Consider the following 69,866-nt stretch of genomic DNA (forward strand, 5'->3'; position numbering starts at 1 on the left):
AGTGGGAAAGATGAACTGAAGAATTGTGCTTAAATTTGGTTCCTGCATAGAGATCCAGGATACTTGCGGTGCTTCTGGGGCAGCCTGCACTAACACTCCCTGATCTTAAGCCATTTAAGGAACTGTAGGAGTGACAAGAAGAAACACTGCCTAATGGGCTGTTTGCCCACTTAGAAATTACTGAGCCAGAAAGCACAGAATTGCTTTCCTTAATCACAATTTTCTTTTGCGATTCACAAATAGTGAAACTTCTCTCACGCAGTGAGGAGGGCAGATATATTTTTTCATAACGCACCAGAATTTTTTTTTTCTTTTTATGCTGACACAGTTGAAAGAGTTTGAACTAGTGCTTCCAGTTCCTTTAGTGGTTTCTCATTCCAGTATGGTCTTGGGAATATTCTCAGATGTTGGGATGTGCCTGTGAACTGCAAAACTGCTTGGCAGGAAAAATGGGAATAAACAGCCTCTTAGAGGCTAGAAACTTTGAATCCTTCCATCCTGCAGCAGATTACAGCTTCTGCAGCTCAGCTGCCAGGAAAGACCGTGTGAGTACACACTAATCCATTACAGTAAATTAAGTCAATTATCTGAAGCAATCTTCATCAGCAAATTAAACTAGCGCTGCTGACTTTGCCTGAAGTGGTCTTAACAGTCTGGACTATCCCTTGGCAAAGAGAGGGAGGCAATAATCTTGTTGGACAGCTAGAAAACTGCAACAGCTCTTCTGACACTGCTTGGGGGGGCATATGCCAGTTTCCTTCAGTAGGCTTCTGGGGTGCATCTGTTCAAGCTAACATTTTAGAGACTATGCATTCATGGTGGAATTGACTAAATACCCAGATCTTAGGATTCTACTACATGAAGTCCTAGCTTGCCAGTCCAGGTATTTTGTTCATGATTTTCGACAGGATAAATTTCACCTACAAGTGAGCTTCAGGATGCTAGTCTCAGAAGTACACACAGCAGCAACTCCAGTTGTTTAGTGAGTCATACTGTGAAATAAAAAGTTTAATACTATTTATAAAAGTTTAATAAGTTTTGTGTAATGTTTGTATTAATGTAACTAAGAACAGGAACCTCCTACTATATTTAAACAAATACTTTGTGGTGTATTACACTACTCGTGTTGTTTGACTTTTGCATGGTGAGAAGACCTGTGAGCTACTAGCAGCTGTCTGTATGGAATTGCAAGTAGATACTGGAGGGGTTCAATTGTGTGGATTTGTGAGCTGACAAATTAACACTGAGGCTTAGTAGCAACTCTTTCACTGTAGATGTTGGGAGCATGAGAATTGGATAGCTGAAGCTGAATGCTATTGGAGCCCTTTCCTATTCTGGGCACAATGTGATGCTAAAGTAATCCTGGATTAAAAATATTTTTGTTCAAATACTTAATCTGTTATCCTAGGTTTCTTAAGCTGCTATTGTTCTTTTCAGTTATTACTAGCTAACAGAAACTTAAAGCAAACACTAATTATAGTCTTACTAATAATAGGTTTATGTGACTTTTTTTCTGCATTTTGGTAAAATCCAGATTCTTCAGTCACTTCACTCAAATTTCAAGTGAAACTTTGCACAACATACTGATAAAGCATTTTAGAGAGTTTTTTACATTTGAATATTCTTTTCAGAATGTGCATAAGATCTGTAAGTATATTTGTAAAGTTTTTCATTGTAGATGCTTCTGGTATCTATCTATCACTTACAAATCCAGCCACAGCAACAGTGAATCTACTTCAAGAAAATTCAGTAGGGTATCTAAAAGAGTGAATTTAGTTCAATTGGCAGACACGTGGTTTTTTTCCAATGTAAAGCTATTGTCAATGGTGCTAATACATGATTTTGTCCTAAGAGGTAAATAAAGCTCTGAAAAGTGTTTTGTGTTCAGAAACCTGGGTCAAACTGTTCCCTTTCAGGTATTTTGAAACATAAAAGTTACCTACTGCAGATACTAAGAAACAACTTCTTGCTCAAAAACTAATAATCTCAAGAAATACAGCAGAATGCCTATAGCTTCAGAACTGAGGAAGCAAACTACCAGAAGCTGCAGGATTTGAAGGACACTAACTGCTGTAGTTGGGGGAATAAAGATCTGTGTGTTGCTGGAAGTGTCTTGGGCAGCAAATGTCTTTGCCTCCTACGAACCAACATACAAAGCTGCTATGTGGCAGTTTAGGCAATTCAAGACTGACCTATTGTCTCTCTCTGCAATGTCAGCAGGAGGGTAAGCAGCCCATAATGTCTGTATGAAGGATTTGTGTGTGCTTACATAGATTTTTTCAATTCCTTTTTTTGTCTCTCACTGAGACTTTGTTGCTCTTTATGCTTCTCCTTTATCGTATTTGATGACTGTCAGACACTAGAAAGCTTGAAAATCTTATGTTGCATATTTTGCCATTTTATCTTTCCTCGCAGTGTCAGTTCTGACCTGGTTTCTTCAGTATCAAACTGTTAGAACTAGAAATACCTGTTACATTGGTAAGCCTATAGTATAAAACCTTGGATTTTCAGCTTTCAAATTTAAAATGATTCTATAATGCTACTGCTTTGTGAAACATTGCTTGCTAGGATAACTTGGACTTGAAAAAAGACAGCATAGTAAAATATTAACATCTGTATCTCATATGCAAATATGTGTTGCAGATATTTCCATTTTCTGGGAAAAAAAAAAAAAGCCTAAAGTAATTGGAAATATTTTCCCCCATGTTGTCAGTAATTTCAGCTGGTTTATACTGCTAGCTCTTTTCTCCAATGATCAGAAAGATTTCAATCTAACAGAGTTCTTTCTATTAAAACATTTCATTTACAAAAGGCAGTTAACCACACCAGCGACAATATTTGGAATTGTGAGGCTAAAAATTTAGTGCAGCCAGTAAAAATGGAAGGCGATTACACAAAGCAATACAAATAGATGTAAGTTCAGCTCAGGCAGGGCATGCTATCTGCCATCATACTGGCTTATAACTGGTGGGAAAATTGTAGGAATGAGCTTGCCTCCCTATCACTCATCTTTTTTACAATGTAAAAAGAAAAAATAATACAAATAAGAGTTTCTACTCATAGCTACTCATTCAAATACATGCATGCTTACCAGGTTCTTTGTTCCTTGAGCTAAAGCCTTCAGTAACACACATTGCAAGAAACAAGATTACACACTGTGCATCTGAGCTTCCTTTTAGATCTAGAATGGCACAAAGGATCGTTAATCTAACAGTTTTCAGATTTCCATGTTCAAAATATTTTTAATTCTCTAGACTAGAGGCAGAGAGAAAAGGGCGAAGAAAATGTCCTACTTTGCTTCTTGAAAGCTCATTTCGCATATAAGGCTCGAACCCAAATTGGAGGAATCTCAGGTAACAACACAATGAAGACAAAGCCTTGGGAAGAGGATTCAGAATTCCCTCTTTGCCTTTACAAAAAATCTATATAGCAGGAGCAGTACTGTGTGTGCACTGGTTTTTTTTTCTGAGAGTAGCACTAGCTTCTTTCTTTAGTAAATAAAGGACATGTAATGCTGTAAACATTCCTCACACAGGAGGTATGTGCTCCATTTGTGGTTGTTGCACAGTTTGAGCTGAAGAGATAAAACGTAAAGAAAATCTAGATCAATGGGAAGAGCTTGACATCCTTTTTTTTGTTTCTAAATGGTAGGGCAATAAGCAAGGTGTTCCATGTTCAATAGCTGCTATTTTTAGATGCTTCCCTTTCTTCTAGGTAGGCTTTTCTCTGAGCTATATGGGGTGTTCATGTTTTAAAACTTCATAGTTTCATGGAAAAGAGAAAATCTTTGCCTAGAATGAATTTAGTATGATAGGGACCTCTAAATATGTCGTTTTTCTTTCCCTAGAGCTGTGATGCAAGTTCTATTTGGTGTAGCTTTCCCTGGTTATATATATTTGTATCACTGATGTAGGAGGTTTCTGGGTTTTTGCAAGTTCAGGGGTCCAAACTGTCTCCCCCTGGATCAGATGAACATCAGTGCTGAAAAAAAGAACACCTATTTGTCATTAGAGCAAGGACCCAAACAGCACCAGCCTCATCAGCAAAAGCTGCGGTGGAACTAAATAATCTTTCAAGACAATTTTAAATAGGGAAGTCTAAGCCTAACCTCAGAAGTATCCAGCTGCTACACTTCAACTAGAAGTGTGTTTCTATATTGCTCTATGTAAGATTTCCTGTGTATATAAGATGTAACTGTTGTCTTACAGGCTGTTACAAGACTGCTTTGAAACTTGCATGTAAAAACTTATCTTTGTGTCTTCTTTAGTACACTTTTGCTTATTTTAATATGCCAATTTTGGGAGGAAATAAAGTTGAGGTTCTACATTTAGTGCTTGGTGGCTTTAACAGCACAATGGTTTGACAGAACCAATGTAAGTGAGATGGGATACAAAGCATTCTTCAAGGAGAGTCTTTCACACAGACGTGTTGAATAAACCCTGGGCTGAAAAGTGGTTTCTCCAAAGCTGCCTCTCAACCTGAAGCTCATAACAGCTTGAGACATCACTGTCCATCTTAAACATTTCAAGGGATATGTCAAACGTAACCAAAAGACAATTATACACATGAGGAAAAAAGTGATGGATTTTCTTTTGATGACAGAACTTGAACACAGTAGAGTATGATTTTTTCAGGTTTGCTGTGTTGGGATCTGGTATATCTCTTTTCAGAGATATTCATCCCCATTTTACTGCTATAAAGGTCTGAAAAACTATATGCTTTGTTTATATTTCTTAGTAAAAGCATAAATTAGACACTACTGAATAATGACTGTTGTTAGATTTAAGATTCATCCAGAGACTGCAAAAATTACATAGTTCACTTGAAATGTAATTGATCATAATTTGATTGATCCCCTCTTGTTTTCTGGCATGCAAAAATAATTGGTCCAATCTAACCACTAGCTAATACCTACAAATATTTGTGAAATAGCCTGACACTTAAGGACAAGTTAATTACAAAGGTGGTAGCAGCATAACTGGAATTGCCTCTATTTTTTTATGCCATCAACCAATTTTCAGGCTGTTACTATAAGGAATTTGGGTCTTTTAGCTGCAGACAAAAGCCAAGCACTCACTTCATCTTCTCTAACAGTGGCCTCATTCCACTGAGTAGGAAATACTTGCTGACTCAAATAAGAAAGGTGAGACTAGGCTACCTTAGACCTCTCAGTTTCTCTCCTTTAGTTGACAGTTGAGGAAAACATGAGGAATTACTTATCATACATGGATGCTTTCATGTGAAGTGTGCTGTTCTCTTTAAGCACACACAAGCACACCCACTCGAGAATATATATATAGTTGCTTAGGCCAAGCAGCAGAATGTGTGATTGCTTTACACTGCACATTGTTGTTATAGAACTAGTGGTTGAGTGTCTGGATTCCTAAAGCCTTGCCAAGATACAAAAGAGGATAAAATGATGCCTAATGCAATTTGAACTCCTGAAAGACCATACTACACTGTAGAATTAAGAACAAAGTAAAGACATGCACATTTTGGCCCTGCGAATGAAACGTGTGCATACCTCTCACCAGTGAGCAGTGGGTAATGGTGCTCATGAGGTGTAACTGATCAGCTTAGCAACGCTTTCTCTACGTTTATTTCTATATCTTTATTTCTGTCAAAATCTTATCATTTTCCCCTCACTGAATAATGATGATGAAATATGTCAGTTCATGCAGAATGTGTCTATAAGAAGTGGAATGTTTTATTTTTTGGAGGCAGTGCCAGGTATTGTATTGATCTTTAAACTATTGTGTGGTCTGGATATAAGCTGTATGATAGGCTGCCTGTCATGTTCTGGCAGCTGATTAAGAGGTCCACTTTTACTAGCAAAGTCTAAGAGGATCACAGCTTTTTTTTTTTTTTTTTAATCAGAGAATGCTTGAAATTTGTTCCTTAAAATCAGAAATGCTTGAAGTGTAACTTCTAAATTCATACTTTCTGGGGGCTTTTTCCGAAGTACCTGTAGGTAACTATGCTCAGCATTCCCATCTGCCTTGGGCTTTGAGTCTATTCTTCTTAACTGAATCATAAAACTTGTACGTCGGAAGATAAGAACTACTAATGGCTCTACCAGGAGGTAAATAAATCTGGAGCTAAACAGCCTCTGTTCTCATTTGACAATTTACTTACTTATCCCACAGGTTACCGCTGTGTGTGTACACATGCACGTATGTAAGGATACAAAGATTGTTACGTGTGTGAGGATGTAAGGATATTTGTATAACTTCTACATTTTGGAATGCATCCAGGTGGGTTATGAATGTCTCCAGAGGAAGACTCCAACCCTTCCCTGGGCAGCCTGCTCCAGTGCTTTGCCACCCTCCACATAGAGCTCTTCCTCATGTTGAGGTGAAACTTGTATTTTAGTTTATGGCCATTGCTCCTCATCCTGTCACTTGGCACCACTGGAAAAGGTCTGGCACCATCCTCTTGGCACCTGCCTTCGAGGCATTTCTTTGCATTAATTAGATCCCTTCTTAGCTCATAAAGACTAGTGAGTATTTTATTCACAAAAGTACAAGTTGCGGGGGAGGGTGGTGGTGTTTGCTTGCTTGCTTACTTGGTTAGTTGGTTGGGTTTTGATTAATTTTTAATGGAAAGAAATTATGAGGTAACTCCAGCACTCATGGGCCCGAGTCCCACTTTCGGCAGTTCTGTCTCACTGCCATGTCTGCCGCTGGCGGAAGGTGCAGTCACCAATCCCGCTAGGGATGTTGTCGAGCTGAGCGGGATGGGGGCCGTCCAGAAGGGCAGCCAGCAGCACCTCCGGGCACCAAGGAGCTGCGGGCAGCGGGCGGGCACGGCGCGGCCCGGCACGGAACGGCACGGAACGGCACGGCATGGCGCGGCACGGCGCGGCACGGAACGGAACGGCACGGCGCGGCATGGCGCGGCACGGCGCGGCACGGAACGGCACGGCACGGCACGGCGCAGTGCGCTACGGGCTGGCCGCCGATCCGGCCCCGCCGCCGAGCCGGCCCCGCCGCCGAGCCGGCCTCGCCGCCGATCCGGCCCCGCCGCCCTCACACCCACGCTCGCGCCGGCCGAGGGCGGGAAGGGGGCGCTCCCGGCCCGCCGCCACACACGACCACGTGACAGCCTCACATGGGCAGCATGGCGGCGCCCAGAGCCGCCCGCGCGCTGCGGAGCGGAGGTGAGTGCGCGCCGCCGCCGGGGTGAGGCGCGGGCCCAGCCCGGCCGCCGCTCTGCCCTTCTCGCCGGCCGCCGCTCTGCCCTTCTCGCCGGCCGCCGCCGCGCCGCTGCTCAGTTGGCGCTCGCTTTGAAATCGAGGAGCGAAAGGTCCCGCCGCGCATGCCGAGGGCTGCGAGAGAGCGCTCCGCCGGCCGGGGCGCGCGAAGGCGTCCGGGCGGGGGGCGGCGTGTGGCGGCGGGACCTCGCAGCAGCGGCCGCAGCTGTCAAGTCTCGGCTTCTGTGAAGGCGTGTTCCCGGCGGTGTGCTCGCCCGGCGGTGTGTTCGCCGGCGTGTTCCCCCGGCGGTGTGCTCGGCGTGGGGCCGGCACACGGCAGCTCCCGCCGTCCCGGGGCCCCCGCGGTGCGGTGGAGCTGCGGGAGTGTTTTGCTTGAGTTTTGCTGTGGTGATTTCTGCTGCTGAAGTAATCTAACATAAGTATACGTGTTTCTTCTGCCAACCCGTTCAACTGCAGAACTTCTTAACCTGCTGGCATGCCCGTCGGTGTAATGGCTTTTCAGGGCCCGTTGTCCCCCGTGCCCTGAGGTTCTCTGAAAAGCACTTTTTCTGCCACATAACCTTTCACAAGCGAAGGTTATGTGCCCATATTCTACATCCGTCTTCAGCCCCATGCGCACTTAAAAACCCAATGTCTGTCATCCAGTTAAAAGAACCAAGCGAATAAAATTTGGTAAGCCTTCCTACCTTCCCTTCAGGCATCAATCTTGTTGAGCTTCCCTAGGGGATATGCTTTTACAGAGACTTGAGAAAGCTAAACTGTCATAGTTAAGACAAGACTGATTAAACTAAATCCGATTTTCTCCGAATTGGACAGTTCAGTATAATTTAATTTGCAAATACTGAAAGACGAAAGTAATTTAAATTGGGTTTCTGTTCACCTAAGGATATCTGTTCTACCTAAATTGAACGAAATTACTTTTTTATAGCCTCTTGTGTGTGTTTGTTTGTTTGTTTTAATATAGCTGATGTGTTTTTATAAATGATGAAAGTTTTCTTTATTATGGAATTGTTTTTACATAAGTCCATTGGAGCAGGAGAGATCTTGGAAGTTTGTATATGTGTTAAATGCTTCCTCCACGTATCAGAAGGACTTAGGCTAGCCTAAAAAAAGCTCTTTATTATAAAAAGAAAAAAAAGAAAATTATGACTGAAACATATTAGGAAGTTCAAAAGTACTTTTCAGTAGTCATATGGGGAAATTATTTGAATAGTTTCTGCCTTGCTAGTGTCAGAATTCAAACATTTTCAACCCCAAAAGAAGGCACACAGCTCTTTTAGGGTGTGAGTGGTTTCCACAAACCTTTGTGAAATTCTGCATGCTGGAATGCTACATTTCAGAGTGGACTAGCCGTGGATTGAACTGCATTTTAGCTGTCACCTTTTCTTGAAAAGTATTCAAAAATAATTTTACAGGTGATGCATAGAAGTGTGAATTAAATTTGCTGTTTTGTAAAAGAAAACTAGGAAACATCCAGAACACAGACACATCAAGTCACTGTCACAGTTTGTAGTTAGAAATAGTATGGATTGTGTGCTGGTTCACTGGCTTGTAAACGGTCTAATTAGATATTATCACAGTTTCAGGTGTTATAATAATTGCATCTGTGATACTTTATTGGTAATAAAGTAGAAGACATGAAAGAACTGCATTTATATCTACAGTTCTATCTTAGATGATTTAAAGCATAGTAATCTCTTACAGATCTATTTATTTCATACAGGTAAAGTATTGTAGAATAGAAGCCCCTAATTTCTTGTAATGAAATTTCAGGGCTTAGAGCCCCAGGGAAATAATTGATGAGAAGACATCCCATGTAAAATGAGTTACTTATTGTGATAAATACTGATATAAGTGATTTCTGATCTTGCTTCCTTAACGATGAATAAGTATGCTGTAATAGTCTGTGTGACTTACTGTGGGCCGGGTTTTTAAAGTCAGGTCAGTAGAGACTGACGGGGTGTGATACATCCCTTGGATATGTAGTTTGTGTTCCCAGGCTGGCTGTTTGCTTGGTAAGGGGCTGAGCTGCCTCGTTCAGCCCCTTGCGGAACTGGGAATTCATCCGCAGGCTCCTCGGTGGGAAACCTGCTAGTAGTTCACAAACTGCACCTGGCTCGAAGCTGTTGCTGTCTCCAGCACCACAGAATGTGAGATGTTGTGAGATGTTTCTTCTTTTACTACTACAGAGCCTTTTAGAGATGTTTGTTTTCAAAATTTTTCTAAGACTGTTACTCTTTCCCCTCTGTTAGTAAAATGAGGAGGAAATACCTAAATGGGGTTTTAAACCTTCTTTTTTTTTTTTTTGGGTCTAGTTTTTTTTTTTTTTAAATAAAAGAATGGGGACATAGCTGGAGTTCATTCTGTTGCAGTACAACTTCAAAGCCTCACACTTTCAGGTTTGCCCAGAAGTGGTGAATCTCATCAGAAATTACTTGGGGTCTGGTTTGTTTTCTTTTTTTTTTTTCTTATTTGGGCCATGTAGGTCACAAGTTTGGTTCACAAGCCTTGTCAGTAATGCATGGTTGAGTATTGTCTATACTTCATAGTTAGGTTAGCTGAAATTGAATATATTAAAGGAATAATAAACTCTTCTCCAGCAGGGTATTTCTATGAAAATCATCAAACTATTCTGAAGCATTACACAAGCTAGAAACTTTAGTTGGACTAATAAAAGATGGTGTAGCAAGAGACTAAGGCAATATGAAGTGATCTGGTTCATGTGCTCTAGCTAGAGTGCAGACGTGTCATTTTACGTAGTTTTTCTTTCTGGTCAGACATGGCTTTGCTATTTAGGATGGTAAAACTGGTAATCAACTTTTAAATTGCCATTTTATGTTGAACTCTGCGTGTTACTGTACAAAAGTGTGCTAAGGGGTCTCCATCTGGGAAGTGATTCAATAAATAAAGTACCTGCTTTACTGAATCTTTTACTGAGCAGTATTTCTGATACAGTTCATTTCTTGCATTTTTTTAATCTGCAGACCTTGGTAATGCTCATGGTTTTACAAAATTCAAACTTTTCAGTATTTCTAAGGGGAAGTGAAAGGACTCAAAATTAGGTGATTTTCTTTTTTTTTCCTGAAATCAAAGTATGCATTTCAGATTTTTTTACTGCCATATGCTACTGAATCAGAGTTTCCTTCTGATGGTGCATTGTGAAACAGGAGTTGTATTTCTTTTTTTTTAATTGTTGTAGCTTGCTCTTTGATAAGAATATTAAACCACAAATTTCAGCTTACTACATACTACTCTTGTGTTAAGAATGAATCATAAAAGTCTTCTTAGCACTATTAATATTCAAATGGTAGAAGTATCTCTTCGTCTGTACTTTCCTCACTCTTAAAGAAATTCAGAAATGTACAACTCAAACAATTAATCCTCACCTATAATAACTTTCAGTACTTTTAAGCTAATGCTTTTTTAAAAATTAACCACAGAATATCCAGATAACAGTTTTGGGGAGACTTGGCTGTTTCCTGGTATTCTGGACTTACAATTAAATACTTCTTGTAATTCTGAAGTTTTTTGGCAAATGAGAAAAAGTTATTTTGAACTTGTGCAAGAGAGTTTTCAAGATCAAATGTGCTTGTCTGCACTGTGCAATATATGAGTTAGGCAATTAGCTGGTAGAAAATATTAATTCACATTTTCCATTAATTTGTAGACAGACTCATGTCTCCAGAATTTAATATTAGCATTATGAGCTGCAAGTGATGCATGGTAGAAGTTCAAACCATTTGATTGTAGTACACTTTTACCATTTTTTAATGATCCTAAGGTAATTTCATCCCTGTCTTGAAAATAATCAGTCAGGCGGGGAATTATTCCCATTTCAACTGTGCAGCAGCTCTGGGGAAGACATGCACTTTCATGGTTTGAGGCATGAGAGAAAAAATATTCCCCTTTCAATAAAGTGTTTAATTGTTCTCTCAGTTGAGAGGTAATGTATGGTTGGCAGCACACTGTGTTTTTTTCTTACAAGATCTATCACTTCTGGCTGTGGGTGGATGTGTAGGGTGTGGTTTCTCTGTGAGCTTAGGTTTCTCAGCATTAGCTAAGATTGCCTTTAAATGAAGGAAAGTCATTAGCAGATGTCCTGGACAGCTGCTGAAGATCAACATTTTCTGCCACATCAACAGCTTTACTGACCCACACCTACTCTTGTAGCCATTCATTTCAGACTAAGAAGTCTTTTCTCCTTTGTAGGAAGGTGCCCATTGACCTGGCACCGGGGCGTCACCATTGTGGTTACAGCTAAAATCCACACAGAGACACAGTTAAGTACAAGTTCCTGAAGAGTACTTAGTTTCAGCTTTTTGCAAATGCTTTCTCTGCTCTGCATGCCTTATATCTTGGGTGCCCAGATCCCAGGCAGTGTCCTGTATCTGCCAGTGTTTAGTCTGTGATAAATGTATTAGGTACATTTTCACATGCCAGAAATTAAGGAAAGTAAGCCTAGCCGTAAGCCTTCGGGCAAAATTGACCTTCTTTGAAAATGTATTTTGCATGTATCACTTTCCATTTTGCAGAATTTTCCTTAAAGCTCACCTGGAGCTTCCCCTAAGCAGAAAAGAGCTACTTCCTCTTTCCATTCCTATCACAGAGCTCTGACACTTTTCCGCCATCTGCAGAAGCTCACTGCCCTGGTGTGGTGATTTGCTGAAGGGTCATTGTCCAGCTTTGTGCATAGGCTACTGATCCTGAAGTAAAATAACAGAAAGCTCTGGGAATGACTCTAGCAAGAAAGTGGGATGCCCCATCGTAGGGAGTTATCTTGCTGCTGTGCTTCCAAAGTGGATTTTACAGTGCTGTTTCTGTCTTCACAGTTGGATGTGGGCATATCTGTGAGCGAGGACTGTTTGCATGCACAACTTCTACATTGCCTGCCAGAGTCTGTTGTCCTTGTCTGGCGTTTCCTTACCTGGCTGCAGATGTAGAAGCAAAGGCTCAACGTAATACCCTGTAACAGAGTGGAAAGTCTGAAATGGAAAGTCAGTCTGTGATTTTAATTCAAGATACGCAGTTCAGTGCTGCCTCTGGGCAGCACAGGTGGCAAACTTTTTCTGTCCTTTTGGTGTTTCTTCAGTCTTCTACTCTTCAGGCTCACAAATGCAGTGTTAACCAACACAAAGCTTAGTGTTGTTCTGCAGAGAGCCAAATAACTGATTTAACCTCCTCTATACTCATACAGCAAATCAGTGAAATGAAGGATAGCACTTCACAATCTTTAGAGGTAAAATTAAAGGCAACAAAAATACAGGCTCCTAAAATCTATGCTGGAAGATGACCCTGCCAAGCCTATGTGCACGATCAAACTGTGATGTGTCTGGCTACTTGGTCCTTGCATGTTCTGTTACTTAAAGCATCAAGAATAGTGGTAGAGTATATGACAAATCTCTGGTGGTCTCTAAGCTTGTTCAGAGTAATATATAGCATTTGAGGAGAAAGAATGAAGGATTGAATCCTTCCTAAAGAAATTCTGGACCTCAAATAGTGAATTACCTTGTATTTTAGAGCAGGTAGCTTCACTCCCTAAAATCACAGGATCAAATGTCCTGTGAACATACAGTAAAACAATTTTTCTGGCTCTGAGAGTTCACAGTGCAGATAGCTAAGGCAGACAGAAGGGGCTGAAATCGTGAGCAGTAGCTGATGGATGGAGAAACTCTAGCACCAAGGGAGTAATTTCTGGAGAGTTTTGTGGCAGCACAGCATCAGCAGGATGAAACAGAGCCTGAGCCTGCCCTAGTGCCTGCTGCTCCTAAGTTACCAGGCAAATGCACTTTAGCAGTGGACATAGGTAAAGTGGCTGTCTAGATTTAGATATAGAATTTCTTTTGCTCAAGTTTTTGCACTGAATTACCCTACCTAGACTAGAAGCTGAATTTTAGGTGCACATAAAAACAACATACCACATATCTGTAAAGTTTGGGCTTTGTGTGTCGTGGGTGTTTTTTAGCTATGCAGGAGAAACCCTATTGAGCCAGTCTGGCACACTTACCCTCATTTCTTGTGTGGCTTACTATGTATAGCTATAGTTGGAGTGTAAGGTTGAGGCTACCAAAAAATATTTCTATGTTGTCATGGTATTTTCTTTTTTTTATTTTGAAGAGATGTGAATTTTGGCTGAAGTCACCTTGAAGACAAGCTACTTCTGGTTTTGAACCTGTTATGGTTCTAAAACCACAGTGGAGGTCTGTGTCATGAAATCTAAGCTGGTTTTCCTTTCCATGATATTCGGATATAGCAGACATGATTCTGATTGTGACAGTTGTGAATCAGGAGTAAATTTAAGCAAAATCTTAGGAGCTTTTGAGCATTCTTCTGTGACAGTCCTGCTGGTCCAGTGCAATCTGTGATTTCAAAGTAGTGCTTGATCATGTATGCAGTCTGAAAAGACCTTTTCTGTGCTAAAACCATCTGTAGGACACCCAGTTAAAATGATCTTATCAACTGCGGATTGAATAATTCCCCTTTTTTTTGGTTCCTCCTTCCTTCTTCACTCCCAAACAAGCACATTCCTATAGCACTTCAAAATGCACATCTGGTGAGAGTCTTGTTGCCTCTTCTTCTCTTTGGCAGTTTGACATGGTGATGTGCCATCATGTGTAGCTTGCAGTGCTTCTAGACACCACATCCCAGTGCTGTTGATCTAGCAATACTTATTAGCATTAAAATTTAATTTGAAAATATTTTGAAGTAATGTTGTGGGACAGAGAGTGGGTTACAGGGCATTGACTTTTTTTTTAATGTTTTGTCTATTCAAGCCATGTATATTTGTCACAGTGGTTTCTTTTGTAAGCATTTCTATTTAAAATCAATGTTTGTTAAAATATGCTTGTCTGCCCGATCCAACTTTCATATTATCTATGTGAAAAGGCAGGAGAATGTATATAAGGAGCAATCTATATGTTGTAAACTCTCTGCCTTACAGTTATTGCATCCTGTAGAAAGAGGCTGTTTAACTGCAGCCTTGTTTTAATTTCATTTTTTAGTTTTCAGTTACACATTTCTGGAGTCCCCCTGACCACTGCTGTTACCTGATGGCGCCTATATTTCATCAAGTTTAGACAAGCAGTCTACCTGGACTTAGGCCCAGAGGAGCTGCCATAACTGATGAACATGATCCCCTCTGCCTGGGAATTCAAGACCTATAGAACCATGATTCCCAAGGGAATTGAAAGAAAACTGTATTCAGACCATGCCTCTTGCTTTTTTAATTTTCTTTGCTGTTCTTATGTAGCATTGCCTTGTACTGCTGGGTAGCATACTTTACCACAAGTGAAATCTGGTACTGGTTTGCTGATGATTAGGAGAAAAGATTCTTTTTAACCTACCCTGAAAACAGAAGCAGGAAAGAATAGAGCACTCAGAGACAGAAGTTGCTGTGACATCTCTTCATTACTGCGTACAAATGAAGTGACGCGTTATTAAACAAAATAACAACAAATGTTGCAGCAGTACTGTTATGATGTTGGGTGTTTTTTTACTGCATTATCATTTTTAGGCTTCCAGAGTTTAGTGGATACAATTGCATATTTTAATTTTGTTCTTGTATGCTGCTCTTTAATCTGTTTTGTTCTGCAAGAAAAACTGCCTTATATAAAGATTGCATAGTATCTTAGCTGTAGAATATTATGGTGGATTTTTTAATTTAGAAAATGTTTTTAGACTTTTTTATGATTGCAGAATGAATGTTAGTGTTCAATGTAATTAAATTTAATTGCATTTCCTGTATGTTTTATTTTTAGTTTGCTCTTATATGCCTTTGTTTCCATTGGGAGTTGTAGATTTGACACATTTTTTTTAAAAGCGTGGTGTTGGCAGTCAGACAAGCTCACTTTAAATCGATGAAATAATAAGCTTAAATGTCTTCTAAATGTGGGGAACTTGTAGTTTCTGCTTAGTGATCAGGAGTTGTTTCTTCATGTTGTTTCAGATTATGTGGCCTTGTTATTTTTTTTTCTTTATAAGTTTAAAACAGTAAGGTGGGGAAGAGTAATTAAAGGCTGCTTCTTTCTTCTTATTCTATCTTTTATACCCAGGTCAACTGGGCAGACTGGCAGAGCTCTTTTAGCTTCATACATTTTTGCCATTCATTTATCTTTTACTGCTCATGTTTGCTTAGCACGTTGTACCATTACTTGTAGAAAGACTTTTTTCTTTGATATCTTAAGAAAAAGTGGGGTTTGTTTTTCTGTTATTATAACAGTTTGTCTGACTGACTTACATTTTTAAACATGAGCTGTTTACCCAGGGAGGAACTACAGTGGCTGGAGAACTTACTAAGCTTTGGTTTCACAAATGTGAAGACTGAACAGATAAGGATTCTCAAATTTATTTATTTATTTAAATCTAGTGACTAATAAACATCTGAAATAAAGATGTCATTACTAAAAGGTCATTATTCATTTTCTCTGTGTAAAGGAGTATAAAGTCTGCTGTAGCACAGCACAGGTATTGTATTGTTCACACCTTCCACGTTTCTCATCTGCTTCAAGTTTGACATTCCTGGTATTTCCGAGGTTTAAAAAAATAATGATATCATATATTTTTAAAACTCAAAAAAGTTAAAAGTATTATCATGCAATATAGTCACATTAAGATTTTTTTTTTCAGTCACCAATAGGGAAGAGAATTATCGTTCTTGAAGTCAAAATTTCATTACAAGTTTTTAACAGTTAGAGAACACCAGAGGAGTAAAGCTGTTTCCTTGAATTGTGGCAGTACTCAGAGGCCACAGGCTTCAGGGTTCTGTTGTCTGACTTGCAGGGATCTCCTGCTTTGGAGTCTATGCAGCAGTTAGAAATAAATAGGGAGAGAGGCAAAGGCTTCTGCCAGTGCAGAGGCTTTTCCAGCTCACTGCTTGGTGGTGAATCAGTTCGAGAATCTATGTTGTGAATCTCACTTTGGCATCTCATGGACTTCCCACTTCCTGGAGTTGGTGATCCTGGTGGGAGCTAGCAGTCTTTGGGAACTTACCAGCTTTGGAAAAGGGAGGGTCTCCAGCTAGACTGCCACTCTGCCACTGCCTCACAGTAAAACAAGTTCTCCTATGGCTGTGTGGCTGAAGAGAAGGTATGATGTCAACACAGAGTGGGGCTCAGGTCCTATATGGACTAGGAGCCAGGAGCTAGGGATATTTGGTGCTGGTAGTGTGCGTGGCTTTGCATGAGTCACTGAAATTTGTGTGTCTTTGTCCACCTACAATGCAGATATTTATCTACCTTGCAGGTGCATTGGTTGAGATTAATGAGTTGTTTGTAAAGCACTTTGAAGATGAAAAGCTCTATAAAAATGCTAAGTATTATTATGTATGAGCTCTTGAGTGCATAATGGCTGTTTGCCTGCCAGTATTTAAAGCAATTTATAACTCACTAAGTATGAAGGCATGGTATGAAGTCAAGTTCTAGTTTCCATTTAGGAAAAGTCACTTATAGTTTTTGTTCACCAGTTGAGGTCATACCACTGGCCTTCGGTGTTATCTAGAGTGAAAACAGACTCAAGATTTTTTGAAAGGAACTGTTTAAAAACATTAAAATCATGGGCTTTTTATAAGGGTTTCTTCTCAGTTGGTCATTTTTTACCCTCTTTTTATGACTTGTGTTTTGATTGCCAAATTCCCACATTTTCTGCCTTTTTTTGTTTCTCCAAATGCTTCTTCTGACACTTACACTTTCTCTCCCTGACCTTTACGTCTGTGTCTGCAGTTGCCATCAAAGCTATGTTCCTCTGCTCAGTGGCCACACGACACAGGTTTCCTTAGCCCTTCATCTACCGATCCCTCACTTTGGGGCTTCCATGGCACTCCTTCCCTGAGAAACCTCCTGCCCCAGACGCACATTGCCAGCCAGTGCTGCACAGTATGGTGCTTTTCTGCAGGGTGCTTCTGCAAAAATGTCACAGTGAAGTGGCTGGCAGGCAGGCAAGAACACTGCCCAACAACAGGAGGGACAAAGCTGCCCTGTGCTTGAGAGCACACCTCCCTAGCTGTGACCTCTTGGTTCACTGTTCTTCAAGCTTTTTGAGCATTGGTTTTTGTAAGCATCCTCTAGTGGCAGTGTGGACTCCCATGTAGGAAGCTGAAACAAACTGATAATGAACTTACTTTCTAAATAAAAGTCTTGCTATCAAATTCCCCGGTTTTGTCAAGTCACAAGTTGAAAACAACTGCGCATTGTTTGTTATGTATCAGCACCATGTAGTCTGTCCAATTTGGATAATTAAATATTCCCTTTAGCCCCAGTCTGGGTTTGCTGCATTGGGTTAGAGATGGGAAAGAAACAAATGCCTCATCTTTAATAGATTCACAGTCATATATAATTACTTAACTGCAGTCTCCTTCACTTCATAAGATGTGTCATGTAACCAGAGTAGTGCATGTTTTAACTGTAGGAGTAAAATGCAGGAGAGTATGCATGAAAATTTGCATACCACAGAGTAAGGTCTTGTAGTTTATTGGATGCAATTCAGGCAGGAAAATATAGTATGTGGCTATGTTTAGTATAATAAGAAGTGTCAGAATTCTCTATTTTGTCATAGTTATTATATTATATTGCTATGTTTCTAAAATTATCTAGGAGAAATGATTGGTAAATGTTACCAACTGAACTGTTCATTGGCAAAGGGCTTTATCTGCATGATAACTGGCTGTTCCTTGGAGTACAAGGGAAGTTTGAATTTATTTTTTTTTAATTCCCTCAAGATACTTCATATTGAAAAAATTAGTTGAGTGAAAAACACTGGAAATGTTTTATGACATAGAAACAAAGTATGGAAAGTTTGTTCGTTATCCTTTTAGACATTATGTCCTTTCCAAATCTGTAATGTCTTTCCCTTCTTAATTTCTGAAGAAAAAGGAGAATGTTGAAAACCAAGTGTTCAACAAGCTGCCTTGCTGCATGGAAGCCTTAGAAAGGAGAATAAAGGGCTCTTCAGAGTTCCTTGGAGGTCTTTTGGCAGACATACTCTGTAGTGTGCAGCCTGAGAAAACTTCCATGAGTGTTTTTGAAAGTCGCACTGTTGTCTTTTGAGTTTAGATTATAAATATCCAGCCACTCTAACCAGCTCTATAAAGTCTCTAGCTTTCACATTTTAAAGATGTTTATTTTCAGGTATTCATTGTTAAAACCTGTTTAAAGCTATGTTTCATTTTAGATCAAGCTCATTTTGAACCATGAAGAACTATTGCAGTAATGAACATGATCTAAATTTGTATGTTAATACTTACAGCGTATCAGATGTTCTCTACAGAAATGTGTACACTTCTCAGATTATCTGTTTCATGCTTTCTTGTACATAAATTTAAATTCAGTCCTGCCTTATGTATTTTTTAAATCTGAAAGTCACCAGATGTGGCATAACATTGAAAGAAAATGACAAGTTTGTTGCTCACATGAATTCTAGCTGTTGAGTCTCAGATTTTCTGATAGACACAGGTGAAGATGGAGTTGGACAAAAGCAACAGTGAACTCCTAGCTTACTTCCTTGTAAAACGGAGATGCTTTATGTAAGAAATGGTGCAGTCACTGCAGATCTGCTTGTATTCTGCTTGACTTCTCAGCTCTTGAGTGTGCTTGTAAACTCATCTAGACTTGTTGAGTAGACTTTTCCACTGGACAAAGTGGATAGGCTTCTCGCAAAGACATGCTGGTTTGACGCTGAGAGGAAGTGTTGCCCACAGTCATTTGTTCAGATCTGAGCATCAAGTCACATCCATGCCTTGTGAATGAAATGGTAGGTGATGACAAGGCTTAATGTCATTGCCATGTGCTTTTTGAGCTAACATCTGTGGGGTGGCTAGGCAGGTCTCACCTCTCCAACCCATTTCTGGTTGTTCTGCACTGATTACTATTAACATAATTCCTATGAGTCATGGCAGAAATGTGTGTTCTTTAAAGAAGTAAATAAAGTAGTGGGTCTTGTCTGGGTTTACAAAGATTTGTTCATGCTCTGACATACCCTGCTAAATCAGCAGAAGCTCAGCTCATGAGAATAGTTCTCTTCCGGTTGCTCAAAAAGATCAAGTTGTACCAGCAAGAATTATTTTGCTGTTATAGCTCTGTCCCAGCAGCTTTCTGAGTAGTACCATTATGTTGTCTGTTAGTTTTGAGTTGTAGAGTACTCTTCTTAACTAATACATGTTTTCTGGCAAAAATTTAATTGCAGAGCAAACCAAAGATTGCAGAAGTGACTGTTTCTAAAATCTGCTTGATAAAGACAGTCTTGTTTTTGTTCATTTGAATGCTGTTCTGTCCAAATAACTCTTCTGTAAAAGCTGATTCAGAAAATCAGATACAGAATGATGTAGCTGGTGGACAGACTTTGGCAGGGCTTGCTGCAACAGTATCCCCATCTGTGGGAACCAGATGGATGTTGCAAATGGGTTGGTGGGATGTTGGCAGCTGAAAGTTCAACCAGATGAAAACAATCAGCTGGGGTGGCTGGGGAAAGGCAGCGGTTTTCTCATGTCCTGTCTGATGTGACAAGCAGTGAGAATGGACTACCAACCACTGCAGGATGAGCAAGCATGGCCCAGGCATGGGCATAACGCTTCCAATGACTGTGCCATTGCTAGGGGAACAGCCATGTCAGAATCAACTTTGTTGTAGCTCTTTGCCTACTGAATGCAGAAAACATCAGGAGCCTTGACGTTTATAAAGTTGTGGCCAGGGCTGTAAAACTCAAATTCACAGGCACATCACTTTTCAGTAGGGCATGCATGTAGATTGAAACAGACTTCACATTTTCCATGTGAAAAAAATGTGCAGCAGGATTCTTGGCGTGTAATTGACTGAATCTAAAAGTTCTGAGTTGAGTTTACAAATTAGTAATTGATTAAGTGGACATCCCCATAGAGAATTTCATAGATTACTGCCCAGTTTTGCAGACAAGGTAGCTAAGTATGTTCAGGAGAAGTGCCTGTCATATTTAGCTGGCAAGTTAGATTATCTTCATCTTGTGGAAAGCAAAACATTTATTTCTTCTTATAGATTTACTATCTGTGCAGAAAAGACTGTGTGAAAAAAGGAAAAGACTTTTCAGTCTAGGAAAAGGAGTTTGAGACCTAATTTCTTGCAAAGACTCCTTTCTTTATCTAGCTTAGAAAATCAGACAGTGGAATAGTCCAATAAACTGTACAAAGTGAGTGAATAACCTCGTGAAAATAGTTCAGAAATTAGATTTGGGTTTTTTGTTTTGGTTTGTTTTTTTTTTAGCTTAATAATGTATTTTTTTAATAAATGAGTCTGAATGTTTGGTACACAATCATCCTGTTACTTTCTGCCTGTTTTATACTTATGTTCTTTCCTTTAGCATTTATTAGAACAGCTTCCATTTCTGCAGAAGGGCTATGTTATTTATAAATTGGCATTTTATTTGCAATATGCCATATATGAAGTGGGCCGTAGATGGTAGTTACATTGCTTGAGAATAGAACCCTTAATTTTGATGTGTTTTATAAACAATTGGCAATAAATGGCCTCATCCTGTGTCCTTTGACTTTAGTGGGAGCTCTAACAAGTGTGTTTATGCCAGAAGAAGCCGGCTGCCAGCGCAGCGGAGCAGGCAGCGCGCCTTTGCATTCAGCACAGTTGTGTGTCCCCGTGCCAAGAATGAATTTTGCCGATTCAGATTTGCTCAGTTTGTCAACACACAGCTCCCATTGAACTTCGCAGGACGAGAATCATTCTTGGCACGGGGCCGCGGGCAGCCCAGGGAACGGGGCCGGCAGCGCCGGGAGCTGTGCACTGGCCAGGGGAGCAGCGCCCAGCCTTGACTTCCCAGTTTCCGAGGCTCCCGTCTCCTGGAGCATGTGTCTGCTGTTGTTGGAGTGGTGGGAAGAGTCAGTGATAAAAAGAGATTTCCTAGGTTAGTTTTCAAGGCTATTTTTTTGTGTGTGTGGCTGTCTGGATGATTAATGTGAGTAGGAAAATACTGTTGACCCATTTAAATCATGTTAGACAACATCCATTGCTCATCTACATAATGAAATACACACTGAACATTATAGCCTAAGTATAAGAGCCAGTGAACTACAAAAATAATATTTTACTCATTTAGATTATGAAGTAAAATATAGGACATTAGTACTAATGATAGTATTAAATTTTAAGCCATGCAAATGGCAATTGTCAGTGAAAAAGAACTATAAGTTGAAAAGGCTATTAGCATTTCAGCTTTAACAGTTAATTTGAGTAATTTCTTTTTTCTGCTAGTGTGCAGCTTTAAAAAGTCTATATGCAAAACATTTAATAGTAAGTGCAGAAGTGTTTGTTTTATATTGTTATTTGATTTCAGTCATTAAAGAAATGTTAGAAATTAATTTGCAATATTAAAATGTATTAACATTTTATATTACCGACAGTAAACTGCAATTTTTACTTGGGTAAAATCAAATATAAAAAATATATCAAAAATAAAATTATTAGTAACCAAGAGATGAAATCATTTTAAGCATTTATTTAAGTACCAAAGCAGAAACTGTAGCCTTTAAAAATACAGATTTTGTCAAATAGAAACAGAATTGTCAGCATTTTAAACTAAATACAAATTTTAAAGTACTGAATTTAGGCTGACAGGTTTCTATGGTTACCTACCTTTCCAATAGTTTGGTGAGATGTGTAAATTGGCCTGTGAGTCACTAGTAATTATTTGGGTTTTGTTTGTTGTAGTTGTAATTCTGTGTTCAGTTTGAATCTAATACATTTCATACCACATGCTTTGGTTTATGTATATTTTAGTGTGTATGATTGACAGTGATTGAGCATTTCTTATGGAGTGCTTGGTTTTTTGTCATAAGTGATGTATGTTGGTACTTCTGAAAATGTAAACAACTTCTTCCTGTATCACTGTTTGATAAACAGGGATTTTTATGCTAAAAAGAGGTCTTTGTAAATGTTAACCGAGGAGATAAGTGAAAGGTGTTTAAAAATAATTTAAAACATCTCCCAAACATTATATTGTACTCTTCCAAATTTGATCCATAATTCTGTCATTATAATTCATTCCGTGACCCAAATGTCACATATTTATGAATAAGCTTCCAAGTTACACATTAATAGCACATAGTAATGACTGACAGGTTTAAAAATAAATGTTTTAATCAGGATGCTACAAGTTATCTGCAGCAAGCTCTTGATTAGAACATCTTCCTTGTGCAGAGCATTTTCTTGAAATAAAAATAAGAGCTTATTTCTACCGCTGCCACAGCAGTTTAGCAGAAAAAGGTCTAAACTCTTAGACCTCTCTGCTCATATATTTTGAAATCTGGATTAGAGAATGTAATTCCCCAACCTTAGACTCATCACTCTAGCAAGGGACACGTATGTGTTTTCTCAGTAAAGACTTACTGTCCTAACATAACTTGTGTTTTCATGTGAAAACAGGACAATACAAGTAATTAATAACTTTTAACACAAGGCAAGAATTACTACTAGCTGTCAATTTTACCAAATGAGTAGTAATGTAATCTTACTTTATGAAGGTATTCATCCCAAAGTTGCTAGCCATGTGCACTTTTTTTCTTAATTTTGGGATAAGACTGACCTATGATTCAGAAATCATCATGTGTCCTTAGAGATTTGGCTGCAGGTGTATTCAAAATACTTATTGCAGGAAAAAGACCAAATACTTTTTCTCTTCCCATGTGTCAAGCTACACAAAACATCTTCATACAATGTTCAGGAGCATTCCTAAATTTCCTACACAAAGATTACTCTTATTTGAGCAGTGTTGCTTGCCTACTAAAAGGGTGGGAAATGTTTTTTATGGTGATCCAGACATATTTTTTCCATTTCAGGTGGAAATTTAAGAGGTTAAAGTAGAATTTTTTTTAACATTTAATACTGTGTCAGGCATGTATATAGGACATAAATATGCCAGGTGAAAAACAGTTGTTTCACAGAGCACCTGAAAAGATTTTAACCCAGTAGGATTCAATGAATGTTAGAGCTGTGGGTGGGTGCATACAAACAACAAGATTTGGTATTGTGCTGTGTGTAAGGACTGTTTGAATAGCTTATTATTTTAATCTGGAACAACTGCTATTTTTTAAACTAACTTGTTCCAATAGCTGTTACTTCCCTACAAAATCAAAATAATTAATACAATAACCAATCTTTCAAGCAAAAGCAATTTCTCTGAGCTTTTAAAAAATCTAAAGATAGATAGAAAGTGCTTGGAAAATGTATTTAAATATGGAAGCCTGAGCAGATATGTTTCTCATTCTAATTTATTCACTTTATGATAGATTAATTTACTCAATAAAGGAATGCAGTAACATAAGAGGAATGTTTCTACTGCTAGTCAGAGAAGTTGAAACTTGCCAGATGCTGTGATCTGGAGCCTAAATTCCCTTGATAGTAACTGTGATTGAAACCCTTAATATTGCTTTGTCCAGCTTTTGTACTGGACTTGTCTCATTTTGTGGAGATATTGCTTTAGACAACACTGTCTTTTTATTTTCCTCTTCTGTTTTTCTATCAGAGAGAGAAAATGTAGCAGAAATAACATTAGGATGGAAGGCTCTATTGGAGAACTGCAGTGTCCTGTTCCCAAAGTTAAGTCTGTGCAGCCTGATCCCGTGTTCTGTAATAGACAATTCATTTCCTTTGGTATATTAATGAATATGTCTCAGCTATAGTTAGATTGTACTCTTTATTTTTTAAATCCTATAATAAAAGGGGGAAGTACTGTTTAATGATATCAGAATTTTACTCAGTTAATTTATTTCTTATACTGCCTTGGTGTAACTCTGTGTTGTGTATATATACAGAACTGCTCAACTGGTCAAAGGAGGTTTTAAGGATGTAATACTAATTTTTTCTTCTTGTTTGTTAAAGTTGTACTGTCAGTTGCTGCTGATAAAAGGTGGCATCGAGCCAGCTTCCTGAAGGAGCTGTGGGGAGGGTCATGGCTTGTCATGACCTGGGCACTGGTACTTGAATGTTGTTATTATTGGGATGAAGTACCCTTAGGCTGTCATCCTTCCTGTAAATAGAAGGGGTTCTGATTCTCTGTGGTTTCCCAGTTTACCAACTTGCAGAACAGCTATTTTGTTGGCCCTAAGTTTGACTGAATAATGAATTAGAAGCACAGCACGATTCCAGAAGGCACTGATTCATCATTTTAGTCTGTTAGTCTAGACCAGATCATAGTAAGTAAAGGCAAACAAGAATCTGTTTCCCTATAGTTGATAAATTTACAAACTGATTTGTATTGGCATATAGCCAACGAATTGCCCAGTTCCACCCTGTATGAAGTAAGGCCAGAATTTTAATTAGCAAGGAGCATAACTGAGGGCCAAAACTGACTTTTTTGGTGACATGGAGGAGTCATGTTGATGTTGGCAGAGGGGCTGACTCTTCTGCCTTGGAGTCGGTCGCTGTTCGACCATTGCTTTGCTTCATTGCCTCTTAGGAGAGTAACAAGAACAGTTCTGTTAAATCCTTTATTAACTAAACAAATTCTGTCGTTAATTTCCAAAAAAATTAGATATTTAAATAAAACAATCCCAGTTAGAATATAATGTTTGCAACATACTGGCCTGTGTTTCGATTTATCAGGGTAGGGTCATAAGCATGCTGTTGTTGAAGTTTTCACCAATGTGTTGATGTCGTAACTGAAGTCACATCTATCCTGATGAATATTTCATTTCCCCAATCATGCTATTAAAAACAGAGTGTTTTTACCCTTTCATTTCTGCTTTCTCTTTTCCAGTGACAGCTGTGGCTGCGTCCTGTTTACAAATTGCTGCTAGTCACATTTTCAGTAGTCCTTACGGGTTTTGCTTTCCCCTAATACATCCAATTAGGAGGAAATATTTCTCGCAAGCACGGACTTGCTCTTCTCCTTGTAATGACATAGTTCTGCAATCCAGGAAACAGTGCTGCATGGTGTCCATGTCCACGATTTCCTGATGTGGGAAAAACGTGTGGAAAGCATCTGGAGAGGAGGAGACCCCCTTTACCAGCTTGTTTCCTGTAAGCAAAATTGGAAGACCTTGTCTGTGCAAATAGATTTCAAAATAGAGTCTGCCCTTTGACTGTCTCCATAATTACACAGCGCTCTCTGTATTTTATTTGGCTGCCAGAGCAGTTAACCCCTGGAAGTAAGGGGCTGATGATGGCGTGACCAGCAGGGGTATGCAGACATGACCATGTGAATACACTCTTGTTTGGAGAAGCTTGTTGTTAAGACCTTCTTGCAATATACTTTTACCAAATTTGAGAATTATTATGTGTTGGATTATGTTGATTAAGGTACGTTATATCCGTAATGTACAGAAAATGTGGAGGTATTAGTTGCAAAAAAGGAAAAAAAAAAGAGAAACAAAAAAAAGTTCTTTCATGGCTTTGATGTAATCAACATCTGTCAACAGAATGAATTTGCTTTTGTTTAATTTCAAGGGCTCTTGTCCTTCTACTTTGCCCAATCAGTTTCAACTTCTGCCTCAGGCATTTCCCTGTGTTGTTCTTGGAGTTTTTTTCTTTTTTTTTTCCCTTCTTTTTTTTTTCTTCTTTTTTTTTTTAGCAAATGCACAGGTTATTGCATGTGAAATGTGAGCTGCTCTTCTGCTACACAGGTTACCCAGAGCTGGAAAGAACCTTTAATCTTTCCCATCCTATTTTTGAAGCTTGGACATACCTTTGCAACAAGGGGGGTTACAAAGTCGGTGTTTTATTAGACAGTTAGAGTTACAATTGCAAGTTAAGGTCTTTCAAACCACAGCAATTATTTTGGATTGAAAAATGGGAACATTTTGTAATTAGTGGTAAAAAACTAAGTATTCTTACCTAGTTGACTTGGCTGGATTCCACGTATTGTTACCCTTAGTGATTTTTAATACCTCATTTTAAACTTCAATCCTCAGAAGTTTCAGCAAAATGAATATTTGCACAAGTAGCTAAATTATGCTAGAGTAGTAAAATCACCTGACAAGCCAAATGAAAGATCTCTAGTGTTTTACCTCCAAGTGAGTATATATTCAGAAAATCTCCAGTCATTCTTTTTTCAGTTTAAAAAGAAAGATTAAATCACATATTTTGAAAAGGGTTGTCAGAACAATGCTTTTGATGTTGTTAACTTTATCGAAAGCAAGTCGATTTTATTTCCTAAATAGTTTGGGATGTTAATTCTTGTAATCCTAAATAATTCTGGTACTCTGCTTCTGTTGATACTATGACTAAATTATTTTAAAATATGTTAATTTATTTCTTATCTCTTTTAAGATGTACCCTTTTATTTATTGTAGCTCAGAACTGTCACGAAGTTTATCCATTGGTAATATTTTTGTTATTTGCTTGGAAAATTGAAATTTTTCATGAATAAATACCAGAAAAATGGTTGCTAACAATCACATTTGATGAATCATATAAATGAGCAGGTTTTTGCACAGCTATCCCACACTTCATTCATTGAAAACATGGCTTGATAAATTGCTGTAACTGTTAAACAAGAAGCATTAGAAAAGGGCTTATGTGAGAGTTCATTTTCAACATCTCCCGTTAAAAATACTTCTTGACCAGAGGAAAATCACATTTAAATTACTAAAATCAACTTAATTAAGGGTCATTAATAGAGATACACATAAAAAACTCTCCACTCTATGAGTGAAATGGGAGCATTTCATTATATAGTATAACATGCATGAACAGATAACAATTAAAATAGCCCTAGAGTAAAAGGCTAATAAATATAGGGCACATTGTGCTGCAAAATCAGTCACTTAAAAATGCTCCCACCCATCATAATTCTTGAATGCCATATTCAGCCCCTCTGACTGATTCATTTAAAAGAGGAAAAAAAGTAATTTCCACAAAGATAAATTAATCTGGTAATTCACAAGAGCTCACAGTGCATATTTATATTATTAATCCAAATGAGGGTCTGGAAGGTGTGCTGAGGAATCCAGCGGCTCCAGCAGGACATGCATGCACACGGATTGCACAGTGGGATTCACTGGCAGCTCAGTGGAGCAGTTGTCAGTAATTTCTGTGCTCGACGCATCCAAGCTGCTGATGTGATTTGGTAATGCTGCTGCTAATTCTCCTTAGTGCAGCTGATAGTAAATATTCTGTTGCTCGTGGCAGATGATGTAGCCTTGCTGTTGGGGTACAGAATAAACACATAGAGGGTCAACTTCGTATCGTGGTCGTGCTGGTCTGTTACCAGCCTACCCAGTTTCACATGCCACGCTCTCCGGTGGCTGCAGTTTCTGCTGGAAGATGCATAAATCCCATTTTATGAATTATCTTACAGTAATTAATATACACAGAAAGCTGAACAAAAAGGATGTGCTTGAGCACCAGTGTTGCAGAAGTAAATAAAGGCACTGAGAAAAGCTTTGATGGGTGTAAGGGGTGGGGAGGAGGGAATCTTTGAGCCAGACTTGGAGAATACAGACAGTTGTTCCTGTCTTGGGTGATTGATGATGTTGCTATAACAAATTAGCTGGAAATATGGGAGCTTAAAAAATAAAAGGAGCTGTGGAGGCATTAGAAGGCTTTCTTAAGGAAGGAAGTGTGTGGATGGAGTCCAGATTTTCATTATAAACGAGTAACTTCATTATATTTTAATGCCATTTTATTTAATTTTATTTTTACTTTGTAGGAGAATGTTTTCTCTTATAATTTTTTATATTTCAAATAAAGGTTTAGTTGTCCTGTGTTTATAATTCGTGTGATATAATTTAGGAATTGTATTTTAATATGGTGATACTTATTTGCTTGTCTCATTCCTTCTGTTCAAGTAGTAGATATTTTTGTATGCATCTGGTTTATAATGAGTAGTTAGTAGAATAACAACAGCCTGCAGTACCTTATTATCCTGCTATTTTGTGACAACGCTTGCAGTGTATCCTTGGGAGAACAGAGGTAAAAATTTTATTCCAAATAAAAAGGCATCCCTTCTGAATGTGGGCTAGTCAATAGAAATGCACCCGTGAATATGGTTTAATGTATTTAAGAGTGTGTATTTGGGGGGTGTACATTGGGAATAATTGACAAGCACACTGCACCTTTTCTTCCCCAGTTAAATTGTGACACAGTAGACAAGGTGCCCAGTGAGCATGCTGGGCATCAAGGAGAGCATTTGAAATATATTTTCATGTATTGATGTCCATTTGGATGTTAGCTGACCACATCAGTGAGTGTGGGATGTTGATATATTTATAATACCTTTAGCTGTGGTAAGAGCAAGGTACTTCAACTGCACTTTGTAAAAGAGGCAACTTGGCTTACCCTGTCAGAGTGATTGCTGCTTCCGGTGACCCAAAAGTTGCTGCCTCAACAGATTCTGTGCTTCCAAATTCCAGAAACGAGAGCAAACCAGACAGGGAGTTTGTAGGATGCTTTGGGTTCTCTGGACGTGCTTACAGTTGCAGGTTAGGTGACCCTTTCTTTATTTTTTGTATGCTTGGGTGTTTTTTGTTAATTGGACAATGATTTGTTTTTTCTTGTGAAGGAGACTCTAGGAAAGTAGGTTATGAGGCTGCTGTTTAAATTCTAATTAATAGGCTATCAAACCAATTCATCCCCCTGTTAACTGGGCAGCTTCACTTCCTTGGAGACGCTTTCTCCTGTTTTGAAGCAGGCAGCTTCCATTGGGGTGCTTAGGTTATACTGAGAACTTGAGGTGAACCTCATCCTTCAGCTCCACTTTGTTGCTTACTAACAATTTAAAAAAAACACCAAAAAAAACCCACCAGTAAAAATTTGCTTGAGTAAAAGTTTCTACACCTGAGTGAACCTTTCAGATATCAGTACCTAAATGTAGCCCTGACATGCAAAGAGACAGTCGGGAACACTTCTAATGCGAACCTGATGCAACTATTTCATTCAGTCTGGGTTTGGGGCTCCAAAACAGTGCATAACTTGAATCTTCTGTATGTCATGGAATACTGTAAGAGGGCTGTCTGTGAAAGGTTGCACATGTGGAAGGATAATTTCTGCATCTGAATATGATAAATGCATTCAAAGGAAAGGAAGGAAGGTACAATAGAATAAAAACATGCGAGATATGAAAGAAACTCTTCTAAAAATTTTTTTTTGCGTAGATGCAAAATATGCTGTAGATTAATTTCTTTATTTCTGTGATATAAAAATGTTTAGTTACTTCTGTTTAAACAAAAACTTTTTACTGAAGAATAGTTATTTATCTGGATTACTTGCCACAAGATTGCTCTTGTATTTGTATACATAATGACATTTTTCAGAAGCAGATCAACTGTTATGTTAAACTTATGTTTCAGAAAAAAACCCTATGTTTAGATTGTAGAACGTTTGAGTAGTGGAAATACACACTGTGTGTAATTGTAATGTAATTGGGCAGTGTCAATAATCCTTTTGAATTTCCTGGTTTTGATGTTAGCATTGTCTTTTGTGGTGCATTATTTTGGTTTTGATGTCTCTCAGAGCCTTTGGGCCCCAATGCCCTTTCTTTTCCTTTTTTTCCTTTTTTCTTTTTTTTCCCTTTTCCTTTTTTGAGGGGGAAAAATGTGTCATTGCCCAACAACTAGGTTTGAGCTATGAAACTTTCATCCCAAATTCCCATGTGAATCAAATGGAAATCTGAATCAAATACTCCAAATAAATTACAAATTTTAATCCCTTCAATTACTTTTGGCCAAGATTAAAAATATCTCCTGAAGTTTTTTCTGTTGCCCCCTGAACAAGATGAACCCCGTTCTTTGTGTCTTGAGCAACAAGACAAAGAGAAACATTAGCTTTGTTATGCTCAGATCCGTGACCAATTCTGCAAAAATACAGCTGAAAATATTGGCTGAAATAACATTAAATCTTTTTTTTTCTTCTCTTTTTTCACTATTGTCCCTTATTAACTGCTTTGCCAAGCCTTGAACAGTGCAGCCGTGTAAATTGCTCCAAGCAGCAGCCAGTTAGAGCATCACTCCTGTCTGTAAACTGTGGGGAATTTACCCATTCTGCTTTTTAATGCATCAAACCAAAACAGATTTGGTATTTTATAAAGCTTCAAAGTACTGTTTTGGAAGTTTTTTTGTTCTCATTTCTTCTCATTCTTACTGCTCTTTCTTAAACAGTGCAAGATTTTAATTACCCTTGGCAACTACGTGAGTTCTGTGCTGTGTTTTACATGGTGCCCTTCTTTTTGCATACTTTCCATTTTGTAATGTGTAACTAGGAAAAAATACTAATAATTTTTAATTTATCTGTTAACAGGTTCTGTGACTGGCTGCCACATAATCTTTTCTTCTTGCAATCGTAACTACCTGCACAGGCACTCAAGCAATCATCAGCAAAGATGCTTCTTCTTTCAGGGACAAAGAAATACTGCTTATAGTGTAGTTTGGCCAGCCATGGTTTCTCCAGCTCACCGAGTTCCTAAGGTACTGCAATTTCTGTTACGTAATCTGTTCTTCAGTCAGTATACAGTTTGATTGCAGTCATGATCAAGTGTATTTGTTGTCCAACAGCTGGGGGTTGGATCACTGTCTTGTTGCTTGGTCTGGTATTTGAAATAAGAGAGCTGGTGTTCAGCTGTCTACCGTGTTAAACATGGTGATGTATTTAGTTATGAGGGAGTTCAAACCTGGGGCTTGTTCAGTTATAGTAGTATAAATGTGAGTATTATTATCTGTCAACAATTCTGGGTCCAGATTCTTGTTTGGAACAATTATAGACAGTCTTACTAGAAGTCAGGAGGAATCACTCATGATCATCTGAGTCCCTTTCTGTATAAATCTCTAGCAAGCAAATTATAAAAATGTTTATATTTTGCTGATGGTTTTATTGTTTATGTCAGAAAGAGGACAATACCTTCTGGTAGCTGTCCCGCAACCCCACTACACATTTTAAACTTGTCTTTTTTGTGCCTGAGTGTTCTTTTTCCTTGCAACATATATTTTTATTTTTATTTACTTTAGAGCCAAAAGGGACTTTTTCATGCAAATGCAAATTTAACATGTGCTCCACTTCTGGTTTCCTTTTTTGCCTTTTCTTTTTTTTCCCCCATTTAATTACAGCATACAGATTAACTGTTTAGTATCTTTCCTTTAGCCAAAAGAAACCAAAGTACCCTTTCTAAACAGTGCTTCACAGGATGTGTATTAGTACTTTTTTCGATTTTGTTTTTCCTTTTAGTATAGATTTCTTATGCCAATAAGAAATGGGCTCGAAATACTAAAAGGTTGTTTGATAGGAAAGCAGATAAGAATGATGGATGTAGGGTTCTTAGCCCTAAGAGGCTGTGGCAGCTCTGTGTGCAGGGAGAACATAGGGTTGCATCCTCTATATATTTTCAAAAGCTTTAAAAGCGTAGAATTTGCAAACTTTATTTTCTGTATTTAGATGCTTCTTTTAGGATAAAGAGGAAGAAATATATTGCCATAATGAAAACTTTTCTTCCCAGATCAGAGTTCTCAGACTGTCTAAAAATCAGTCCAACTCTATGAACTCTGAAAACCTGATGGCAAAGTTACTACTTTTATTCAGAGTATGCCAGAAATCACATTGAAATAACATAGTGTTTTTTAAGATGTTGGTGTGAAACTGTCCACATAGACATTTGTATGTACGCTTCTTTGGGCTTCTCCCTTAACAGTTCTTAGAGGTCAGTAGGATCATATCTCAGTTAACAGGGGACTGCCCTCCAAGGAGAAAGCGAGGATGATGCTGTGTATGGAGTTGCTAATGCAACAAATGGTGTTGTTTTGGGGTTTTTTTAATTAAGGCCCAAACTACTGCAATAGGACATTGTTAAGGTTGATACAGCATTAATTTGAAAGAAATGGGAATCTGAAATTCAGTTGATGTAAGTTCACTAAAGATTCACTTTTTATGGGATTAGACATAGAATACCTGTAGGAGTAGCAATAGTCTTCCTATTTAAAGTCCCAACAGAGCTCATTAGTTGCCCCACTCTTTGTTACTCCTACACCCTGTTGTTGTATGGTCATGTTGCATACAGCCTAAATGCCTACTTTGTTTTCTGCCTGCCAGCTTGACTCTGTATTTTGTGAAGTCAGTGCAAAACTCACCCTGTGGCCAGCATGGCAGAAAATCAGCCTGGCTGTCATGGGCAAAGGGATTCTTCCGCAGCCAGTGAAACAGCCCAGGACCCTCCGAGAGAAAGTGCATTTCCATCTCTGTGCAAGACATTAGTGTTCTTATTAGCTTGCATGTTTATAAACGTTGTGAAATTGTTGTGGATTTTTAAAAAATCAGATATTGAATTTCACCTCATGCGAGGGCTGAGAAGTTCTTTTGTGGAAAAAATGAGGTTTATTACACTTCCCTTGACATAGCAAATTTGGATACCTTTGTATAATGTTGTAGATGGACAAATTCGGGCACAGCATATGAACTAGATTAATGTGTAAAAGCCTTTGAATTAAAATGAGTTAAATCCTAAGGTTCCTAGTCAAAAAGCAATCTCATGGATTTCTCAATAGGAGTTTTGTCTGAATGAGAAACACGGGATTTGATCAGGTTTAATTTTGAGACTAATTCTGTATGTTTGTCCCATCTTCTTCCCATTTCCAGTGTTTAGATGCCTTTTGTTGAAAATGTCCCTCTTTGCAAAAGATAATGAAGGGTTTTTAAGTCTTTTTCCCAGTTTCCTAACTTGAGACTGACTGTGCTGGAAGTCAGCTGCAGTATCTGGAGTTTCAGTACTGGAAGGCTAACAGACTGTGTAAGTCAGTAGTAACAGGCAATGTTAAGTTCAAAAGGGCAGTGGAAGAAATACTGAGGCAGCCTTGAGGGTTTGCCCTGATGGCTTAGGAAGGTCGATACTACGACAGAAAGGGCAAGCTGCCATGAAGCAGGAGGCAGTATCTGAGAAAATGATCCCATTGTCATGCTCAGTTTTCTGATCTTCATTTTCAATCCTTTTTCTCCAAGCACATAAAGAAGCCAGACTATGTGACGACAGGCATTGTACCAGACTGGGGAGACGACATAGAAATTAAGAATGAAGATCAGATTCAAGGGCTTCGTCAAGCTTGTCAGTTGGCCCGTCATGTCCTGCTTCTGGCTGGAAAGGGCTTAAAGGTAACAATTACAGAAGTCCCCTAACAGCTTGGATGTCTTTTATGCTTTCACTTATTTGGGTTTCGTTCCTACTTCTTTTTTTTTTCTTTTAACTCTCCTATAATGTGCATCCAACTTTAAGTTTGATCCTGAAAAAATAAGGATTTATTAACTTTTGATTCAGTTCATGATATGCCTGTTTAATTATTTCTGTATTTTGGACCTATGTCATGCTCAGTTGTGGCTCAGGTGTAATAGCTCTGTGTTTGTTATCTCCCTTTGTTCGGATTGTGTCAAATCGTGTGAGTTTCTCCTAAGGCCCATGCTACATTTTTTCCTTTCATTTCATGGCCCATCTTCTTCATATGTCATTCTTTCCAGCTCTGCATGTGTACAAGCCCAAACTTGGTCTGCCTTCTCCATTCCCGTCTATCCTTCAGCTCTCGCTGTCCTGTGGGATCCAATAACACTGATAGAGCTGCCGTTGGAAAAAACAGCTGCCAAATTCTACACAATTTTCCAGAGTGCATTGATAATAAAGCCTCATGGTTCCCAGAAATGTTCCTACAGTATGCTTTTTGGGATACCTCCCAAGAAAAAATACAGAGGGAGGAGCCTACTACCCAGGTTTTGCAGACGATGAAGTGCTTTTTTAGCCTTGCCTTGGTATTTCATGTAATAGCATATTGGATAAGGTGAAATGGGTTGAGTAGCTATGAGATGCAGAGATAGATGGGGACTGTAGGTCAACGCCATTGACTTAAAAGGGGATTTTTCTTTCAGCTCTCATCACTATTTCACAAAGGTTTAGTTCTGGAGCTGGGATGGCCAATGAAACTGCCTGAAGCTTTAATCTTACTTGGCTTTGTGCATCTTTAACTTTTTTAATGTTCAGTTATTTCTCAGTACAATAAAACTTACTCATTTAAAGTTAAGGGTGTATATATGTTTCTGAAGGGTCAGGGTACAATGTGGATTTTGAATGAGAGCAGTTTTTCACAAATACTCTTCGGTTGTTATCATGTGTAAATACACAATTATGCAGTATGGTGTAGTTTATGATGCAGTTCATAGTATGTGCCAAATCATGCATAATAGCAAAATACTGCATACACATAACGAATGTTTTGGAGCAAAAATATGTATAAGGTAATAATTACATAACCAGGACCTGTGTACTGGGAGGGAAGTGGCATTTGGAGTTGCAGTGCTGAGACCACTGCCCAGGTCAGTCACAGACTGCTGGGGAGCTCTGTTTTTCACAAGTGTTTGTTCAAGACTCCCCTGACTGGGAGGAAGCTCCAAAACTCTCCCTCATTGACCGTGAACATCTTCTGCTTTCCAGCCTGTTGCTGCACATGGTCAGTTTATACCCATCTGTTCTTGTGCCAACACTGCTCTTTAATTTAAACAGCTTCCTGCCTTTCTTTGAGTCTTCCCCTTCATGTGGGAATAGAGCTGTGCACCAGACTAAACAAACCAAGCTCTTTCAGGCTATTCTCGTAAGCTAAACTCTGCATTCCTGTTTTACCTGAAGAGTCCCACCCTCCACCTGCTCCTGTTATCTTGCTGAACCCACCTTGCACGCAGTCCTCCAAACTGGCTCTTGCCTGTGCTTTAGCTAGTGGCAATAAGATCCCCCAATATAACAAGGGTGCATTATAATCCATAGATACAGAGAGATATAGTTTGATCATGGTTTTGATGTTACCGTTACTGCCTGTGGGACTTCAAATTACAATATGGTATTATATATGATAGCTTTCCTGATTTGAGTTACAGATTTGGGAATAAAGCAGCAGATTCTATGACATGAAAGTATTTTATTATATACCATTGAATTGACCTGCTCCAAATAAGGGATTAGGTGCATTGTAGGTGCATCCCAAACTTGCCCAACTAACAAAAGTATCTTTAAAAGTAAAGCACATACTGTTAAAAGCAGAGCTTTTCACAGGGTGTAAGCCATGCAGAGGCCAGAGGGCTGTCTGCTGAGTATCCAAAAGCCACATCAAATTGCTTGAGCAGAGCAGCAGTAAACAGCAGACAGCCAAGTACATAGCAGTTCAGTTTGTCTGTGGGCTAAAGATGAAGATGTTTGAGCAAAGGCAGGAGCAACAAACTTACATTTATTCAGAACCAACGGCTTCCGTATTCAATGCAGAGAAGTGCCAAGGCTGCAGCTGCCATCCCAGCACTGAGGCTGCAATGGCTACTGCAAAGCAGGGGGCATGTGCAGTAATCCCAAATCCTGGTCTTGAACCCACGTTCGTTGCTCCTCACTTGCCCAACAACGTTTCTGTGCTGAACAAAATTCAGCTGAGTAAACAGACCTGGTTTTATGCTCAGCACAGTACACAAGTGCACTCTCCTGTATTCACTGTGCATGGCCACTCCGTATTTCAATATATGACTGTCTCCTCCACCACAGCCTACCTATATTCCACATGTTACTCCAAAATCACAGCCACTGTGATTTTTCCTTCAGTGTGCTAAGAATGATACTCATATCTGTACTAAGTATGATTTTCAAGGGCTCAGAACTCATTCAAATCAAAATCAATTTACAGAGGAACCCTCAAAAGTACTTCTCAATGAGAGGTTTCCCTACCAAATTTGAAATTTCAGCTCTAACCATTCCAGAGACAGAGTTGATCCAAAAGAAAAGTGAGAATAATGTCATTTTAAGCATGTGCACTTTCCACTCCATGGATACTCAGAAAATGTCTGGATGATTTACAAGAGGGGATTTTTTTTTTTTAATATGTAAAATCTTGAGGAAAAGATGAATCTAGAAAACGTCAAGCATAAAAATTAAGATTTCTAAAAATGATGGGTCAGCGCTTGTAGATTCACTATGATCACCCAGGTTATGGCAACTTTAAGTAAAATATCCTCAAAATTTGAAGCTAAATATTTAAATATTTTATAAAATTTAAGAATACCTGGAAAACAATTTCTTAAAATGCTTAAATACATTGTGGTAAATGTACAGGACAATTACAAGACTTAATATCCTTTCTTTTACAAATAAAAAGTAATGTTTTGTTTTAAGGGACTGAAAACATTGAAATGAGACATTTCTGTAGCAGCTACTGAAACTATGCCATGGGAAATTGGTGTCTCTGAGAAAGTATATATGGAAAAAAGAATAGAAAGGAAGTAGTATTTTAAATTTTCTAGGAACCTTTGAGTGCTCATTTCTACTGCATGCTTTATTTAAAACCTTTTTTTCTGAAAAAAAGTCCATATATCAATAAAATATATCAGACAGTATAGTGTTTTATATCAAAGCAATGTATTTGAAACATCCAATATTTCATTGAAGCTTGGCTGCAATCACATTCAGTAAATATAAGAAACTCTCTTTGCTTTTTTAACAGGATGTTATGTTTGATATTTTAGGTTGGCATGACAACTGAAGAAATAGATTCCATTGTTCATCATGAAATAATCAGACAGAATGCTTATCCATCACCTCTGGGTTATGGAGGTTTTCCAAAATCTGTTTGTACTTCTGTAAACAACGTGGTATGTCATGGTATTCCTGACAGGTATTTCCTCAATAATTTTCATTTTACAACCGGGAATTAAAATGTTAAACTGAAATTAATAAATTGTATTTAATATTGAACATATTTCAGCTTAACTAAATGTTGTATGTAAATGCATTGTAGATGCATGTTACCACATGATGCTGATAGCTGTTATAGAATTATGCATGTGAAATAGAAAAAAAATATATTATCCTGTTTGTCCAGACACTTAAAGAAAAACAGCGTATTGCATTTTGAGTTTAGTGTGTGGGGAAAAAAAAACCAGTACAGTCTGATTTTTTTTTCATCCAGCAAAATAAGTATAGGCTAAGGAATAAATATATTTGAATTTATGTGGGGTTTTTTTTTATATTCGCAATACATTCAGCTACTCACAAAGTAAAATATGAACCCTAGTGAGAGAAAAAGAATAAATATAATGGTAGATTTTTCAGGTGTTGATATGTTTTTCTGGTAGTTGTTTCTCATTATTTTATATTCAGCTACACTTGTTCTCTAGGTAGTCAGAGCTGAACATTAAAAATGGTTATTCTGTTTGCTTCTGCCTTCCTCCATCACAAAATACCTACCCCTTGATTTTTTATGTATGTGTCATTAGGTGTTTATTCTTATATTCCCTTTGTTGGGAACTGTCTGTCACCATTATTTTTTTTTCTGTTTATGTTTCAGTCGACCTCTTCAGGATGGAGATATTATCAACATTGATGTCACAGTGAGTAATTCATATAAAAAATAGTCTTTGATCAACTTTAGAATCACTAGTAGCAACAGGAAGAATAGTGGATTGGAGATGGGGGATGCACAGATGGATGTGCTGTTTACTTCTGAGCCAAGGCACAAGCAGCTGGTTTCCTTTTCTGTTTTTAACTGTGTGTTTATTCCAGCTAGACTCAGGCCTGACTTGAATTTAGGACTGGAATCAGATGCACTGAGATCAATGTTGGCCTAAGTGAAATGTCAACCCAATCCTGCTATGTGTCATGTTTTTGAGAAGGTGTAATTGTTATTGATCCACTGTGTAGTTAATGCAGAGCACCATAGTACTGGGCAGCAGCTGAAGATAGATATGTATGAGATGAGCTAACAAGAAGAAAGCCAGCATTTTTCCTTCACTCTGCCAAGATTGATCTTCCTCTTCCTGCTGATTTTGAGTGGGGCCTGACATTATCTTACTCTGTCATTAGAGGCTACATTGGCCTGTGTATGTCAGTCTATTTGGACAGCAACTCTTTTGCTAGCAGTGTTCCCTACATTTATTAAAATCCCCGAAGGTAGTGTTGTGTTCCATTTCTGGTATAAAAGCCCTGAACCTTTTGAGCAGAAACAGAAATAGTGTGATATAACCGTGACTTAATATTTCCAGGGAATCATCAATTATAGCTATTTAAATAAACACGGGCTGGGTTTTCCTAGGAGCAAAAAAGCACAGGAACTGGAAACCTAATTCTCATTTCATTTATGAAAAAAATATTTGTGTCTTGCACAAGTTTTTTTTTCTTTTTGCTGTGCATGTTTATATTTTTCTGAAGTGCTATTTGTTTCTAATATGAACACAGAGGTTTTGAATCCCACCATTATTTTGCAATAATATGTCACATACAAGGGAGTAGAATCTCATAGAAACAATATTTTTAAATCATTAAAGAAACTATTGGTAACTTGATACTATTTTCATACTGGCAGAGTGAAGAAATCTTCAGCAGACCTACCTCTGAGCATGAGATTCAAGCTTTCTAAAATATTTTTTCTATTAAAATTAGGGTCAATAACCTTTTTCCCATTATATACTCACATGTGATCCAGAACCAGGTTTAGTTTGGCTTGGGTGTTTGATCTTTTTAAATTTTCCATACTTTCTAATAGTAGAATTCTGGCTATCAGGTTTACACAGTGCAATCTAGCATTTTTAAACTTTAATTTTGGCCTTCATTTTTACTTTGGTGAATTGGTGTTGCTTTGCTCAGTTTATTAGACTAAATCAGTTTGTAACACCTAAGGTTTTAAATCGTATTTCTTTGTACCTCCTTAAGGTTCATTTTACTTTTTGTTCAGTCTGTCAAGATAATAATGATACCTTAGATTAGTCTAGACTCATATCACAAATCCTTTCCATTATAAAGTAAATGAAATATTTCTGTATTAACATAGTGTGCATATCTTGTCCACTCTGCCTCACAAATGTCTGACTAAATGTTAGTGGCCTTTTTGAAGACATAGGTTTATGCCTTTCATCTACTCTCATAAAATAAAATAAATTGTGACATGTCTGTGAATGTGAAGATTCCTGCAAGGATGGGAATTGCTGACTATCTTTGTAAGATTTTTTTTTTTTTTAAATTTAAAACTGAACTGTGCCGTGTGTGGTAATTGCTTAGTCCAAAACAGCTGAGGAAAAAATACTACTTTTCGGCATTATTGACTGATCTCTTAGCTTATTTTTAATGAGCAGAACTAGGACGTTTCACAGCTGGACAGAATAAAAATCAAAGTAAATATTGCACAACAAATTGTTTATAATTGTGTACAGGTTGTATAAAGTAATTAAATAATACTCAGGTTAAGTGTAAATACCTAGCACTATGTACAAATTATCTGAACAAAAAAACCCATTTTAGCACAATTAAGATGATAGCATTTCATAGATGAAATACAAATTTCATAGGCTTGAAACACATAGACTTGAAAATGCATTTTAGTATAGAGACAACCGTGTTATCCATTACTGGATCCTCAGAATAGTGCAATTTTCAGCCTATTGTTACCAGGTTAATGTTTCTTACAACTTGGTCTTTCACTGAATTTTAAGCAAATAGTATGTTACAGTTGCTGTGGTTGTAGTTTATTAACATCAGAAATATGTAATTGCAGTGGATGGGCTGCAGTAAATATTATTATTGGTTTTGTTGTTAGTTTTTGTTGTTGTTGTTTGGTTTGGGTTTTTTTTTAAACTCTCCTATGTTTTAAATCTGTGTTTGCTTTCCAGTATGATGATGTTTAATTTTGGGGGTTTGTGTGTTTTACTTGCTAGAGCTAAGAACAAACTAGTTCAGTTTAAATACGAACTATCTAGTTTAAAACCTACCCAATGGGCATTAAATACAAAAATAAAGATTTTGTGGTAGTCTGAACTGGCAGAGGAAGGGGTAGAGCAGAGGATTGCAGCTGCTTTTTGCTGAAGTGGTGGCAACCCAGTTAGGCCCTTGCTGGCACTCACCTTTCTTTAAAATACCCCTTGCTCCTAGTGGCCTGCATTTTCTTTACATTTCAGCCTGAAGACAAACCTGGCCTTGGGATAAACTGTCTGTAGCATAAGTTTTTTGGAGTTGTGGGGTTTTTTCAGTTTGGAATCAACCAAAAAGAATGTGAGTCTGTCTTTCACAAATAGTTTGCCAGTGGCAAAAGTTCAGTGGTTCGAGCTTGGTGAGTAATTAGTTGTAGAAGGATATTTGCCACTGTTTGGGGGAGAAAAAATGTTTTAGAAGATCAAAACTGTGCACCGTTATAATTTGTCTTTTTGTGGGGAAATTTGGCTTGGTCTTACAATTATGGGCCTGCCTGCCATGGTGCAGAGCTGCAAACCCCATTTTAATGGTGTGTTGCAAAGCTCCATAGTGCATAGCCAAGATTTCTTGTGCTCAACAGAGAATTTCCGGAGAGCTAACATTTAAAACCTATGAAATGTTAAAAAAAAAAAGAAAGAAACAATGTGTATTTAATTCAACAGCATGTTTCATTTTCAGAACATGAAAATTTTCAGTGCCACAGTAGTATGTTTATTCTCTCAAAATTAATCTCTGGAAATCAGAAGTAAAATCCAATGTTAATGCCACATTGCCGCTTAAAAATGAGATGAAAGAAAACCTGCAACAGCTGATGATGGATTTGGTCCATGTGTTCCATGGGGTTCACTCTGGTTGTTGGTAGCAGGGTATGGCTCTCAGCTCAGAGCTCCAGCGGGGGCTGCTGACTGCAGACTTACATCTCCCTGCCAGCTGCCAACAGGTTCCCCCGTGCCCACGGCCAGCACTGGGGCTCAGTGCCCTGCCCCTCTGGGGTGCAAGCAAGTCCCTGGCTACAGGGGCAGGGGCCAGGATGGGTGGGCACCTGACAGCCCCAAGGCCCCCTTCAGCCCACCCATGGCCCCCACCCATCTTCTCACAAACAGCCCAGTTGTCCTCATGTCCTGTAGCTGAGCAGTGTCACTGTCTGGTGCACTGCTGGGTGCTGATGCGCAGCTTCTGCTTTTCTTGAATTTTTAATTGGCAGCATTGGCAACCCTTAGGCACCTTGCAATCTTTCAGGCTTTTTCTCTTTCCTTTGCAATGTTTTGCTTTTCCAGTCTTGCAAATATGACTTACCTGTCTATCGGTTGCAATATATATCTTGGTCCTAGAAAGAATGGATTTAATTAAGAAGACAATCTGTTTCTGGATGCAAAATGAGAAAATGTCTTTGCATTTCTGCGTATGTTTAGGTGTATTACAATGGCTACCATGGTGACACTTCTGAAACCTTTTTGGTGGGCAATGTGGATAAATCTGGTGAAAAGTTAGTGGAGGTTGCCAGGAAATGTAGAGATGAAGCAATTGCAGCTTGCAGACCAGGGGCTCCCTTCTCTGTAATTGGAAACACAATCAGGTAAGCCTTATATTGACAAGTAAAAGGAGGGCTGGCAAGTGGGACAAAGGTTATTGGTGGTTTGGTATAAAGCTGATGACATGTTTTATGATTCAAAACCATCATTTCAGTCTGATATCAGTATGTGAACTGCCAAGATATAATGTTGTTCCTTGGGTAAGAGGTATTTTTTTTAAAGTGAATTACACTAGGGTCAGCAAAGATAACTGTAGAAAGAGACAAAGATATTCATAAAGTAGATTTAAATTAACAGATTTAATTTGCGGTGGGCTTTTGTTTATTTTTTATTTGTGTGTGACACCACACCACATCTGTCTAACAGTGTAAGACAGTTAGAAACCATTGTTTTCATTGAATGTTACAAAGGAATTAGTCAACATAAATAAGCTCTTTGTTTAAAAACTATGAAAATATTTAACTCGAGAGCTTCTGATCTTACAAAGAGCAGTGCCTGCTAATGTCACAGGGAAAAAAGAGCAGACATTCAGAGATTTTTCCCTATTTTGCATCTCTTCTAGCTTTCACATAAATGCAGTCATGACTCTTCTTCTGCTGATGGCTTTAAATAAAAATGCATCTTAGTCTTTTGAAGGTACCTATGGATTATTTTAAAATGTTTGCCAAAAAGAAGAAACAGACATATATCATATACATTTCATTAAGCAATACTTCTTCGGACTGCTAATGGTCCCAACAAGCTATTGAATTCATTCTGATTACTTAAAAGCTGCAAGGCTTAGTCACCTTGAAAGGATGCTGCTTTTTTTTTTCTTTGTAAATCTTCAAATACTTTAAGAAAAAAAGAGAATGGCAAAATATCAGTTAGATATATTTATAGCTTTAAAAATATTGTAACAGAGTCTGAATCAAACTTTAGTAAAACGTCTCTGGGTTATATCTGAGAAGCTTTTATTGAAGACTTTGTATAAAATTGTGTTTTTGACAGTTTTAAATTATAGGCTAACTAGCCTGGAGAAAAAGGATAGTGTCTTTCTGTTCTTTCATAGGAAATGTTGAATCAGACCCCTACTGGGAAAAGAAATTTAATGCATATCTCACTATCTTACTGTCCATGAATATAATAGAAGTGAATTCAAAATGTAGTTTTATTTTTGCAAATGGGATGAGTCGATAGATGCACCTCATATTTTTGAACACCTAGGGTTCAACAAATTTACTGGTGGTGCTCTTGCATTTTAACAAAATTTATTCTTGAGTAGAAGGGGGCACAGAACACTGGATTCTTATTCAAGCATTCTATCGAGCTCTGCATTCATGGCTGTGTCTAAAGGGCATGTCAGCCTTTGATTCTCTCTGAGAGGTAATTATCCTTTTCCTGTCACGGAACAACAAATGATAGCTAACTACAGAGGCACATTTGCAGTAGTCACATTCATCAACTGCAGAAAAAAAATTCAATTTAATTGTGCAACACAGCTGCACATAGGCTTTTTGAGCATTTCTGTTGTTCTCCCTGTCTTGCTATTCCTCCCTCCAGATCTATTTTTTAAACTTTTTTTTCTGGTTATTTTTTCCCCCTTTTTGTCTCTTCTTCCATTTTTACTCTCTGTACTTTCTTGTTAAAGTAATTTTCTTTTGTGGCTCTCATTCTTTTTTCCCCATTGAAGGCTATGAATGTAGAAAATTATCACAATTACTCATATAATTGAGCCTCTTTGTAGCAAGTGCAACTCCAGTAGCCTTTCTCCATCATGAAAATGGTTTCATTATAGGGTTTTTCATATTCTCTGACACCATCTACACAGAGGAACAGGCGTGCAGATGAGATGTACTAGGAACAGGGTAGATCAGTAAGGTCACAGTAGGAATAATTAGCTCTGCTATGGAAAGAGCATCTAGGCCTTTTACTGCTACATAAATGTACTGTCCATGGCTTTTAGTCACAAAAAAACTTACTAACAAATGGAGCTCCCGCCTACTACTTTGAAAAAAAGATTTGTATCAACACTACAATTTTCCATCATTAAGACTAATAACACAGAGCCTAGTATACATCAAGGGGAATAAAAAGAAAAATCTCACATTCAAGTGGCGGCTGGGTGCTGACCTTTGTTCCCTTTTTTTGTGTTCAACTTAACTCTTTACAAAAAAGAGCCACACGCCACACCAACATGCAGGTGAACTCCAGCTAGTGCTAGCAAAGCATGGCATTCAGTTGGAAAATCTGATAAATCTCCATGCAGGATAATGCATTTCATTACAGATTCACTACATTAATCCTAGCTGTTTTTAAAAAAAAAAAAAAAGGAAGAAGAAGAAAAAGAACAGAGTTGAATGTGACACTGGATTTTTGCTGTGTTGCTACAGAGGTCAGTTTACTTGCAAAATGTAAATATATAGTCAGTGTCCCCTTTGCAAAGCAGATTAATTGAAGCTAGTAGCTGTTCGAAACTGCATATGAAATAGCAGGTCGTTAACTTTATTTCTCAAGATTTTATCGTGTTGACAATTTAAATGTGCTGATTTGTTTAGAACTACTTTAACACTGCCTCTGCTGAAAGATCACCATGGCTTGGTGAAGCTGTGTTTCAGGTTATTTGTCATTTGACATTTGCTTGCAGACAGACATGTAATACATACATATATACATCAAAATCTGAAGTTTCACAAGAGTTAGATATCATAAATGCCTGAGAACAAGCACCTACAAGCTGAAAACATTTAGGTCCATCAGAATGGAAATGTGTCCAGGTTTCTTTCATCAGCTTTTTTAGAAAGGTGCTCAAGTCATATGCAGAATGTATCTTAGGCACAAATAATCAGAATATTTCCTTTCCACAGTAGGTTTCAGAAAAATTATATCTTGGGGTAAGTTTGCAGTCAATATTCTAACATAGTCTTTGTTATGGAAGCTCAATAGCTGACACTGAGTATTTCATTGACAGCAGTTCATTCTCCCATCAGCTACAAGTTGCAAATAAAAGATTGCATGGATTCGGGAGTTACCTTCCTTAGGAAAATTTGGGTCTTTGCTAACCCCTTTCTATTGAAGGGCATATCAAAACTATTGGTCAGTTGCAGTGTAAATGGAATTGGGCCCTATGGTCCATTTTCTTCTACCATTTCTGACATTTTCAGACAAAAATAAATCTAGTTTGGAATCTGCTTTTTAGACAGTGCGTCTAGGTGCATGAACGTGTTGTGAGTGTAGAGAGCTAAAAAACTTAAATGTGATGTTGTTAAATAAACCAAATTTCAACTCCTACAAAAAAAAATCGTAGCGATGAAAGTATTAATAAATGGTTTAAAATGTTTAACTCATAAGTATATGTTTTGATATTAATTTAGAACAATATAAAGCAGATTTTTTAAAAAAATCTGTTTCTATCAGATTATGCACATTTAAACAATAAGTGGCTCAGGCAAAATAAGTCATTTTAATGTCATCTGTGATAGATTTTCCTTGACAGCTACTGTAAATTACAATTACACTGCTTCTCTCTGCACTTGAAAGTAAGCATTGCAATAAATTATCTTTTATTTCAATCCATCATGTCTGCTTTCAGAAACAGAGAACCTCAAATAAAAGTTCAGCACTATTGTAAGAAAAATACAGTAATTTGTGTTCCAGTTTGAAACTAAAACGTACCTTTCTTTCAAAAAACAATTGTTGGCTTTCAAAAATATTACTAATTATACCTCAACATTTATTGTCATTATAGGGAATCCCTGAACTTGTGCATTCCCTCAGTCTAGGATTACTATTTCATAAAAAAACACTTGAATATTTTCCCTGTAGAATTTTGTAATTTCTCGAATTAAATACTATGGTGCTATTCAAAGTAGATATTTTTATCACAGATAAGTATAGTTTAGGCTGATGCTGGTTTCAATACTTAAAAAAAAAAACCAACAAAAAACAAGTATGCCATTCAGTAGCCATTTTGCTAATAATATATCTAAGACAGACATGATTACTTCTAATTTAATAAAAAAAAAAAAAAAGAAAAACAAAAACTCCCTACATAAATTATCGTGGGGCTGTTATCACTTTCAGTGTTTCTCAAGTATGTTCACTGCCAAGAAGTGTTAAGACAGATTTGTTTAACAGCATCAGCCATTCATGTCCTGCTGCTCTGCAGGACTGTTTTTGATAAAGTTTCATCCCTGGTAAGAGAAGCTGGCACTGTGGGAGAAGCATCCCTGGCTGAGAATCAGTTCACCAGGATGCTCATCCTTGGTAGCAGAGCAGTCTATGCCATCTTGTTGAATCAGTTAAATTCTTTCTTCCCTTGTGCCACCACAGAGCTCAGAGAAGTAGTTGCTATCAATCCTGAAAATGGGATTGTTTCACTTTTTTTTCTTCAGCGAGTGCTAAGAACATTAGACCACACCTACCTTGAGGAAAAAGTGGCAAAATCTGGTAAAAAGAAAAGAAAATGCTCCTCTAGGTGCTCCTAGAGGGTATCTGCACAGGACAGCCCCCTAACGAAATTTTTTCAACCTGCTTTTCAGCTTCTTAACAGGAGGGATTTATCACCCAAGAGCTCCTTTCAGGGAAAGCTTGAGTATCAGGGAAAGCTTTCTGGAGAGTCAGTCCTGCCTGTTCCTGCTTTGTGGCAATTTCCCTGTTAGGCTACTGTCAGGACAGCAGTGCATGTCTCCACACTTATCCCTCCTTTCAGAGAATTAGCTGTTGTCTGGCAACATGGGAAGAGGATGCTCAGATGGCAACTGACACCCATCTCTCCTGTCTCCACTCTCTGAAGCATGATACCACCATATGACAGGCTCTGAATGGCTTCAGGAGGATAGCTTGGCCCTCAGTGATGTTCCTTTACCAGCTGCATCACTGCTGATCCATCCCAATGCCAGGCACTCGGCCTGGCTTTGCCATCAGCAAAAGCAAAGCAGCACTGCGGCTACTCTTGACACTGCAGCCACTGGGATGGAACACATGGCAGCAAAAAATAAAATCAAGTACTGGGCTCACTAAATAATTATGCTTTTAATCCTGCCCAATTCACCTCTGCCCAAATATGCAACAAAGATTACTATGTGTGATGATAAATTTTGTCAATGGGTATTTTTAACAATGATTATTCTGAAGAACCCTCTTTTTTTCTCTGGATGCTGTCTTGTGAGGTGTGCCTCTGCTGCCCCAGCGTTTGCTCTGGAAATCATTTGCTGGGCTGTGCCCCATGGACAAGGGGAACTGGCAGACTGGTACATCCTTTCCCACAGCAGATTCTGGGCGGCCCAGCTCAGCCATGCCAACCTCTGCCTCCTGTCTTCACTGCTTTACCACTTGCAGTCAGGGCTCCTCCAGCTGTCTAAGCTTATGCTGCCTGTCTGCAAGAAGCATCTGATGAAGCTGGGGCTGCAGTCTTGTAAGGTTGTCTTGTGGGAAAGCTGACAGGTCCTGAGCTGGGCAGTGAGACAGTGAGACCAAAATGTTGAGCTGTTGTCAGCAACAAATGATAAATGTGTGCAAAAATGCTCCACTCCCTGGCATCTTGATTTTTTAATCAGATTCCACAGCCTGGGAATCCTGCAGACTGGAGAGGCTGACCAAGACCAATAGTTCAATTCACCCTTCTCAGAGCTGTTTCAAAGTTGCAGCCAACATGTACATTTACAGGATTACCTTTGCAAGTTGTAGCTAGGATTAGCACCTTCGGTTTTTTATGAAAATTGGGTGTTCTACTGTAACTCCACAAGGATGTAAGAGTTCACTAGGATTTATTAAATACTCCAGAGTAAAGCTAGTAGTTGTGGAGAGAAATGCCTCATAAGACCTTCTGAAACACATGCAAATACTGAAACCAGATTGAGAGTGGCTGAGTTTCATACCTGCAGCTTATTTTCTCCACAGTTCTTCTGTGTGTCACTTCAGGTCTGTTGACCATGTTACATTTTACGTAAAGAATACCAAGGCTGTGTATGTAGACAAGACGGAAGAAGGAGGGGCACGGTGTCTGTCAGTGTAGATGTCAAAGCCCTGTGAGCTCCAGGATCTCCTCCAGGATCCCCTATTTTGATCACAGACAGTAACCACTGTAGTACTGATGCAAAGAGAGTTGTTTTCAAGCTGTTTGGCAAGAAAGTGGTAGAATTCACCATTGAAATGCATATGAACCATTTCTTTGACTGCACGAGGACAGGATACTGTTGTAACACTGCCTTCTGCGTGCCCTGGTGCTTGCGCGCCTGGTGCCCAGCATGCAGCTCCTGCTGCTACTGCCACCCTCCTTGGCAGTAGCTGAATGCTGAGGATGGAGCTTCCCCTGCTCACTGGAAAGGATGTAGCCATGGTGCTCAGAATAGCTGCACAGAGAAAAACTATTTGTCTTGCTACAGAACATGGATTTTTCTGGAAGAAAAAATCCTGTAGTAATACAAAAAATGGCCATGCTCTGTCAGTGGTCAGGGGTGCCAACTAAGGACATCAGCAAAGCTGAACAGTTAGTGTGATTGTTTATGATTTTGCAAAAAGACTGGCAGAAGAAGGTGAAAAAAAACCTTATCACATGTTGCATTGATGGCTTCTCCCAATCTCTCTTCAGAGAATCACTTCACTTGTATGGGAATCATCATCTGCATTGCTCTGGGCTTGGTCACTGGAGATCTTGGATTTTGTGTATGTTTCTGAGGAATCTGGCTTTCTAACTCATCGCCATCCCTGTACTTCTTGCTTGGCCTTCAGCAGCATCATAGCATCATAAGCAGGCCCAATCTCTGATCCAGATATGGGGGACATGATAGAAAGGCAGGGGAGAAAGTATTTTCTATTTCTAGTAGGACTTCTCATTGCATAATCCTTCATGATTTTTTTCAAAATAATTGATGTATAAAGATTATGTATATATAAATGATTTATAAAGCCCAGACTTCGAGTGCAAACAAATGAAGCCCCAATTTCTAGCTTTGTCGGTAATCATTTTTGCCAGTACTTTGGAGTTTGGGGGTAGCTAAACCTGAAATTTCCATTCTTCTCCAAAATTAATGAAGAAATGTTATGAGCAATGGGTAGGTAAAAGGTAATATACAAATCCTGTTAAAACATGCTCTAAGGTCTGAACACTGCAGCCTTATTAACCAACTCTTCTCTCTCATTGCCATTTCACTGTGGTGGAGCAGCATGTCCCTCAATTGAGTGGCATTAAATTCTGGGACGATGACCCATGGACACTGGAGCCAGCACTGCAGAGTCTGTGCAGCCTGGTGTGCAAAGGGGATTACTTTGTACAGCCAGCTGAGGCCACTTTGCACCTGGATAAAAGCTAGCCCATGGGGTTTAACAGGCTTTAATTTCTGCAACAGCATTACCTTTAGTTGAGTTTCTTAACTTTTTCTGTTTCCCACCTGTAGTGAAACTGTGAGAGAGCATTTTCTAAGATGTAAATACAGAAAAACCTGAAGTTCTTCAGTGCCTACCTTCATTCAAAATAAGCAAATGAAGTTTTTAATGTTACCGGCAAAATATCTTCAGGCTAAATGCCTTCCTGTCTTGCTCCTGTTTGATTTTAGAAATAGAGTGGGGATGATATGCAGGGACAAGGGTAACTTTCTTGTCACTTCTAATCTATCTCCAGATCTTCCTGAATCTCTGCACTCTTCTGGTTTGGATATGGGTAGGCCTCCTGGCTGAGCTGCCTCAAATCACTCTGTCCACCACTGCCTCCGCCACTGTTTGAGTACAGGGAGAGCCTGAAAGTGAAGCCTGCAGACATGGGGTGGGCCAGCAGACAGAGGATACCCCATGGATCTCCAGGTCCTCCAGTTTTGGGGAACTGGAATAGGAATTTGCTTTCCTAGCATGGATAGGGATCAGTGCCCAGCCATGGTCCTGCAGGCAATTCTGAGATGCTTCTCCCTGAGGCAGGCTATGAAAGGTAGGGCAGATCTCGCAGGCAGAACTGAAACACTGTAATTGTTATGATTTGGTTTTGCCTCTGTGTCGATAGGCTCATTAGAAATATATTGTTATTTAGCATGAACGTAGTTGCTGGACTTTCAATTCATTTTTATACTAAATGTTTGAAGTATTACGAAAGTGAAGTAGTAGGGGTCTTAACTCTCCCTGTTGGCAGCAGGAGCCTCTTCTCCTGCAGGAAACCCAGTGCAGGCCCCTGGGTATGCAGCCCAGCACAGGCTCTGCACTTGCAGAGAACTCGGTAGAGGCTGCAGTTTGATGGTGTGCTGGGGCCTTGGCTGCCCAACTTGGCAACTTTAGCTGTGCCATCTTAAAATGAGTTCCCAGTGTGTTTGTGGAAAAGGTTGCCCTCCATCAAGCAGGGAGACAACGCACTGCCGTTTTACTTAGCCAGCAGGGCTGGCACGGGAGCTACCAGCCTCTACTGGCAGGCATGTTAACTCTGAAACCTAACAATGCTCACCCATGCTCTCTTCAATGACTGTTTCGGAACTGTCGCAAAGTGGTGACCCAGTGTCGGTAGCAACGCGGTAGCAGGGGCTGGGGCCGTGTAGCGGGGGTGGTGTCGGGACACGCACCCTGACAGATCCTCTTTGCCCCCGCAGCTCCGTGGCGTGGCAAGGTGGCTTCCAGGTCTGCCCCTTCTTCGTCGGCCACGGCATCGGGTCGTACTTTCACGGGCACCCCGAGGTGTGGCACCATGGTAAGTGGCCCCCGCCGGCCGCGCCCGTCTTCCCCCGCGCCGCTCCGCTCCGCTCCGCCCGGGCGATGAGAGGGCTCCGGGGAGGGGGAGAGGGAGGGCGGTAAAGAGAGCAGAGCCCCCCCCACACACACCCTCACCCCCACGCACGCTGCCGGTCCGGCGGGGCGGGGGATTGCCGGTGGGGGGATTGAATCGCTGTGAAGCTGGAGGGCATCCCCGGCCTCGTTTTCTGAGAGTCGCGCGGGTATTTTTGAGGACAAGTCGCTCGGTAACGGAGTTGTCGGGGCCGCTGAGCGCCGCGGACCGCCTCCTCCGCCCGCTCCGGGCGGCAGCCGCCGTGTCCCGCGCCTCCGCATCCCGCCCGCGCCCGAACCGGCAAAGTTTGTCACGGGGCAAAGAAAGATCTCTGCTGAAACATAAATCCCCCGGCCTGGACGGAGCCGCCGTCGGGGTGGTCTCGCTGCGGCCGGGCTGGGATCGCTTTCGGAGGTTGCTCCGGCTCGTAACAGGGCTCGGGTGCACAGTACCTGCGAACTAAAAAGGGGTTTAAACAAAGGGCTGGTTGCGTTCTCTTAAAAAAAAAAAAAAAAAAAAAAAAAGGACCACAGATGCATAAACGCGTGGGTTTTTTTTCTTTTGTAGCCAATGACAGTGATTTGTTAATGGAAGAGGGAATGGCGTTCACAATAGGTTTGTAACTCTCTGCTATGGTTTTCTGTTAAAAAGCACACAAGGAGCAGCCCAGATCTGTAGCATTTCTTTATTGGGATATAGAAATAGCCGTGCAGACAGGGGGACGTCGGTGAGGTTGACCTCTTAGGGAACAGATTAAAATATCATTTTAAAAATGCATCAGAAACAATTTGGGTGAAATAATTTTCAAATTACAAGATTGAAAGAATGAAATGTTAATTATAAATTTTACTAGTATCTGACTCATATTTTTGGCAAGGCAGAGACTGCCAGCACACTTGATTTGAGGAGGGTGAGAAGGATGCGATTGAGTCCCCAAAGCCGAGCAGCCTGGTGACACTTAGTCATTCGCTGCCTGCCAGAGCTGCTGTTGGGTTTGGGGACTGCGGCGGCGGTAACAGCCGGAGCCTCGCCCCGCAGACTGATCGTACTCACTTCCAGTCGTGGAGGACTGCTGGGGGGAAAGCCCTCTTTCTCACTGTGTGGCTAAATGGCGCGGCAATTAGAGGGAAATAAGAAAATTGTTGTTTTGCTGATTTAATGAACATTTTAAGCCTGTTTTAAAAATTCAAATATTTAAAACTATCTGTTGTTTATAAATGTGGTTGGTGCTTTGGTTATTATCCACGAGGTCTTAATTAAAGCTTGATTAAAATTCCCTGCTTTTACAAAAGAGGAATGGGCAACTTCCTACCTTGCTATTTTGTCTTCCTTTTTAGTTCACATTTTAATGTGGCAAGAGAGTGCCAGCCCAGGGAGATGGGACCTGTGTGGAAGGGGAGCTACCTGCTGGGACACCCTCCCTTTCTTGGTTGTTTCACAATCCACACAGGAGTGCAACTAACTTTAGAATATATTTTTGTTTTTCTTGCTGCAGAGCCAATAATAATGGAAGGATCCCCCAAGTTTAAGATTCTGGAGGATAAATGGACTGCAATTTCTGTAGACAATAAAAGGTGCCTGATTTTGGTTTTTTGGTATTTCTTAAGACATGGAAGTCATCACTGACAGCCCAAAAAAACCCAAACAAATGAGTTTTCAGGCATGGTGGATATGTTTGCCCCCTAATAACTGCTAAATGTGAATTTCAGATCGGCACAATTTGAACATACCATTGTGATTACCTCAGAGGGAGCAGAAATCCTCACTAAACTGATGGAGGAAGCCTAAAGATGGAGCAAGGAGTGGAGGGACTTGCTGTACTTCTGGGATTTCAAGTTTCACTCGGGACAGAGAAGAGATTTCTGTAATTTCTATGGGGAATGGGTGCTGCATAAGTCAATCCAGGGGACAGAAAAAGCAATTTAAGGGGTTGGCTCTGGACATAGTTCTTTCTCTGTGTTACCTGGTGAGTATTTAATAAAAGTCCTTAGCTTTTTTGTGACCCTTGAAGCAGCCAAGGAGCATCTGCAAGTGGCAAAGGGTTTGGGTTATTTGGGGTTAGGGACAGAAAGCGGCTCCTCTCTCTTCCAAATCCTATGTGGGACAAATAGATATCAGATGATACGTCTTTAAGCAGCTGAGAGGACAGAGAAACATAGCATTTTCCCTTTATAGCTGAGGTATGGAGTCAATTTGTCTTCATTGCGATTAACACAGTGCTGTTTCCCAGATTGTAACTCCTACTAGGATGGAAAAAAGTTTCCCGAGAGTGTCAGGCAGAAGCAGCAGACTCTTCCCAGCATCATTCCCAGCAGCAATCCCCCCCTTCTTGCCTCTTTTTACACAGCACAAAAAGTGATTAAAAATGAGATGCAAAGCATGCCTCTCTGGGGATCAATAATTGCCCTGCTTGAAGAATTAGCCGGTTTGGGGTAATCACTGCTCTGTGGTGCCCATGTTAGTTAAGGGAGAGGCACTCTGCCAGAGTTTAAGCATTATATGGAGGCAGAGAAGTTTGCAGTCCAGGGGATGAGCCCCGACTCCTGCACGGAGTTTGGAACCGAAGGACCTCATGAGCTCCGGGTCTCACTCAGCCCTGTGCTCTCTGCAGTCCTGTCCCTGGCCTGTCAGGGGTGCCGGGGTTGATTTGCAATTTAGCCAGTTGCCGACCACCCTGTCGAGCCAAACAGGTCTGGCATTGGTATTTGGAGGCCACCAGAGCAGGACCTGGTCCTGTGAAACGTGGGGTAGCCTTGGAGATAATTAAAGGACTTCCAGAAGTTCCCCAGGCCCATGGCAACAGCGGTGCAGTTTGGTACAAATTACTTGTCCCTCATTTCAGGCAGATGGGGTTGCGTGCTGAGGGCAACGCAATCCTGAATCTGGTTCAGGCAACCAGAGTGGCTCAGTACTGGCTCCCTCAGTAGACCTGGACAAAAGTAAGCTGCTTTCTTACAGCTTTACTCTGCTGTTTGCTTTCACTCAAGTACAGTGAGCTCTCAGCTCTAATAGTTTCTAACAGCATCTTTTCAAAAAGCAGGGATCCCCCTCCCTGGATACGGCTAACACCGCGGGGCAGCCACTCAGCTTCATCCTCCCCGAGAGGAACTTGGAAGGCCATAAAACCTGCAAAACAAACGGTGCAGCCAAGTTTACAAATGCGCAGAGATTAAACAGTGCGAAGGACAGTCGGCATTGCCTGGAGGGGCATGTATTTTGTTCCATTACATTCCATCGCCCAGCCGCGCTGCCCCCAGTACCTGCCCAGGGTACTGGGGGCAGCTGGGTGTCCCGCACGTCCCGGAGGCACACCAGAGGTGCCTCCCGTGGATTTTGGCCACGCCGGGAGACCCTGAATGGCACCGCAGGTGTCAAGTTTCTCACCATCGTCTGCCCCTCTGCTTCCTGTCCCGCTCTTACCGCGGCGTGGGATGAGGCGGGAACGGAGCAGCCGGGAGCAGGGAACCCCCCGCAGCCCGTCGCAGGGGGACTGCCGGCAGCTCCTGGTAATCGCTGCGTTCCGAAATCCCGCCGGTAACTCTGGTGGGACTGCGTGTTTTACCGGCCGCTGCGGAGCGCTGGCGGCCAGACGGAGGCATTGATAGTGCGTCTTTGTAATCCTAATTACGAACGAGACTGAAGAGGTGTCTCGGCTGTTCGGGGCAGCCAGCGCCTCGCACAAGCCCGTCATGCAGAAGGTCTTGCTGGGCCAGCCTGATGAAAGCCCCGACGTGGCAATCGCTCCCGCGTGGTCACGACGTCCCGTGGCCGCGGCCCCTCTGCGCCCGCCGAAGCCGCGCTGACGGGGCCAGCAATGCACGGAGGGGCGGTGGCCCTGCTCCGGAGGACGGGTGCGAGCAGAGCCTCACCGACCGGTCCGCGGGGTTTTGGCGGGGTTGGAGGGACTGTGGTTCGCCCCGGGACTGCCTGTGTCCGGCCGATCGGAGAAGACGGCAGCCCCGGCGGACGGGGAGCGGCCTCCCCTCTCTGCAGCTGTCAGGCTGGGGCCGGCAAAGGTGCCGGAGCTGCCGGGGCGCCCTGTTCCCTACCCGGTCAAGCTCGCTGACCCGCCTTGGATGGTCACTTCCATGGCTAGGAGAGCAGAGCTGGCTGCCGGGGGAGACCGCGTGCGTGCAGAAACACCGCCACTGCCCCTTCCGCGCCAAGCCTCGGAGAGTTTGTGAGAATGAACTTTGCACATTGCGAGCAAAGCAAAAAACCCCCAAACCACTGAGAAGAAAAAAAAGAAAGAAAAAAGAGGGGAAAAGGAAGCAAAAGAGGCGTTAGGAAACGGGCAATTAAAACCGACAGAGCCACTAATGAAAGAGGGGAAAAAAAAAAAAAAAAAGACCCGGACCAGAGGGGCTCGGTTGTGCCAGCTTTGCACAGTCAGGGGCCGGCTGCTTCAAGGGCCGTCGCTGCCCGAAGGAGCCTGAGCACCGTGCGGGCTCTGCCGGGGGTGCCCCAGCCCCACTGCCGGCGCTAATACCTCTAACGACATCAACGCTGCGATTTGTTTTGAATGTTCACTTTTATTGGTGTTCTCCCTTTGCCAAAATGTGCTTGATTACACAGATGTAGTACCGTGATAACTGCGCACCCTAGACAGCCTAGGTGTAACCGGGAAAGTTCAGCCCAGGCCAGATCAAATCCCAGGCTGTTTAATGCTGGAAGGCTGCATGTTGCTATTAGTGTTAAATATATGGCTAATTATGCGTATGAAAATTAAACATCAGTGTTATGCTAATGGGGCCGCCTTCAGCTGTGGATCAGAGCACTTGAGACTAGCATTTAATCAAATGAATCAGTAACTAATACATCTGCACGTGTGAACTTTCACAAGATCATTTTCCTGTTACAGTCACACCGCAGAATTATGAAAGAAATAATTATCAACACTTTCTAATTATCTAGCAAAGTAATTTGGGATTCATCGCGGGCTTTCTGGGGAGGATCTCCTAAGTCCCACCTCATTTACCGCTCACACACGCGGAAGTTTTCATTTTAAGCTCAAATGCGCCGTTGGGGCCTTTCAGGGCGATTTTGTTTGGTTGGATTGCTTTTCTCCCTTTAAAACAATAACGGCAATAGCCGGGCAGCGCGATCTGGAGGTGCGGGCGGCGCTGGGACCCGCGGGCCGGAGCTGAGAACCCCTGCGCGCCCGCGGGTGCGCGCGGCCGGGCAGGCGGGGGCCGCTCGCTTTGTCCGCGGGTCCCGCCGCCGTCTGCCGGAGCGGGGCGGGCAGCTGCAAGAACGCCTGCAGCCCACCGACGCCGGCGGAGCGCGGCTGCTGTCCCCTCCGCGCCGCCTGCGCGGCGAGGGGCGGAGAAGGGCGGAGGAGGTTGCGCTGCCTTCCGCCGAGCTCCGGCTCGGAGCCCTCGGTGGCCGGCGGCGGGAGCGGGCGGCCCGCGATGGGAGCGGGTTCCGGGCGGCTCCTTGGCGTGCCCGGCCGGGAGCGGGCGGGCGGGCGTGCGGCCGCCGCCGGCGCTCGGGCAGGCGCGGCGCTGCCAACCCGGCTCTCCGCGCTCACCGGGGTCCGGGCGAGCCCCGAGCGCCTCGGACCAATCCAAAGCGATTATGCAAGACGGCGGACCAATCAGCTCCGCCATCTCATGAATATTCATAGACTTGGCTGAGTCAAAGCTTTTAGGCGAGTTTGTGTAGATCTACAGCATCATGCTTAGACTTTTCAAAGAGACAAACTCCATTTTCTTATGAATGGAAAGTGAAAAACCCTGTTTCGCTTAAATTGGGTTCTTTCCTGTCCTGAGAAACACAACAGACCCCAAAAAGGCAAGCTGAAGAGAGAACACACACACAGACCAAGCGACAAGAAATGACCATGACTACTATGCCAGAGAGTCTAAATAGCCCCGTCTCAGGGAAGGCTGTCTTTATGGAGTTTGGGCCGCCCAGCCAGCAAATGTCTCCTTCTCCCATGTCCCACGGACACTATTCCATGCACTGTTTACACTCCGCGGGCCACTCTCAGCCTGACAGCTCGTACAGCACAGCTTCGTCCTTCTCCCGACCGCTGGGCTACCCCTATGTGAACTCGGTCAGCAGCCACTCGACCAACCCCTACATCAGTTCAGTGCAGTCCTACCCCAACAGCTCCAGCCTGACTCAGACCCGGTTAGAGGAGACAGGTAGGTGCACTCGGCTTTGGGGAGGGGGGGGGGAGGGGAGGAGGGAAGGCAAGGCGGGAGGGAGGGTGTTGTATTAAAAAAAAAATCTATGGGGGTAAAAAATTAAATTAAATTACAAAATATTAGTCAAGAGAGGCTGAGGATCACAGAGGACCAATACACAGAGCACACAATGCTTGGCTGGAAAAGAAACCAACCCAGATGTGCACGTATTAGTCTTCGTAATTATTTATTGCGTAGCGCTATAAACAATGTATGCAATTAAGGGTAATTAAACCTAAACTGCAGCCTGTAAAAATAGCAAACTTTGTCTGGGAAGAAGCCTGGGCTGCCATAATCGCCCGGAGCCTTTGTTAGCGTTACTCGAGCTTCACTTTTCTTCCTTCTCATTATTGTTATTGTTGATGTTGCTGTTGTTATTGTTACTACTGCTGCTGCTGCTATTACTGTTACAGCTATTATTGCTATTGCTGCTATTATTATTATTTATTCTGCATCGTTTGTTTGTAGGGGCCGAATCGGAGAAAAGCACTGTGGTAGAAGGAGGGGAAGTTCGATTTAATGGGAAAGGAAAAAAAATCCGCAAACCCAGGACTATTTACTCCAGTTTGCAGCTCCAGGCTTTGAACAGGAGGTTCCAGCAGACTCAGTACCTGGCTCTCCCCGAAAGAGCCGAGCTCGCAGCGTCTCTGGGACTCACCCAGACCCAGGTACAGCTCCGACTGAGCCGGCCACTCTCCCATGTCCCCTCCGTGTCCCCACCGTCGGCGTGGGAGACTACACGCGTAATGCACAGGGGTCACAGCCGCGGGCAACGGGGCCCGGGGTGACACTCGTCCTGCCCGCGGGGCACTCCCGGTGCTGTGGAAGCCCCCGCAGAACCCGCTGGAGTGGGCCCAGGGATTTCCTGATGGGTGGCTTGGCATCACAAAATAACACAGAAATCGCGGGGGGGATAAGGGAGAGAAGCTGGGGGGCCGCCGGGTGCGGGAGTCCTTCGTGCCCTGGGAGGGATGGGGGGATGTCGGACCGTTCCGAGGGATGCTGAGCCCTGCCCCGTTCCCCTTTGCAGGTGAAGATTTGGTTTCAGAACAAGCGCTCCAAATTCAAGAAGCTGATGAAGCAAGGAGGGGCCGCCCTGGAGAGCAGCGCCTTGACCAACGGCAGGGCTCTCTCGGGCAGCTCGCCACCCGTGCCTCCAGTGTGGAATACCACCTCCTCCTCCGGTAAGGCCTCGTCGGGGACCCCGGGCACCTACATCCCCAGCTACACGTCGTGGTATCCTTCGGCCCACCAAGAAGCTATGCAGCAGCCGCAACTGATGTGATTATATGTACGTTTTCCCCTAACGCAAAGCACTACCGGTCCCAAAAAGAATTAAAATTATTACGGGGGAAAAAAAAAAGAAATTAAGTCAAATAAAAGGAAAGGAAAAAAAAAAAAGAGGGGGGAAGAGAGAGAGAAAGAGTTTAAAAAAAAAAAACACAAAAGAAGCCCAAGCAAACAAACAAACAGGAGGTCTCTTGCCCATCCAGCCATTAGGACGCTGCACGGTAGCTCGGTGCAGGAGAGCACAGATGTGATGCGGGCCGGTTCCCACCGCTGACAGCTGACGGAGCGGCCCCGAGCACCGCACAACAGCCTGGGAGCAGAGCGAGCGCCGGCCGCGGCTTTGTGGGACAATCAGAAAAAGATGTCTGGGGGGCGGGGAAGCCCTCTCCTCTGTCCTGTCTGTCTGTCTGTGTCTGTTGAAATGTAGGTCATTTATTTACTACCCCGATCTGACGGTCTCTTCAATTGCAAGAGGGAAGGAAGCTGTACAATTTACCAGAGCTTCTTTCCCGCGACGTTTTCTGTACCTTTCAGTATCCATCTGTATATTTTTTGTTGTTGTTAAAAGGGGAAGACAGGGGCTTTATTTATTGATTTAAATTACCACTATGAGAGTGCTAAAAACAAACTCAGCTTGCTGAGTGTACTGCTTGGACGCACAGTTCAAACAAAACCACAGACGGTCCGTCGTCCCGTTCCCCCCCCCGCTTCTCCCCGAATAAATCACCACGAGGGAAGGATGCGATTTTAACTTTTACAATAACTTTTATACTTCGCTGGTGTGGAGAGTTTTGGTCCGAATGATTTGCATTTCTCGCGTATTTAACAAAGGAAATAAATGCACATTGTTTGGTACTCTGAAGCGGAATCGCAGCAGCTGCCAGCGCTTTGCTGAGGTGAAGCAAAGCGCAGAGGACGGAACAAGAGCCCGGAGGGCGGTGGGGGGGACCCGCCGGGAGGGCGGACGGGCTGGCACACCCGCGCAGTCCCGACGCGGCCTCCCCGCGCAAAGCCGGCCCGAAGTCGAAATGCACAAACCGACGTGCAGGAGCTACTCGCTGTACATATTTTATTCTTAATTATTATTATTATTGTTCTGTAAACATGTTGCACAAATTTAGCCTTTTTTTAATTATTATTATTATTATTATTATTTCCGTTCTGTTTCGTGTGGCTGTAAAACATGATGCTTTGTGTACTGAGATCTTGACATTTTACTTGTGAAATTCGAAAAATGTGATAAACTGAGCTCGACTGTGTTTAGTGTTCTATATGTCAAAGTTTAGTTTTATATTGAGAATGTTAACTTATTGCTTTGTATCTGGGGGAGGAAATGGAAAAAACCCACACAAATCTTTGTACATAAGTTATAAAGTTTCTTTGAGACAGTAAAATTATGGTTTGGAAAAAGAGACATGCATGCTCCCTGTCTCGTAGCGCGGCCAGGAGCGGGGTCTGGGTCAGGCTCCGCGCTCCGCGGTGGGACGGCTGTGGCCGTAACCGGGAGGCGAGACGGAGTGAGAGGAGCGACGCGCTCCGGGTAGGGCGGCCGGTCCCCCGTGCGCCCTGCCGGTCCCAGTTAGGCGGCAGCAGCCGCCGCGACGGGCCGCGGGACCCTCGGCGGAGGGGTGGCTCGGGGCCGGGGGGGAACCGGGCACAGCTGCTGGGACGGGAAGGGGATGTGGGCAGGCCGGGACAGCCGCGGCCGCCGTCCCGACAGCCGAGCCGCGGGAGGCAAAGCTGTGCCTCTGCCGCCGCCGTCATCCCAGCCCCGGACTGAGCCGTGCCCGCTCCCCGGCGTGGCGCAGCGCCGGGCACAACCCGTGGCTATTGCTGGAGTGGGTAAAGCTCTACAGAGCTGAGGGAGCCGGGAGAGGCTGGGCTCGGCCGGCTGGCCGTGCGCATCTCTGCGCGCAGGTTCCGCGGGGGATCTGTGCAGCCCCGCGGGGGCCACGCTCGCTCACCCCGAGATACGCACCACTCCCCAGTGCACGGGGCCGGTGCGCAGCCGATGCGCGGCAGCGCAACATTCCGCCCTAGCGCGCACACGCGGCGCAGCGGCCCGCGGGGGTGCTGTATCCGACACGGAAAACGCTCCGCAGGTCTGCATTTCCCGCAGTGCCACGGCCCGAGTCCGGTCCTGAGCGGCCCGAAGTCCCGAGAGGAGCCGGAGAGCTCCGCGACGCCGCAGCGCCCCAGGACCCGCACAACTCCCGGGCGGCTCTGCCGGAGACCAAACACCTTTGACTGGACAGGAGCGGGGTGGTCAGGCAGCTCGGAGGGCTTTAAAGATATATTAGCTTCTAATTCAATAACGTCTTGCTAAACAGTTCAAATAGAGAAATTATAAGTTTTCTCTCAGCGAGGCGGTCTTGAGTTAGAGGCTATTATAATTGTACATTTGAAAATGTTAATCTCAATACAGGCCTAATTAATTCTGCCTTGTTGCTGACAAGTAGTTCATCAAATATCTGATTCGAAGATTTTCATAATGAGGATATTAATTAAACTATGAATAATCCAAAGGTGCTTATATTGAAACAATACCTCATTACAATGATTAAGTCCTGATTTCGAATATTATACCTTTACCAATTGTCACCCGGCAAATACAACCTTATGGATGAGCCTGTAAATGGCAAAATGTAATTTTGGGATATATTTTTCCTTGTTGGGGAAAAAAAAAAAGTGCCCCTCATTTTCAAACACTTCTGAAATAGGTTACACACAGCTTAATGATGATCAAAATGACTCTTTTCTGCAAAAAAAGACCCCAAAGTGCGCGTACAGCTGCAAACCCAAGAGGGTCAGCATCATTTCACTGTATTCTCTTCTTGATTACAAGCCGAGCCCATCAAACACAACATAATTACAGTAATTTCAGGTTTATTTATTCTAATGCAGTTTCCCCATCTCTCTGGTAATTATGAGCAATTTTTTCGCCCAGGGAATCTTTTTGCATTAACAAAAGAGATAACGCACTGAAAGCCAAATTTGCTGTGCATTGAGAAAAGCGAAGAAAAAAAAAATAAAATAGGTGCGAGCTGCCATCTCTGCAATTCTCCTATATTGGAGCTCTGCAAATTGCTTGCAGGTGTATGGAGCAGAGCTGTCAATAGGAAGGGGCTTCCAAATTAGCAAATGCACAATGTTGAAGTAATGAAGACAGACTTAGCAAAATTGCCAAACAACAGATACCTCTTTAATATCTTCCACCCAAAAAGAAAAAGGGAAAAAAATCCCCTTGGAGTGTCCCTGCGAACCCCCTTGAATAGCTGGGGATGTTGTACATGTGTCAATCTAATTGCAGAGCACAGAGAGGCCCCTGAAACTAGAAAAAAAATCAAATATCAGAGCCCAAGCCCGTTTGCATTCGGAATTTGCTCCCTTCGTTTAACAGAGGGGGATAAGAAATCCCCGCCGCCGCCTGCTCCGCTCTCCCCGCCGCCGCCCTCCTATCCCGCTCCTGCCGCCACCGCCGCTCTCATGCCAGTGAAAAAGTGCCATGTCCCCTCCGCCTCCCGGCTCGGGACCGGGCAGTAACGCTCCCCTTCGCAAGGAACCGACAAACGCACACCACGAAACCACCGCCGAAAACGAGCTCACCCGGCGCCGGCAGCCCCCGGCAGCTCGGCAGTCCCGGGTGGCGAGTGCCCCCGCTCCGCACCCGCGCCGCTCTGCCCGCGCCGGGCTCTTCGGCTCGGCGCGGCTCTGCCCGCGGGATGCCCCGGCGCGGCGCGGCTCGGCTGTGCGCGGCATCCCCGTCGCCCGGCCCGCCGTCCCACTCCCTTCCTCGCCCCGGTGCCGCCGGCGGGAAGTTTTGCCGGGAGACTGGGCCGGCGGAGCCGCCGCCGGTATTTCCCCCCTCTCCCGGCCCGCGCGGGGTATCCGTCCACGTCGCGCCCCATAAACTCACCTACCCCCGCGAGAAAGGAGCCTGTGTCGCCACCCTTACCTTCCGCCTCAGTCCCTGAGGCTCTGGGCACAAGTCTTTGCTTTACAACAAACCAAAGGACCGAACGCGGCTTTTTGCTACGAAAGTTAGAAGAACGAGAGAGTGTGAGAGAGAGGGAGAGGATCGGGGAGGGAGAAAGAATGCGAAAAAAAAAAAAAAAAAGAAGCCGAGCACAATAATAATATCCTGAGAGTGCAAATGTGGATTGAGATCCCCCAGAGATGCACATGCCTCTGAGCGCAGCAGCCTTTTTGCAGCTCTGCTCTTGCAGAATATGACTGAAATTTTCTGCTATATAGCCTCTGTCTTTATAGCTGATGAAAAAAATTGCAGATTATTAGCATAAATGTTTACTCTTCATTACGCTGATGACATTGTGCACTCGAGATCTTGGTAATCTTTGGGAAAATTATGAGTAATTTTTAAAAATTTTAAAGCAGCAGCAGTTACCATGCAATTCAGGCTAATTCTGCGTAGGCTCCGAACGGATATAATTATCGAGGAGTCAAGATGTTATGCTAAAAACTATGCATTGATATTCCCATTTATTATGTACATACAACTTTGACAATGTTGATGCTTGAAATAGCAGGAAATTGTCTTGCGCAAAAATTACAGTCCATATTAGGACATGTGAAATTGCGAAGAATTATATAGTAATTGCAGGCTTTCAGATGGGAGAGCCAGAATGCTCAAACTAGTGAAAATGTGGATAAAATTACAGATCAGAGCAAAAATTAGGGAAAAAAGGGGTCTGGGATTTTTCAAGTTGGCTATAGGATTCCGGAAGTGTCTAATGCCACATGATTGCTGCAGCTTTAGGGGAGACATTCATGCCTCAAATAACTCCTTTTGCCAGAGCCGCTTTAATTGAATTTCTCGTGCTTTCTCTTTTCACCGGGCAAATGAGTAAATTGCCTCCCCACGGTATAAGCCCGGCCGGCCCCGCCCGTGCTCCGGGGGACCAGAGGGTGCCCCCTCGGCCGGGCGGCTGCCGTGCCGCCCTCTCGGACCGGGCTGGCCGCGGAGCCCTCACTTATCCCGGCCGCCCCCCCCCCCGGACCGGCCCCGCGCAGCCGCCCCCCCCGGCCCGGGCCGGGGCCCGGGGCCGGAGGGGGGAACCGCGGCACGGGGACGGGGGGGGGATTTGCCCCCCCCCCCCCCCGGGCCCCTTCCCCCCCCCCCCCCCCCGAACCCTTCCCGGAGTCCTGGGGAGGCCAGGGCATCTCTCGCCCCCTGTTACTCTGCTCCCCTCGACTTCGGCCGGCTCCGGGCGGCCAATCCCCGTGTAACTTGTGAGGGAAATCATGGTTCTCAGCGGTGTCTGCCCCGTCCTATCGGACAGGAAAAGAGCAGAAGAGAACAGGTTACAAACACACGCATATCTATACGTGTGCATCTGCGGTGCGCGCGGGAGCTGCTGTAACGCGCCCCTGCGTCCGCTTGCCGTCGCCGACCCCAGCACGGTGTGAGCCGCATCTGGGATGCGCGCAGCGGGCGAAATACGGAGCCTGAAAGGGCTCTGGGAGATACCGGGATGCTGAAGGACGAACAACCCCATCGCACACACCAAGTGCGGACAGCCCAGAGGGGACTGCTACTAGCAGACAGGAAATAAATAGTAATAAATACATAATAAAATCTAAATAACTAAATGACAGAAAGAAAGGGCGAAGGCTCCCGTCCTGGGTGTGGTGTGCTCTGCTTCCCGACCACTGATAGCGTTCCCCTGCTGGGCAGGTCCCCGTCCCAGGGACCCCATGCCGCTGTCGGCATCCTGCCCGACCCCACGGAGCCGAGCAACATTCCGCACTGCAATGCTGCATCGGACTGGAGACGCTGAGCAGGAGGGAGCGGGGCGCAGATGTTTGGGGGGAACTTTATTTAACTGCGAGAAACGTCTGTGAAAACGATGGGGCGGGGGGACGGAGAGGGAACGGGAATGGGAATCGTCGACTTCCTGGCCATGGCCCGCGCTCACGGCTTCCTCGTGCATCCCGGACGACCGATTTAGCAAAATTTGTCACCTGCCAAAGGGGTGTATCCCACTTCTTCCCCCCCCCCACCCCTCCCGGTCATAGCCCGCAGAAACACCGCGCTGCCGGGAACACAGCTACTGTCAGACTACTGGGGCGCGGGGCTCCACGGTGCTGCTCGCCAGCTGTGCCGCCCCGCTCCGTGCTCGCCGCGCCGGCGCTTCGCCGCCCGCCAGCGGCGAAGTTTCGTCCCCCCGGCCCGAGCGGGAGGCTGAAGCCACTGCCGCCGGGTCTCCCCGAGGCCGGCGGGAGGGTGAAGGAGGGGAGAGATGCGGGATGGGCCGGCCCCGCTGTTTCTTGGGGGGCCTCTGGACTCTCCGGGTGTCTCGCCGGGTCAGCGCCGGGACCGGAGGGCAGCTGCCGCTTCCCCCTTTGTCTCTCCCATTCCCTCCTCTCTCTTTCTTTGCACCCGACTCTCGTCTTCCAACACCCCCCCGTCATTCTTCTCTTTTCTTCACTCCTCCTTCGACCCCCGCCTCCCCTCGCCCCCAAGCTTTCCCCAAGCTCTCAGAAGCAATCTTCCCTCCCGCTCCCCCCGCCTCTTGCCCCCCCTCCTCCCGACGTGTCTCCTTCTGGGGCCGGCCCCCTCCGCCTTCCCCGGCCCCGCCCGGGCTCCTCATGCCAAGGCCTGTCGGAAGAGTCTCGGCCACGCTGCTCGTTCCCTACCCCGGGCAAGCTGGCCTGGGCCTTCATCATCTTGTCTGCAACGAGATCTTCCGCACGGCTCTCTCTCCCTCTGCCCTCTCCAAGAGTGGCGGGGTCCTCGGGGTGACAAAGGCCAGAGACCCCTTCTTTTACTCCCTTTTGCTTCTTCCAGCAACAGGACCTCCAGGGATGCAGCCCGCAGGGGTATGCCCCTCAGGGTTACAGCTTGGAGGGGCACAGCCGGGAGGTGGCATCCCGAGCGGGGCGGCCCTGAAGGGTGCAGCAAAGGTCACCAAAGTGAGGGTTCAGCTCAGAGGGATGCAGAGAGCGTTCCAGAAGGTCACATCCTGGAGGGGTCCAGCCCTCGAGGGATACATCCCATGAACCTGCAACTCGGAGGGGGTGCTGCCTGGAAAGGGGTTCAATCTGGAGGGATCCTGCCCTTACGATGTATATCCCAGAGGAGTTCAGCTAGGCAGCATGAAGCTGAAGGGCTGCATCCCAGAGAGGAATATCCTTAGGGGTCCAGTCCTCAAGGGGCACATCTCGAAGAGTCGGTGCCTCCAGCCTCGAAGCACCACAGAGGGGCTTGGGGCAGCCACCATGCAGCTTACCCCCCTGGGTGCCATTGCCAGAGGGGCAAGGCGAAATGTCTCTGGGTCAGGGCTGTGCCCGAGGACCAGCTCCAGGACTACTAGGAACCCCGGGCACGGCCCTGCCCCAAACCCCTCCGGACCGCCATGGGAAGCTGTGAGACGGCAGGAGTCTGTCCCGGGTGAAATGTCGCTGGCGCCAGCAGGCGGGAGAGGGGGAAGGGCGGGCTGCTCTGGGCTGCTGCAGGCAGCGCTGAGTGATTCATGGCCTCGCCGAGAAGACTGTCAGGGGCGAGATTTTACTGTAGACGGGAAAGAGGGGAAGGAGGGGGGAAGTGGCAGGCTTGCGGCAACAGTTACAAGGGGGAGGGGGTGGAGAGGACACAGCTCTCCCACCCAGCGAACGCACGGGTCCCAATCGACACTCTCGACTTCCCCCATCCCCAAAAAAACTCAGAGTGGGCACCATGAAAACAATAATTTATTTAAATAATCTCTGCTTATTGTAAAAGAAACATTAATGAGTGTATAAGTTTTCCATAATAAATAACCAAAAATACCGTTTTTTTTTTTCCACGACTCTAGACATCAAAGAGAGCAGGGGCATGTCAGCGGCTAGGTTGCCGGCGGGGGGAGAGCAGAGGGGGGCGGAGAGGAGGGCTCGCCGCGGCTGGCGCCCGACCCGGGGAAGCCCCGTCGGGGCACGAAACCAGCCCGGAGGCAGCGCACGGGCGGGAGCCGCACCGGCACCGCCGCCTGCGACCGGTCCCCGTCCCCGCCGGACGGTTTCGTTCACGGCTAAAAAGGATACCTTAAACATGGGAGGCTTCTGTTTTAAATCTACATATAAAAATTATTTATCTTTTTTTTAAATCGTTTTATTTTTTAATCCCCAACATCAAAGTGAGGTTATCCGCAAAGGCACCTATCAACTTTAAAAAAATAAAAAGTAAAGTTAACCAGAGTTCTGCACCGGTGGTTTGATGAAAATGACGGGGAATAGGAGGAAGATGGACGGAGGTAAGAGGAGGGAGGTGAGTACGTGTTCCGCAGCGTGGTTATTTTCACGGCGGGAGGGAGGACCCCACGGGGCCGAATAGACACGGTCCCCGCCGCCGACGGCAACGGGGTGGGATGGGGCGCGGAGCGGTTCCTCTCTGCCGGGATGGTCGGAGCCGGAGTCAGGCTTCATCAAAACACCAGTGCTGCACATCGGTGCCCCGCGGCTGCCGGGTGCGGCCCGCGGGCTCAAGTCTCTACAGCGCCTAGAAGATGCTGCCGCTGCCGTGGTGATGCGGGGGCTGCGCCGGCTGCGGGAGGGGAGCGGCCGCCGACAGGTGCGCCGGGCCGCCGGGAGCTGGCGGGTACCACGAGTAGCTACCGAGGAAGGCGGCGGCGGGGCTTGGGCTGGCGGTGCCGGCGCCGCCCGCGGTACGTGGGTGCGGAGCGAACTCCCAGGCGGGGGGCGAGGAGGGAGACGGTGGCGAAGAACTGCGGCGGGGAGGCGGCTCCGCTGGAATCTCTCCGCTTTTCCACATCTTCTTGAACTTGGAGCGGCGATTCTGAAACCAGATCTTTACCTGCGGGGAAAGGGGCGTCAGGCGGCCGCTGCCTTTGCGGCGCCATCCCGGCGCCCAGGCCGCCCGCGGCGGGGCAGGGACGCGCAGCTTTCGCAGCCCCGAGCACTCCCGGCGCTGCCTCAGCGGCGCTGCCGCTTCGCCTGCACTCCCACCCCGGGGCCGTCGAGGCGCCAAGGGCCGACCTTCCTCCCACGCTCGCACCCACCTCCGCGGAGGGCGACAGGCCCCGGCGGGGCGGGACGTGCCCGGGGCCCCCCGGCGGGAGAGCCTTACCTGCGTCTGGGTGAGGCCGAGAGAGGCCGCCAGCTCCGCTCTCTCGGGCAAGGCGAGGTACTGGGTTTTCTGGAACCGCCGCTGCAGAGCCGCCAGCTGGAAGCTAGAGTAGATGGTCCGAGGCTTCCGCACTTTCTTCGGCTTCCCGTTCACGATCCTGATCTCCGGCTCGCAGTCTTCCTTCTCTGCTGCGGCAGAAACAGCAACCCCAGTGAGGCGAAGCGCCCCCGCCACTCTGGGGCCTGCTCGCAGTTCGGCATCACCGGCCGCCCCGTCGGGGGCACCCACTGGGAACGAGCGCTCTCCCGGCCCACCCCGTGTCCAGAGCCCCGATCGCCTCCTCGCCAGGCTCACCGAGCTGTCCCCCACGCGGGGCTCAGACATACCAGAGTCGTTGTTGGCTGGAGAGGCCCTGCTGCCGTAGGGCCCGTAGGAACCGTAGGCACCACCGTAACCCACGTCGTAGGCGGCCTTGGCAGAGTAGGGGGCGGTGCCGCCGCCCGCGTAGGGGTAGGAGCTCACGGGGCCGTAGGGCGGCCCGCCCGCTGCCCCGTGCTGCTGGTTGGTGTAGTAGCTGCTGTCGGTGGCCGTGGAGACGGGCAGCGTGGGGGACTCCTGCGGCTTGTGCAGGCCGCTGTGCTGGTGGTAGCTGCCAGCGGAGATCTGGCTGGTATGCATGTCCGGCATCAGACTCTCCAGCACCCCCGTCATCACGCGCCCCCACCCGCCGGGGCACGGGCCGCCGCCCCGCGGCCGTCCCCCCCGGGGACAGGCGGTCAGAGCCGCGCCACCATGCCCGCCGCGCTCCGCCGGGGCGGTGCAGCCGCGCTCCCGCCGCCGCCAGCGGGACGGACTCTGCGCGCCGCGCGCCCGCCGCGACGGCATTTAACACCGGTCACGTGGCGCGGCGGACGTCACCTAGCAACAGCCAATGGGAAGCCCGCCCGCGCCGGCTCCCTGCGGGCTCGCGGAGTGCGGGACGGGAGCGGCGCCGGGCGTGGGGATGAGCGGCCGCGGGGTCGCCAGGGACGGGGACCTTCCACGTCCTACGGCTCAGGCTGCCTCCCCTTTGGTTGGACGGGGCGGTCCTATCCCCACCGGCGAGGGCTCGGGGCCGCGGCTCAGCCCGGCCGCTTCTGCCGTGCCGTGTCTCCGGTGTGTGCCCCCGTCTGGCCGGCAACCCCAGGGAAAGGCTCGCGCATCGGTCCCCCCAAGAGCGGCATCCCCGCGCAGGCGCGCCTGGCGGCAGGCGGAGCTGGGGAGCCGCGTTTGGGGGTCCCTCTGAGCTATTCTGGCCCCGGCAGAGCGTGCGCATCGCGGGAGATCAGCAGCCTTCTCTCTGTGCCAGAGTGGCAGCGCTTTCCGTAACGTTACACGCGGAGGGGCGACACTCCGCCTAGCACGCACGGGTGTTTTGTACAGCAGTTGCTGACGGCGCCCACGGGATGTCCGTCCACGCGGTAGCCGCTAATGGCGCCTATTGAGGCCCAGGCACAACGGCGGGGCCGGAGGTGCCGGGCACCCACGAGCCGCTGCCCGTCTCCCTGCCCTGTCCGGGCCCGCTGGCGGCTGCACCAGGGCCGTCGGGGCCGGTTGTCGGTCGGGCACGGCGGCGCTGCTCTTGGCCGCCCTCTGCCGGGCGCAGCGCCGCTGGGCAGCAGTCGGAATGGTGTCTCAGGGGCGCTGGGAAGCGCTTCGGAACTGATTTTTATTCTTATGTTATTTCCCTCGCTCGACTGTCCCGCCGCGGAGCCGGGCTGCCTGCCAGGGAGCGCGTTCCTTTCGCAGGGAGAAGGCCCCCGCGCTGCCGAGGGCTGCCACACGCGGTGCGGCCGCGTCCCTGCGGGAGTCTCACGTGTGTTCAGCGCGGGCAGGGAGGGAGGCGGCACTGGTGCGAGGGTGGCTGCAAATGGGAAAAAAAGCTGGTAAAAAGGTAAAAAAAAAAAGTGGCCGGCCGCGGTCGGGTTGTTTGCAAGGGCCGAGGGTGTGTGGTGTACCGGGCTATCCCCGCGCGCCCTCAGCCCACCCTGCCTCACGAGCCCGCGCGTGCCCCCTCAGGACCCCTCCTCGCGCTCGTCGCGCCCCGCTCCGCCCGGCAGGGGCGCTCCCTCCCGGTGCTGGTGCGGGGCATCCCGCCCCCGCCCCGGGCCGGCCTCGCCCCGGCCTCGGCCGCTTTGAAGCGGACCGCGGCTGGAGCCTGTCCATCTGTGCCTGCGGGCTGGCGGCGTTGCGGTGAGCGCAGGTGAGCGGAGCTGGTCCTGGTCGTCTGCCAGCGGCAGGTGGCCCCGGGAACTGGGCTGCGGGAGATGGGGCGCTCGGCTGAGCCGGCGGGGAGCTCGGGGCACGGCCTCCGCGGGAACCGACGTGCCCAGCACCCGGCGTGATAACGCCGGAACCTGGTGCCCCAGACCTGCTGGCCAGCGGGGCCCGGGGGGGGGGCCGGCCCAGCGGCGGTCACGGAGAGAGCTCGGTGCCCGCAGCAGTGGCTTTCGTGCTACTGACTCTCCCAAATATAGCTGGTGCTTAGTGCGACAGAAAACCGGTTTCTGCAACCCGTAGTGTGAACGTACAGCTGTCCCAAGTGACATCTTTGTAGGACTATTTCTGTCCATCGCTGGACGAGGGCTGGCAGTCCGAAACAGCCGCTGACTGGCACGGGGGAGGGGCAGGCAGCGTTTGGTGGCTGTCAACAAACAGCGGGACAATCAGCTACCCTTCATTAGTCACGTTTTAAAGCATGTGCGATAGTTTAAAAAATAACAAGGAGAAAGGACATTTCATCTCGTACTGAGGATTTAATAAAGGACGGACTTACTCAGGAATTTGTCTTGCTATGTGACAATTTTTATTTTTTAATGAAATTAAATAGTGCTATATAGTATATACATGGTGATCTGTACAAAAAGTAAAGAGCATGATTTTGTTTGCTTCAGCTTATATGAATAGTCTTTCTCGTGCAAGTTGTTCCTTATAAGTTGATGCAGGGCTCACAAATTTAAATGAATTGTCAAATGATAGCTGCTCCAGTCTTACGGCTTTGTTCCTGCAGTTTGTTTTGCCTTTGTGGAGGCACAGACTTACTGGAATGACCACTGGGGAGTTACTATTGCATGTATTCACATGGCTGATCTTGTAGATTTGATTTTGTTATTTCTAATTTACTTGAACTTTTCTTGTGAGGTAGTTGTTTGAAACACCAGCTTGTATAAAT

The 69,866-nt window shown here is 44.0% G+C and overlaps 3 protein-coding genes and 1 long non-coding RNA gene across 8 annotated transcripts; 2 read left to right on the forward strand and 2 right to left on the reverse strand.

Moving 5' to 3' along the window:
• The first annotated feature begins 7,061 nt into the window (after positions 1 to 7,061).
• On the forward strand, positions 7,062 to 52,102 carry METAP1D (methionyl aminopeptidase type 1D, mitochondrial). 3 transcript variants are annotated; one of them, XM_042040940.1, is made up of 10 exons: positions 7,062 to 7,159; positions 30,412 to 30,578; positions 33,094 to 33,243; positions 36,628 to 36,776; positions 37,449 to 37,491; positions 41,254 to 41,417; positions 49,920 to 50,017; positions 50,660 to 50,707; positions 51,588 to 51,666; positions 51,802 to 52,102. In XM_042040940.1, exons 1-10 carry the CDS (start codon positions 7,111 to 7,113, stop codon positions 51,878 to 51,880), a joined length of 1,026 nt encoding a protein of 341 aa, XP_041896874.1. In that variant the 5' UTR covers positions 7,062 to 7,110; the 3' UTR covers positions 51,881 to 52,102. The 3 variants fall into 3 exon arrangements, with proteins under 3 accessions (XP_041896874.1, XP_041896875.1, XP_041896872.1); XM_042040941.1 differs by lacking the exon at positions 7,062 to 7,159 and adding an exon at positions 7,277 to 7,885; XM_042040938.1 differs by lacking the exon at positions 7,062 to 7,159 and adding an exon at positions 25,119 to 25,197.
• On the reverse strand, positions 25,190 to 36,632 carry LOC121670541. Its single transcript, XR_006018162.1, has 3 exons — positions 35,350 to 36,632; positions 32,229 to 32,336; positions 25,190 to 27,320 (listed from the first exon to the last, which is right to left on the reverse strand). It is a non-coding gene; the product is annotated as an uncharacterized LOC121670541 (long non-coding RNA).
• A 3,489-nt stretch (positions 52,103 to 55,591) lies between the features above and the next one.
• On the forward strand, positions 55,592 to 58,985 carry DLX1 (distal-less homeobox 1). 2 transcript variants are annotated; one of them, XM_042040943.1, is made up of 4 exons: positions 55,592 to 56,241; positions 56,752 to 56,951; positions 57,314 to 57,574; positions 57,777 to 58,985. In XM_042040943.1, the coding sequence occupies exons 1-3, from the start codon at positions 55,929 to 55,931 to the stop codon at positions 57,566 to 57,568; spliced, it is 768 nt and encodes a 255-aa protein (XP_041896877.1). In that variant the 5' UTR covers positions 55,592 to 55,928; the 3' UTR covers positions 57,569 to 57,574; positions 57,777 to 58,985. The 2 variants fall into 2 exon arrangements, with proteins under 2 accessions (XP_041896877.1, XP_041896876.1); XM_042040942.1 differs by having other exon boundaries at positions 57,314 to 58,985.
• A 6,280-nt stretch (positions 58,986 to 65,265) lies between these two features.
• DLX2 (distal-less homeobox 2) lies at positions 65,266 to 67,469 on the reverse strand. 2 transcript variants are annotated; one of them, XM_042041318.1, is made up of 3 exons: positions 67,042 to 67,469; positions 66,656 to 66,840; positions 65,266 to 66,382 (listed from the first exon to the last, which is right to left on the reverse strand). In XM_042041318.1, the coding sequence occupies exons 1-3, from the start codon at positions 67,364 to 67,366 to the stop codon at positions 66,068 to 66,070; spliced, it is 825 nt and encodes a 274-aa protein (XP_041897252.1). In that variant the 5' UTR covers positions 67,367 to 67,469; the 3' UTR covers positions 65,266 to 66,067. The 2 variants fall into 2 exon arrangements, with proteins under 2 accessions (XP_041897252.1, XP_041897251.1); XM_042041317.1 differs by having other exon boundaries at positions 66,656 to 66,843; positions 67,042 to 67,468.
• Positions 67,470 to 69,866: the final 2,397 nt, after the last annotated feature.

Source organism: Corvus kubaryi, unplaced genomic scaffold (genome assembly GCF_017639235.1).
Source record: "Corvus kubaryi isolate FWS band 111438036 unplaced genomic scaffold, C.kubaryi_AGA036_p1.0 37396, whole genome shotgun sequence".
NCBI classification, from domain to species: Eukaryota; Metazoa; Chordata; class Aves; order Passeriformes; family Corvidae; genus Corvus; species Corvus kubaryi.

Bases quoted from the DNA above. Each gene is read 5' to 3' on its own strand.
- METAP1D (XM_042040938.1), top strand. From the start codon at position 25,134: ATGTGGGAAAAACGTGTGGAAAGCATCTGGAGAGGAGGAGACCCCCTT. The intron at 36,777-37,448 runs GTATTTCCTCAA...TTTATGTTTCAG, and splicing joins TGTCATGGTATTCCTGACAG to TCGACCTCTTCAGGATGGAG. The intron at 50,018-50,659 runs GTAAGTGGCCCC...TTTCTTTTGTAG, and splicing joins CCCCGAGGTGTGGCACCATG to CCAATGACAGTGATTTGTTA.
- DLX1 (XM_042040942.1), top strand. From the start codon at position 55,929: ATGACCATGACTACTATGCCAGAGAGTCTAAATAGCCCCGTCTCAGGG. The intron at 56,242-56,751 runs GTAGGTGCACTC...GTTTGTTTGTAG, and splicing joins GACCCGGTTAGAGGAGACAG to GGGCCGAATCGGAGAAAAGC. The intron at 56,952-57,313 runs GTACAGCTCCGA...TCCCCTTTGCAG, and splicing joins TGGGACTCACCCAGACCCAG to GTGAAGATTTGGTTTCAGAA.
- DLX2 (XM_042041317.1), bottom strand. From the start codon at position 67,366: ATGACGGGGGTGCTGGAGAGTCTGATGCCGGACATGCATACCAGCCAG. The intron at 66,844-67,041 runs GTATGTCTGAGC...TTTCTGCCGCAG, and splicing joins TCCAGCCAACAACGACTCTG to CAGAGAAGGAAGACTGCGAG. The intron at 66,383-66,655 runs GTAAGGCTCTCC...CTTTCCCCGCAG, and splicing joins TCGGCCTCACCCAGACGCAG to GTAAAGATCTGGTTTCAGAA.